Source organism: Hippocampus guttulatus, chromosome 5 (assembly GCF_054856545.1).
Source record: "Hippocampus guttulatus isolate MCC_2025c chromosome 5, RoL_Hgut_1.0, whole genome shotgun sequence".
Classification (NCBI taxonomy): domain Eukaryota; kingdom Metazoa; phylum Chordata; class Actinopteri; order Syngnathiformes; family Syngnathidae; genus Hippocampus; species Hippocampus guttulatus.
In genome coordinates, this window is record NC_141265.1 from 2,201,338 (window position 1) to 2,254,096 (window position 52,759).

The window sequence follows — 52,759 nt, forward strand, 5'->3', positions numbered from 1 at the left end:
CTGATGATTTGTTCATTTGAATCAGGTGTGTTGCAACAGGGAGACTTGGAAAACATGCAGGGCAGCGGCCCTCCAGGACCTGACTTTGACACCTGTGTACTAAGTGGAAGAGGGAGCTGATTGGGTAACAAAAATCATTCACAAAAACAACAACATTTGGAATACGTATGGATTTAATTTTATTGTTGGGTTAATAGTTTTGCTGGTAAAGTCTTGTCGTTGCACGATTACGTTACTTCAGAGAAGTGGAGTCGAATTCATTTGAAATAGTGCTATCCTTTCCAGTGTTGGGCGGAAGCACCTTTTCGTCTCCCCCTGACCTAAAGACATAATCCAACAAAGGGTAAGGAAAGGTGTAATAGAGGTTAGGAGATTGGACATTCCGCAGAGACAAGTCTCTCTCAACGGAACTACAAACGTTGAATTGAGACGTAGCCATTTTTACCGGTTTCGCTCCTCCTAGTTACAGTGACGTTCATGTTCATTTCCGGATTCGTCAAACGCGAACAAACAGTTTAATAGTATGCGAGTCGGGGTCTTGTGGGCTATGTGGGTGTGTTTCTTCCGTTCCTTGGTGAAGCTCCTCACTCTGACCATTTTGGTCGCGATAGTTCTGTTTGCTCTTCGAAATGCAACTGTCAAGGAAGTTACGAAGCCAAGCCCCCTTCCTGCAGAAGAGTACAGGCTACTCTCCCCCGAAACGTACTCTTATATTTTCAATCAGCCTGACGCTTGTAGGAAGAGAAATCCCTTCCTGGTGTTTATGGTGCCAGTGGCACCTCTGGATTCGTCGGCAAGGGATGCCATAAGAGAAACGTGGGGTGCTGCAGGTCAGTCCACCATTACACTGTTTTACATGGGGGTGCCTAAGGAAGGACAGGTGAAAGGCATCCAGGACAAGCTGGAGGAGGAGAGCAATAACTATTCAGATGTCATCCAGATGAACTTCTTGGACAGTTATGAGAATCTCACAATCAAAAGCATGATGATCATGAACTGGCTGGCAACCTTCTGCCCCAACACCACCTATGCCATGAAGGTGGATGCCGACATATTTGTGAATGTATTCTTTCTTGTCAGATTACTGAGCAGCTCTCCCAGGAATAATTACATTGCAGGATCGGTGATATCCGACGGCAAGCCAAGGAGGGACCGCAACAGCAAGTGGCACCTGTCAAATCAGCTGTACCCTGAGGACAGCTTCCCTTCATATGTGTCAGGTGCCGGGTACGTCTTCTCAATAGACATGGCCGCCAAGGTGTCATGGGCTTCCAGGTTCGTCCGAAGGATCCCGATAGAGGACGCCTACGTGGGATTGTGTCTGCACGTGCTTGGCGTACAGCCTGTCCCCTCGAGAAGCTGGCTGGTATTCGGGAGGAGCCTCTTTGAAATCCGGAATCTGGACTATGACAGGTGCACTTTTGCCAGACTTGTTCTCATCAATGGCTTTCAGCCTTCTCGGTTGCGGCAAGTTTGGAAGGATTTCTCACAAGGCTATAAAAGCTGCTGAATTTGAATTGAAGTGTTTCAGAGGTGGATCTCTTGTCAGAGTTTGAAACAGCCAAGAGTTTAAAAGCGTATGCAGAGACAGTAATATGACCCATTTTTATTGCCTATATTAAAAACACACTGTCTGCCTCACTTTAGAACCATATCCTTGCTGCCAGGTGGAAACCACATTTTTCTCATGATGGTCTATTATTGTATAGATCTACTGTTTTTTACACTAATGGTTTCAATTGATCTGGGCCTGATTTTGTCTGTTAGTTTTATGCATTGTTAGCCTGTTTAAAGTGTTGAATATAGCTTGATAACAAATCTATTAACATTCTTAGACACTCACCTGTGGACACTCACCTGTCATCCATTTTGTTATAAAACACCTGATGACTCAACATTAATTTGCTTTTGTGAAATGGCACTGGCTCATGTTGACGTCATCCAATGCAGTGCAATAAATTAGTGAGATATTTATAATTTACCGAAAAATAGTCATTTTGGTGGCGTGAGGACTGCCTGACAACAACATTTTTTATCGATTTTTTTTTTCCCAGCTGAGCTTTATAACTGACAATGACAACACTACAACAAATAATATGCTGATAATTATAAACTAAGGGGTCACATCCGTCTCAAAGTGCAGAGGTGCAGGGTTCGATTCTGGCTCCCGCCTTCCTGTGTGGAGTTTGCATGTTCTCCCTGTGCCTGCATGGGTTTTCTCCGGGTACTCCGGTTTCCTCCCTCATTCTTAAAACATGCACGGCACGTTAATGGAACACTCTAAATTGTCCCAAGGTGTGATTGTGAGTGTGAATGGTTATTCGTCTGTGTGCCCTGGGATTGGCTGGCAGCTTGTTCAAGGTGTAACCCGCCAACTGCCCGAAGACGGCTGGGATTAGACTCCAGTATGCTCTCATTTTTCTGCTTGTGAGGATAAAATGGATCAGAAAATGGATGGATGGATCGTAAACAAAATATCCTGCTGATAAATGTTTTGGTTTTGTGAATAATATTTTTGAAAATCGTATGGAGACATTTTCATTTGTATGCTTTGAAGGGCAAGGAACGACACAAACACACACTGTACTAATTCTATTGCAGGTGCTGCAATGTTTGAGGAGTGAAATTCATGGCTTATTTCAGTGATTTATTTTTACCTTTAAGTGACTTCATCCAAAGTGCTTGAAAATTCATCAGGAATGAAAGACTGCTGTTATATTTCTGTGCCTCTTTTATCTTGCCACAGTGCCTGCTGGGTTTTTGTTCTTCACACTAAGTTAACGTTTGGACGAAGTCACTGACTTAATATTGTGTGACATTGTACTACTGTATCAGGTATAAAAAAAAAAGACTAATCACTGTATCAAAACTATGTAAACTTTACGCCCCCCCCCTTGCCGCGTGCTATATCGCTGTGCCTTTTATGATATGAAAAACTATGTAAACTTTACGCCCCCCCCCCCCCCTTGCCGCGTGCTATATCGCTGTGCCTTTTATGATATGACTGAATTGCTGTTGTTTCACTCTGTGGCCATGTGGTGGCAGTATGGACCGGGAGACTCGTGTCCTTGTTCAACTGCTGCTGTCATGAGCTCAAGAAACAAGAAAACTGTCTGATGCCTTTAAATTCTGCCTCTTTTTCTTGCTACTGCCTGTGATATGTACCAAAGTACCTTATTTTGGCAAGATGCTGTATGTAGAAATAGATTAGGCGATGAACTTGTTCACTCACTTGAGTGCAATGAGTTAGCCTGCGCTTAGCTGGCGACCACTCCAGGGTGTCGTCCATATATCGCCCAAAGTCAGCTGAGATAGATTGCAACTCACTTGCTGTGACCCTTGTCAGGATAAGCGATTATAGGAAATGGATTCATGAATGACTGGAAATGAGTAGTTTTGTCGTATGTTTGCTGTGAGTTCATTGCAGTGCGAATGTTTTTATGTGCAATACCATGTCAATTTTGTTTCTCCTGTTATAGCTGCTGATCGATTGGTGTGACTTGACAATTTTAGCCTGTATTGTATTCATGCTGTTTCTGTCACAATAATAAAAAAATAATTTATAACCTGGTCCTCAGGGGTGTTGTGACTGATCGACTGTTTATCGCGGTTAATGGGGACCAAAACCACCCGCGATAAACGAAAATCCGAGGAGTAGCGTCCAATTAACATAAACAGGTAAAAAAAAAAAAATTTAAAGTCCGTAAACGGTCCGCGAGAAGCTGCAAAACAACAGCGAGTCACATAGAGCAACATATACAGTACTGTACTCCATGTATATGTTAAAAAAAAAATAAAAAATGATATGTTTGAAAAAAGCCGCGATGCACTGAACCCGCGATAAACGAACCGCGAAGTAGCGAGGGATCACTGTCAATGATAAAAGTAAATTGCACATTTGTCTAAGGCAGGGGTGCCCATTACGTCGATCCTGATCGACCGGTAGATCTAGGACAGGTCCCAAGTGTATCCGAGGGGTGTAGAGGAGAAGAAAAAACATTTGTGTCTTGTACATGTTAGTAATATTTTTTTTTGTGTTAATGTACGCTGCACCCTCATCGTCCTGTCAGTCTCATTTTCACAAAATAAAATAAAATAAAGCAGGTAAATCATTAACCTACGGTGGCGAGCGATTACGTCACCGGAGGTTGTTAGCGATCACCAGTCTGCAATTGCGGCTTGTTATCAGAGCTGTTGGGCTTTATCTTTTATTGTCATTTTTCTCATTCAGAGTTTGCTTTGTGTACAATTCACCGAGGGCACGGGCAAAGAATAGGAATCTAGAGGGCCCAAGGAAGCACTTTAAAACGGTACGTGTGAGCTAGCTAGATAGTTAACAGGCTGCAAAAGTGCATCGCATGCGTGTCAGGCTGTTTCTCATCATGCATGCGCGCGCGCGTACACACGCTAAGGGGTGATCCCGGGAGGTTGGTTGATCGAAAAGTCGATCTGAGGTCCAAAGAGTTTGGGCACCCCTGGTCTAAGGAAATCTTAAGGTACTTCATGAAATGTTTTGTGAAAGATATGTTTATTAAATGTCCAAATTTTCCTCATGTTCTTGTGCTTTTTTAGACCAAAACAAAGGAAAGACATATTGTTTTGGTTATTTATGGCAGAGTATGGTATCATTTTTAATGGTCCGGCCCACTTGACATCTACCGAGGCCGTATGTGGCCCACAATGTGAAATGAGTTTGACACCCCTGAATTATAGATAAACAGAGAGAGAGAAAGAAAATATGGGGGGGGGGGTGCCCCACTATTTGAGAAGGAGTGGTATACATACTGTACATTCACACTCACACGATGTGCGGACCAAGATGTGATCAAAGCCACTCGTGCCATCTAGTAGTGATTTATCATACTTGTCAGGTTCTCAACCGAACCGAATCATGTTTTGGATTCCAGAAATGCAGTCTCAGACAAAGTGTGATGACAAAAAATATTTATTACAGAAAAGCTCACCGACAAAGTACAAACTGAAATCGTTGGTCACAATGAGCCAGGAAGAAAGAATGCATAAAATAAAAAGCGCTTGCAAAACACAGTGGTATCTCTACTTTCGAACGTCTCTTCATACGGAATGTTCAAGTTACAAAACGTCTCAACAGGAAAATATTGCCTCTTGTTACGAAAGAAATTTCAAGATATGAAAGGTAAAAATACAGTATTTAAAAAATACGCTACTCCCAGCTCCGAGTTTTCTGAACGCAATATACTTAGAGCTGCTCTGCCATTGGCTATTACCAAGCATCATCCTGACATCCCATTGGCTAAGAGGGACCTCTACCGGATGTGTCCACGTATGTAGATAGATAAATCTGTGGCTCTGCAGCGTCCTGGTCATTCGCCCTTCGGGCCATGAGGTGTTCCGATCTTTTTACATAAATGTGAATCACGCAGAAAATGTGTTCACCAGTCGGGCGATTGCTCACGATGCTGATGTTTGCCTTGGACATTTTCGAAGGATTGTTAAAAGCCGACAAAAGCAAACGTCCTCGGATCAGTTCTTTACGAAACGCCAGGCAAAAACCACTTCTGAGAAAGAACATAAACGAAACAAAAGAGGGCAAAAAATTCTGACAACGCAGTTAAAAGTTAAATGATCATTATTTTTATTCTTTTTTCTATTCTTTGTTTTTTTACATTATGCACAACTCTCATTTATTGTGTATAATCTAATTGTAACATGTATTTGTTACATATTTTGATGCTTAAGGAAACATTTATGTCTGAATGGGGGGGGGGGGGGGGGGGCTTGAAACAAATTCGGGCATTTACATGGAAAATGCGTCTCCACTTACAAAATTTTCTAGTGAATAAATTTCTTCCAGAACCAATTAATTTCGTAAGTAGAGGTACCACTGTACTAGAGAACAAAATATCACAACTCTAATAACGCGAAACCAAATATCAAGATTGATAAAAAGGAACGATGAAAATATTTACAAAGTTCTATTACAAAACAAGAGCGACTATGAAATGTAAATGTGACTATTTCAAATAAAATGTATTGTTATTATTATTGTTGTTGTTGTTTATATTTTAGTCAAGGTCAACCCGTGTCCCCAGATATGTTCACCCATTAAAGTGTCCCTCTATTATTACATGCATGTAAACTACGCTAATCAGTGGCGGTCTAAAATATGCAACATCTCACAGTTTTGTAAACCAGTTTGTTCTTTGCCTGTTTTGTTTGTGCTTTGTGTTTGAGAATCTATTCATTTCCCACACAGACTGAGGAGGAGTATATGCTTTGGGCCTGAGCTCATCATTGTTGCACACAAACACGCATATACACACACGCACACACACTTTCACGCACACGCGCACACAAACAAACACACTTCCCCCACTCGGTGCTGTCTTGTGTCTGAACACATCTCATCAACACGTGCAGCTCCAAGGAGAGTTTGTAATGCAGTACCAACAGTCATCACAAAATATATGTTCGGAAGTATTAATAAATCCCTGCTGCCAAATGCCAGTGAAAATCTGCATCCATCCAACGCGAAACTCTTCAAGCAGCAATCAAGTCATCCAGCTACCCCCCCCCCCTCCCCCACCCCCCCCAGCCTCCCTCCCCGTGTGTGGAGTTCCATCCACCGACGCACGGCTGGTGGAGCTGGTTCCTAAGACAACCCATGAAACATGCATCCCACTAGTGAGACTGCTTTCACAGCAGCTGCGGGGGAAACTGAATCCAGCACTTGAAACCTGCGAGAGAAACAGAGAGAGAGAGAGAATCGAGCCACACTTCCTGTTGTGACAGCAAACGTGAGAGGATATATGATGCAGCAACCCGCCACATGAACTCAACCTTCCTTTTACAACAGATAATCATTCAGGTAAGTAAATGATTTGTTTTCACGCGTTTACCCTAAAGCGTTCTCAGTGGTTGACTCAGTAGATTGTTATTCAATGCATGCGGATGGACGTAGGCATGGCACATAACTAAATATTAAACATGATCTTAGTACAGCTTTATAAATATGCAGCCAAGAAAGTTTTCCCCAAACACATCGTACATTATGTTGAGGAAGAGCGAAGTGGTTCCCAACATTGACTACAACCCCCAAATGCATCGCAAGTGAAATGTTTGGTGTCCCGCATTTGCAACACTAAAGGCTTGTGTTACATTTGTGTTTTCCTGATTGTTGTTGTTTTTTTTTTTCAACTTCAGCATCTTAACAGAAAGTATGCACACACTGTAACTGGGGAAGATAGTGATGCATTGAACAGAGTTGATGGACTTCCTACAAAAGGGAAGTACAGAGCTCTGAAGTTGACCAGAAACAACAAGAAAGCATCCATCCATCCGTTCAATAAATAAATAAAATATTTTACTATGCACGATCATTCCACAAAGCAACTACAAATGTGACATCCATTGCTTGATATTCATTCAACAGAAGAACTGCCCCCCCGCCCCCGTATATTTAGTCTTCTGGGCAGCATCAAAGCAAATTATGAACTGACCCTAAAAACACCCATGCAGAGGTATAAAAACAACAAATCCAGAAAGTGAAAATATATGCCACAGGTGCTTCGACTCAACCTTGAGAGCTTGTTTACCTGACGCTTCAGGAGAAGAAGCACTTGTAGCAAAAGCCAAACTGGCAAGGTTTTTACTTTCTGGACCTGGATTTCACACCTACGCCCTCATGCCAATGGCCGCTCATTTGTGATGTGTTGTTTTCAGTGTTGCGGAGTCCTGTGACTGTGCTTTGCTTATTTGCTGTCGCATGTATGTGGTTCCTCCTCAGTGTCTGCAGACCTCTGGGTTTGTTCCAGCTGCCACAAGATGCATATGAATAGCTTACTAAATCAATTGAGTAAGTATTATGAGATTATAATAGTCTTCTTCAGACAAAACACTTTTTTCTAAGGATTGTACTAAAATGCGTGTGCAATTACTTAAAAAGAAAAAGCAGTTACAGTTACTGTACTTATTTCTCTCATTCCCCAAAAACTAACTGAATTGGTTACTGGTTAACTCCTTCATAAATGGAATTAGTTACATAGGGGAAGTAATGGCAATCATTTATTGAAAAACCTTTAAATATGCAAAATACATATTTTTTCAGGGGGTGCGCAGATTTTGCGGGCCGTTACATTGAATATTATAGCCTAAATAGTAGGAGTGTGCATCTCTCCACAAAAGACAGTTCAATGCGGTTTTTGATATGCGGAGCGCAAAACGATTTCCGGATGGTTCGATTTCAAAGTGAAACGATTCGATTTGGTTCGACTCAGTGGGATTACGATTTGATTCGATATGGTGTGGCTCATTTCGAGAGGGTTTGATGTTATGACTTTTTTGTTGTCACGTCCCATACATTTGAAGGGACGTGCCATTTCCTTCTATGTATCTCTCCAATAAAAGACAATTCGATACGTATCTCAAAATATAGTTTGTTAGATAGATAGAGAGCTGTAATCCCATAATACATTGTAATCTTGTTATACGGACATTGGGAAAGATGAAACTGATCATTATCACATTTAAATGGTTAAAAGTTATGAAAATTTTAAATAGTGAGGCGTCACAACTTTCAACTCTCGGAAAGAACAAATCAAGTAGATGAGAATGTTCAATAGTTTGTCACCGTTGGGTTAAGCCGAAAATGTGTTCCTTTTGTCCACCAAACACTTGACTCGTGCTCTATCGCAAAAGTGTTGTGCGGGGGAGCTGTCAAGAGGGATGGGGGCTGCTGTCATACAACATACTGAAGTATTTTTCCTTACTATTTCATGAAACGATTGGCAATTTACTCTTATCTTTTCTCTATTTATTCAGAAAAAACACTTTATATGGAAAACACAATGAAAACAGCCATCTGTTATCTGAACCGCTGAACCCTGAACTGGTTGCTAACCAATCACTGGGCACACATAGACGGACAAACATCCGCGCTCACACTCACAGCGAGGGACAATTTAGAGTTTTCCATTAACCTGCCATGCATGTTTTTGGAATGTGGGAGGAAACCGGAGTACCCGGAGAAAAGCCACATAGCCATGGGGAGAACATGCAAACTCCACACGGTAAAGCCGGAGCAGGAATCGAACCCTGCACCTCTACACTGTGAAGTCGACGCGCTAACCACTGGTTAGCCCTCGACAGTCTAACACAGGGGTGGGCAAACTTTTTGGCTCGGGGGCCGCATTGACTTTTAAAATTTGACAGAAGGGCCAGGTCAGCACGAGCTATGGTACATAAAAAAAAAAAAACTGCATTTGTTGACAGTCCATATCAAACATCAACAGAACAAAAGCATGAAAGTACGGTATTAATATACTTTTTTTAAATGACAAAAGTGTTGTTGATGACCTATTTTAGCCTGTGCATCGCTGCAGATGGGTTGTGATCAGACCAGTAGAAGTAGAGCGATACAGAGGTACTAGGTGGTCGAAAAGATTGCCCCGCCCCCCCCCCCCCGTGTTCTGCAACTTCAAGTCAATGCGCCACCTGGCGGTGAAATGCCTGTTATTACAAGTCCAATTGAAATGAATGCAATCATTCACATCGAACCTTAATTGTGGACCAACCTGTGGCGGGCCGGATTAAAAAGACCAACGGGCCAGATTCGGCCCGCGGGCCGTAGTTTGCCCACCACTGGTCTAACATATAGTCAAAAAGATTGAAATGAATGAAATACATCATACGTAATCACTGCACTTACTTGCAATGCTTTTATTAACTTGCCCATTTCAATTGCTCTTGTTTGACAAATTGCAAATGTTTTCAACATTTTTTGGCTCATCCCATGTTTAGACTTATACTCCTTGTTGGTTTGTTGCCTAAATTACCAAGCATCTTACAGCATTCACCTGACCCTACAATTTGAGTCCTCGTGGGCAGGAGGTAATTGCATTACCCTTGAACTTGTATCACGCTCCATTCATTATCTGGTATTAAGTTGTGCTTCCACAGTGCTTTAAAGCAAAACACTGATACAGAAAATGTGTGGGAGAGTAGGAGGAAACTCTTGCGCATAAGTGACCACCCAGCTGTGATTGCCACGGTTTGTTGTTCACCGTTTGCATGACCTGGTCAATATTACATTAGTCAGGATTGAATTCAAAGTCATTGATTCTCGCTAGGGGCTGCCATGGATCTTCACATAGTTATGGCCTCGGGCGCAGTATGAGGATGACAATTTGAGTCACCGAGTTAAATGGAGTAGTTATAACATATCGTATGCTATGGCTTGCCATGTGTGGGCTGTTGAAGTGGGCAAAACTTGAGAAAGAAAATGTACTGTGTTACGGAACTACTTAGCAATAAAGAATGGAAAGAGTGCAGAAAAAATGATATATATCACCCCAATCCTCAGTCTAAAGAGATCTCGTGCATAAGAATTACCATTCAAGGATGGCACAAAACTGCAGAACAGCAAACCACCGTTACAGGGGGAAGTCAAGTAAGTCGATGGTCGCCCAGTCGTCGACTGGATAGCGCGTCGGCCTGACAGTGCAGAGGCACAGGGTTCCATTCCGGCTCCGGCCTTCCTGTGTGAAGTTTGTATGTTCTCCCCGTGCCTGCGTGGGTTTTCTCCGGGTACTACGGTCCTCCCACATTCCAAAAACATGCGTGGCAGGTTAATGGAATACTCAAAATTGTCCCTGGGTGTGAGTGTGAGCGCGGATGGTTGTTCTTCTGTGTGTGACCCCGCGATTGGCTGGCAACCGGTTCAAGGTGTCCCCCGCCTCTTGCCTGAAGACAGCTGGGATAGGCTCCAGCACTCGCCGACGTCGCCGTGACCCTTGTGAGGATAAGCGGATCAGAAAATGGCTGGATGAATGGATGAAATACAAATGACAACATTTCTAGTTTGGGGGGGGGGGGGACATTTCCATTCATTTCAACAGGAAAAGATGATTTGAGATCCATGCGTTTCGACTTTCGAGCGTGATTGAAATAAACTCGTATCTCAAAGTACCACCATATACAGTATATTATGGAGAGATGAAGAAATTATGTGGTTTCATAACCAGGGAAGTTCAGAATTAATTCATGTCAAATGCGAATCAGGCCACATTTTAAAAGGCCTCTGATGAACGCAAAACAAATGTTGTTCCAGGGTATTAGTTGGGGAAAGGGTACAAAAATCATTTCCAATGTATTAAATTGACATTGGGCCACAATAAAGACAGCCATGATTGAGTGGAGAAACTATTGCACATCAATGTTTTTGCCAAGAACGAGTTGTTTCTCCAAAATGAATGAAAAGACAAGAAGCAAACTGGCCACGGAGGCTGCCAAAAGGCTGACATCGACACCGAAGGAGCTGGAAAAAAAAAGTTCTGGGAAGCACTGGCTTTTTAGTTCACCTCACCACAATCGCCCGTCTTCTTCATAAATATGTCACGGCTACGGGGTAGAGTAGGATGGCGTAAACGTGATATTGCAAAGAAAACCATCCGAGCTTGGCTACAGTTTGCAAAAACACAGTTGAAATCTGCTGACCGCACATGGAAAAATGTGTTCTGGTCAGATGAAATTAAGGTTGAACCTTTTTGGCCATAATTCCATTGGTTTTTGTTTGACACAAACACAACACTGCTCATACAGCCAAATAAACGCCAAACCGATTGTATAGCGAAGCATGGGGGTAGCATTATCATGTTTTGGGGCTGTTTGAGTTCAATTTGAACTGAGGCCATGGTCAAAATAGAGGAAACGATGCACAGTTCCAAATATCAATCAGTGTTCATGCAAAATCTTCAGACTTCTCCTAAAAAGCAAAAAGACAAACAAAGTCAGGAAAAGTCTACTCGAATAGCTTAACTTTAATTCGGGGTCACTTCAAAAGGTGGCAGTTGGTCTGTTACCTAAACAAGTTCACGAACTCTTCCATATTTTGAACTGAACGTAACATATTTTTTCTTCGTGAACCGTTTTACGCGCTCATTCCGGGGCCAATGAATGGTTTTTGAAAGGCAGTTCATTTTTGTTCAAGATTGACAGGTTTTCTCTCCAATAAACCCAGCTAAACGCACCGCAAACGCCTTGATTGGGCATAAATAAAAAACATTATTTGTCAATACTGGCCACACCAGTTGCACCGATCAAAATTTGATGCACGCAAGGGAAAAACACGAAAAAAGACTCAAACAGAATTCCGGGAAAATGCCGGTATGCCAGAGGGTAGCTCTGCGCAGAAACATATAGGAGGAAAACAAACAAACGATGAACTAAGTTGAAGAAAAAAAATCATTGATTATGAACTCAACTAGTTCATTTTAAAATGTGTGAGCTGAACTTTGAACAAGGACATATGGAAAATGAACTTTGTGTGCTGACTATCAATTTAACAAGTTTGAATGTGATTGGTTAATTTACACCATCACATTATCTCTCTATCTCTCTGTCCCTCTCTATCTATCTATCTATCTATCTAATGAACACACCGGAAAAAGTTGTGATGCATCCTTTAAGCTTAGTGAAGAATATCCATCCATCCATCCATTTTCCGAACCGCTTGATCCTCACTAGGGTCGCGGGGGGTGCTGGAGCCTATCCCAGCCGTCTTCGGGCAGTAGGCGGGGGACACCCTGAATCAGTTGCCAGCCAATCGCAGGGCACACAGAGACGAACAACCATCCACGCCCACACTCACACCTAGGGACAATTTAGAGCTTTCAATCAACCTCCCATGCATGTTTTTGGAATGTGGGAGGAAACCGGAGCACCCGGAGAAAACCCACGCAGGCCCGGGGAGAACATGCAAACTCCACACAGGGAGGCCGGAGCTGGAATCGAACCCGGTACCTCTGCACTGTGAAGCCGACGTGCTAACCACTGGACTACCAGGCCGCCCTTGGTGAAGAATAATGATCAATAAATACAGCCGTGGTTCTTAACCTAGGTTCGATCAAACCCTAGGGGTTCGGTGAATCGGTCTCAGGGGTTCGATGGAGCCTCTGCCATGGAGGTGAAGACACACCCGACTCAACATGTCACTGAGTTATGACACTCCCGCTTGGTCATTATTGGCTGCAGATGATCACATGACATTGCTTGTCCAATCAGCGCTGTGGGAAATTTAGTTTGCTTCGTTGTCAACGTATGACTGTTGTGATTGTACGCCGTACAATTAACTCATTCAGTACCAGCCAATTCTAGACCAAGTCTGAAAAGACGTTTAAAAACGTCTTTGGGAGTGAATGAGTTAAGAAAAAAACCCCAAAACTTCTCTCTTGAAATTGTATTTACTTTTTTCAGTTTTTAACAAATGTGTGTTTTTTTAATGTCTTGAATTTGTAAAAAAAAATCTCTTTTTTTCACTAATGAAGGGTTTGGTGAATGTGCATATGAACTGGTTGGGTTCGTTGCCTCTAACAAGGTGAAGAACCACTGAACTAGAGCAATGGGCTATCTTTGTTTTGGCTGTGACCAGTGTTTGTCTGGCGCCAGCGAGATTTTCAGCTTGCTGTACTTGAGCCCCTGGCACCCCTGACTGATATTCACCGATTCATTATGGCACCATTCAATGCAGCCAAAGTAACTGAAATTTCAAATGTCTGCGGATGAAACTGGGGTTGAGGGGCAACGAATCACTACGCAGTGGAACATGCATAAAGTCATTTCAATAACTGGGGCTTGACTCAGGCCTGATTAAGTGCTCAGCTTTGACACATTAAGTTGTAACCAAAAATGTCATGACCAGAAAGCTTTTAGAGGCAAATAAATTGTGCTGTGGTGTAGTTGCCCTTTTTCCTCACATACCTTACACGCCAGTGACGATACAGTATCGCAAACCATACCCCTACTTGGTTGTGTCTGTGTCTTTCTGTGTGTACCAGTATGGTGTCGAGGATCTAATGTGCAGCATCAAAATGCATGAGGGGATTATTTTTTCTGGCTTCATGGTAATAGTATATTTTGTCAACACCTTCCGAGGCCCTCAGGGACACTTTAAATCAATCAAAGGATCTAAAAAAACAGAGGAATAAATTGTTAATCTTTATGGTCTTTAGGTATAATCAGATGCATGTGCACAAACTCCACATCGAGCTACAGAACATAAATTCTGCCAAAGTCACACCTTTGTCAAAAATGTTGAACATTCCTGAGGGAGAGGACTTTGGTTGAAAACTAAAGTCCAGGGGTGAAAAATATGGCTTGGGTGTGAACTGACTTTGACTGTGAGTAGCATTCCACATCGACAAGCTGGACGTCAGCATGGTGATGGTCAGCTCCCGTAGTTGTGTCGATGGTCCTTCTCATCTGAAATTCTCAGTTGGTTGTGATCATTTTCTCTGCTGTGTGCATAAGTGTCATATTACCATCCTCAAGCTGGTTCAACATCCACAAGTCTGTTAAAAAAATTTAAAAAAAAGCAGCGGTCAGATGTAGTTAATGAAAGTCGTGATATTATGATTATGGTGCCTGAAACGCAAAACGAGTGGTAAACCAAAAATCCTGCCTTCACAATCTTCAGAAAGTTGCGCCATGATGTCACAAATGTGCTATATTTATTTTTCCACAGTTTATGATCACTGTGTCTTATGAGCTGGCTCATAGAGAGCCTACACGAGAGTGTCATAAAAATGCAGCCAGAGTAGAAGTGTAACACACAAAGACAAAGAATCTGGCTTGATGACGAGTGTAAAACCATCAATCTTGATTAGTTTTATCGCTATTTTTAGTTTTACTTGACCTGTGAAAAAGTGTTTTGTTTGCAAAAAAAAAAGAAAGCTAGATAGAATTGAAGAAATTGATTATATTATCTTGAGAGAAGCGATAAAAAGTACCCTATTTTCCGCACTATATGCACTAAAAGCATTCAATTGTCTCAAAAGCTGACAGTACTCCTTATAATCCGATGCACTTTATACATGATCAATATTCTGATGTCTTGGACGTAGCATTTTAAATATTAAGCACTTTGTTACAGCTGCAGCAGTTGTGAAAGTGCAATGTAAAAGCGCTATTTAAATAAAGCTGTATTGTATTGTATTGTATTCCCTTTTGCATAGCTCCATCTAGTGGATGCAAAATGCAGCTGCAGCCACTATTGTAGCTTTTATTCGATGCGCCTTATAATGCGGCGCACCCTATATTTGAAAACTGTTTTCAAATAGACCATTCATTGAATGTGTGCCTTATAGTACGGAAAATACGGTAAATGCACTGTTGACTATTTCGATTATTAAATGTGCTACTGGAAAATTTGTTGCAGTTGAACTATTATGTGTGGAGTTTTGCAGCAACGACAAACAGTACTAACATTAATCCTTGTCACTCAACACTGCAGCATGTGATCCATTTAATGTTAGGCTTTCGTGTCGCAGATTAAAACATAAGGCTACGTATGCGCATTTACTTTCAGTTCGATAGACCACTTCATTTGCATACAATTGGGAGCATATCTCATTACTCTTTGTAAAAGTCGAATTTGTTTTGGAACTAATCCTCCTCTCCAATACAAGGAAATGAAGAAACGATAAAAGACAATAAGAGTAGAACAACTCGCGACAGCTTGATGATAATGCTTCACTTGTAAGTGCCTCACTGGCAGTGCTGGAGCTGAAAGTGTGACAATTGTTTTAGGCCGAATGAACAAAAGCAGCATGAAAAGAGGGGGCTGAGTTGACACGGCTTGATGAGGAAACCCCCTTGCCAATTGTGTTAGCGTGTCAGTGTGTGCTTTCCACCGGCATCACCGCAAAGGCTCTTGTAAAGAAGAAGTGGGGGAAAAAAAAGGTCAACTCTTTTCATTGTTGTCACACCAACGCATGGGGCAGAACCAGTTCAGAATCCCATTCCAGAACTGTAAATGTCGCTCAGAACAATCTAATTAGGAGGCCAAAATGACCCTTTTCTTAAAAAAAGACAATTGCTTGTTTCTTTTTTGTGGAATACGGTATCATACGCCACTTACAATGTTGTTAAAAAAAAACAAAAAACAACTATGGCAGTACATTCGAGACTGCAACAGGCCTTATCATCTTCCATTACTTTTGTAGGTTGACCGACTGTATCTGTCGTCATTTTCCCGACTCCAATGTATAAAAAAAAAAAAAATCAACACGGGCTTTTTTTTAAATCATCCAGAAACACATCTGCAATCAACAAACACGTGACTCTTAAGAGTCTGCATATGTGATCAGTTGTGAAAATGCGGTGTGTATGTCAGTCATCAGATCTACCGAGAAGTGCTTAGTGAAGTAATTTCATACTGCATTTTATACAGAACTTTTGTTCATTTGGGTTGTAATTGGCTGCTGTATACAACTGCAAAGCATCACGCTGAGAGCTTGTTCAAATATTCTCGGTGGTCTCGGTCCCCATTCACCACGATAAGTGAGGGATCACTGTACCCCAATACCAAATCCGTTTTAAAAATTTAAATGACAACAAACAAAAAAATCGACGGACGAACGGACGGTCAGACGAACAGACAGATAGATAGACGGACACAAAATAGAATTTTTTTTTCGAATATTTTATTCCTGGTGACAAATTTAGCAGATGATGTTAAATTGTATTTACGAATCGGATGTAATTAGGTTGTGTCCGCGTTACGTTTACCTACGATGTTGTGACCAGCCTGTGTGTACTTTACTTTGGAGTCAGCCAGTCCTCCATTAAGCGCCTTCAGCTGGTCCAGAATGCCGCTGCTCGCCTCTTGACTGGTACTCGTAAGAGGGAGCACATAACTCCTACTCTGGCATCCCTTCACTGGTTCCCCATTCATTTTAGAGTTATTTTCAAGATCCTATTTGTTTTCAAATCTCTGAATAATCTCGCGCCACCTTACCTCTCTGAGCTCATCCGCCCCTACGCACCTGCCCGGCGCCTCAGGTCTGTGGACCAGACCTTATTAGAAGTACCAAGAACTAAACTGAGGCTCAGAGGGGATCGAGCCTTTTCTGTTGCTGGTCCCTCTCTCTGGAATGACCTCCCACTGAACATTCGGCAAGCCTCCTCGCTGCCCATCTTCAAAACCCTCCTCAAAACTCACTTGTATTCTTTGGCATTCGACTCGGCATGACTTAGATTTGTTCTTGGTTTTACTGTTTGGTGCTTTCTACCGCCTTTATTACCGATTTGTCTTACTGTTTATTGTGCATGTTAAATTGCTCCATGTACAGCACTTTGTATGCAGCGATGGCTGTTTGAAAGCGCTCTATAAATACTGTTGACTTGACTTGACTTGACATAAAAGGAAACCAAATCAGTCAAACAATTGTTGACCTTATTATTGCAAACCTGCGATTGGCTGGCCACCAGTTCAGCGTGTACCCCATCTACTGCCCGAAGACAGCTAGGATAGGCTCCAGCGCGCCCCGGAACCCTTGTGAGGATAAGCAGATCAGAAAATGGATTGACTGATTGATTTTTTTGACATTTATTGACAACATTATGGGATACATTGCGTTTGTCTCCCACCATGCGTTTCCAGTTTTACTCTCCGGCTCAGAATGTATGTGTTTTTTGTTTGTTTGTTTTCAATAAAAGTACATCAAATGTATTCACCGTGTTGTTCTAGCATTGTTTTTGGAAGCTTGGCTTTAAATGAAAAGATATGATAAGACAGCCTTGATTCATCCCACAACGAGGAAATCAATTTGTTGAATATCATGCTTTTTATATTGATGGAGCTTGATTTCAATTTAAAGACTGCTTCCGTGATTCAATTTTATATAACTGAGAGGTGAGAGATGCACATTTACATCAAGATTTATCGATTCAATTCAGCCCTGAGCGAAAATGAGATTACATCAACATCGAGGATGGTTTGTGTCCACTAACTGATCCTGTTATCCATTAGGCCTCTATTTTTTGCCCACACATTATTCACTGTCTTTGTTTCAGGCTGAATAGCGTAATGTGATTTTCCTCATCTCTGGAGTCCACTGTGTGGGACGACGGTCCCTTTTATGAGACTCTCTTTCATCTAAGTGTGCTCAGAGTTATTGAAATGCGCAATTTGCCCTTTTCTATGGCACTCACGAGGTTGTATCTTTTTTCCAAGCCTGACCAACACGGTCTATCCATAAACAAATTATATTATCTGAATATTCAATATAAACATACCATTTCGACATAGCTTTCAGCTGGACCCCTAAGTACATCTTGACGCATTTGACAGAGCCTTGACCTCAACCCCAATAAACATCTTTGCTATGAACTAGAATAGAAATTGTGAGCCAGTTCTTAATTCATGTTCTTATTGTGTCTGAATTGACACACTATGAAAGAAAAACCTTCAAAAAGTATACAATCTGTTGCAGCCGTAAAGAAGCTAAAGGCTGTTTTGTATTTCCCTGCAATTTAGATGGATGTTTGAGGAATAAGAAGACGAGGGTCTATAGTTCGTCTCGAGAGATTGTGTGGCACCTTTAACATGAATATTTAACAATAAAATCTTTGTTTAGGCCATTTGCACCAGATCACTTTTAACTAGAGAGTGAGTAAAACAATACAGTGGGTAGAAGAATAAAAAATAGTTAAAATCTCAAAGTGGAAGTGTTTTTTTGTCTTAACCATGTAAAGTATTATCCGTACAGAGAGAGAGAGAGAGACATACACACACACACACACACACACACACACACATGTACACACGTACACAAATCATGAGAGCATAGTCACATTTTGAAGGCCAAAAATGTTTTGTCTCTCTCAGCGAGCATCTCCAGCATGTGTGATGTTGACGTATCAGAGCCCACCAGTCCCACCCTGTATGGGGAATCTTCAGACAAGTACTATCATGTGGACCGTTGGCAGAAACTCCGCACCGCCGTGCGCAAACTGGAGTTCTGGGAAAACTTCACCACTGAGCTAATTGGGAGTGGCTTCTTCTCAAAGGTCTATAAGGTATGCATACAAGTGTCCTTGCCCACTTTTTGCTGTGTACCAGCCTACATGTGAGCCACCATCAAAGCATGCTTTGTTCCAGTCATTAATTAGGACATTTTTACCATTCCATGATTGGCCCACGTGCTTTAGAAACTGTGGGGTGGACAATACCATCCATAGCTGAGATATTATGTCATGGCTATTGGGACCAAGAAAGCTTATTTCTGTGGTTAAATGATTTAAATGCTGAAATGAACCAGAAGGATCGGATAGTGATATAACAAAAACATAGCAAAGCATGCACTCTAAATGCTTACTCGTCATAGGTAACTCAAAAGAGACAATGTTTCATTCTTGTTTCAACAACTGCAGCTATTGTCGACCAACCTCTACCATTACAAGGCTCGAAATAACTTTTCCTTTGAGGAGCATTTTTGGTGATCAATGATGTTGGGAAACCTTCAAAATAAGGCTCCCCGACCCGGTCATGGCTGTGAACCAACACCTTGGCGCCGTTGAAATAATGTGTCCCTCTCCGTGGAGGGACGAGCAGGCTGAGATGCTCCCACACACCCGGGACATGTTGCTTCAACAGCAGCGACAAGGGGTTGGAGCGTACCTGAACTAATCAAAAAAAATGTATTGCTTAAACAACAACAATAAAAGTTATCACGCACACAACAGAAAGATACAGTCAACAGCATGGACGAGACTTGAGAGACACAAGAAGGGTTGGTACTGAGTGAGGCTGCGATGATGCGTCGCCAATCAGTTCAATAAATCCACTTGTGCTCTCATTGGTCGACATTGCACCGGGAACCAATCACTAACCCTGTATGAGTGACTGTGGCATGTACAGTACTGTACAGATATGTACAGAGCCTCTGAGTCACCTCATCATTGTTCTGCATCCAGGGAAAACTTAACTCTCGCGCATCAACATGAACCAAAGCGTCTTTCCGCAATATGGCTGTATTTTTTTCACACATATATATACACGTACACACACACACACACACACACAGTATTTGGGACAAATCCACAAAGCACTGAAGCCCCAAAACATGAAGTGTGAAGTGTTGAGGGATTACTGTACTAACTCGTAGGGCCTACGCTGAGCAAAATTTAGAAGCACACCAGCATATACTGTAGTTGTCATCTTGGCAAAAAGAAAAGGGTGCAGTCAGCAGGGAAACAGTTTGTGGGCATGCAGGACCACAGGACACAAATGCAGAGCCACGCCGACTTCCTGTAACATACCTGTCAACTCATATGGTTTAGCCATAGTTCATACGGATTTTGCGATGAATCTTACGTATATGGTCGTATCGCACAAATCATACGCCGGCGCGTTTTGGCTGCCGCTGCTCAACCCGTATTGTTTTGTGTTTTTTGTTATTGTAAAGTGTCCTTGGGTGTCTTGAAAGGCGCTTATAAATAAAATGTATTATTATTATTATTATTATACGGATTCTGAAATTTTCCGGTTTTTTTTTCTTCCCCTAACAGGTAGTTCCGTTTGCTTTTGCCCAGAATGGTGCTAGTCTACTCATTTCCGGCAATTTTCCAAAAAAGTAATGCAGGAATACAACTCTGAACACAGTAATGCTACTAAGTAGAATGATGATTAGACATTAACCAGACATTGTATTATGGAGATCTACGATAAATATCATTGAAAATTTCGTGGGTTTTTTTCTGCCGTTATTTTGACATATAAAATGCTTTGGTATGTTATAAGGATTTTTTTGGTAGTTTATACAGGTTGGCGCTCCGAAAAGTTGACAGGTATGCTGTAACATAAGCGCCTTGTGCCTACTCGCAGTTTTACTTTTCAATGTTGTTTATATGAGGTGTAAAATCCACATTTCGACCCGCAACCTGCCATGCAAGACCGCTTATTTCGGGCCTTGCACCATCAGTACTGTACTGCAGAAGCTATAACTTTTTTTCAGGTAATACACACTACTAGCCGCAAGGCGATGGTTGTGAAGATATACAAAAATGACGTGGACCAAGACAGCATTGTACGGGAAATCAGCCTTCTTCAGAAACTCTCTCATCCAAATATTGTCAGGTAACAGTTGTCCCCTTTTCCATCTCACGTTGGCACATTCACCACCAATACTATGCAATGCTTTAGCAGGGGTGCACATCATGTAGGGTTTTGTATACAGTACTCATGTTTTCTTGGTTTTCATCATAGAAACCTCGTCAGAGAGAAACTTCAGGGGAATTTATATCGTTCTACTCGACCGTTCATTGCCCTGAAGTTCACCTAATCACAATTTTCGCGGCCCGGTGGTCGACTGGTTAGCACGTCCGCCTTACAGTAAAGAGGTGCAGGGTTCGATTACGGCTCCGGCCTTCCTGTGTGGAGTTTGCATGTTCTCCCTGTGGCTGTGTGGGTTTTCTCTGGGTACTCCGGTTTCCTCCCACACTACAAAAACATACATAGCAGGTTAATAGAACACTCTATATTGTCCCTTAGTATGATTGTGAGTGTGAATGCTTGTTCGTCCATGTGTGCCTTGCTTAGTTTTGGTGCTAATTTATCCCAAAATATTTTGTCAGTCACAGAACATATGCCCCCATTGTTTTTGTTCAGACTCCTCAAAACAAGTAACTTCTTACTTGTCACTTGATCTGACGAAGTAAAAATAAACCTCACTGGGTGTCTGCACTTGTAGACAAGCTGTGTGACTTGTGAGAAATGTTCTCTATACTCTGACTATAAGAAGTCTCGACTGTCAGGTGTGTTTTCTTGGGGGTCGGGGTGGGGGGGGGGGGGGGTTTGAAGTAGCCCTGCGGCTGACTGGCGATCGTTTCAGGGTGTAGTCTGCCTTCTGCCCGAAGTCAGCTGATATCGGCTCCAGCACCTCCCTATGACACTGTTCAGGAAAAGCGGTGTTGAAAATGGATGGATGAATGTCTTGAAGTTCATAACTTTACTGTACTTGCCTATTATATTCGAGCCGAGTAACGCCAAAAACACTAATCTTCAGATGATTTATTTTGTCATGTTGCGTGATGGTAGTGGAGCCAAAACAGCAGGGAGGCAGGAGAACCAGGGAGTACAGAACAAAATGTATTCACAAAAAAAAAAAAAAAACACTTGCAGGCGTACACTGGAAAAACTCATTCAAAATCACAAATGAAGTCCTGAAAACCACAAGAAACGAAAGTAACAAACAAACAAACACCTATAACTGAAGCACAAAACAATGTGACACCAATACAACGATCCGACCAAGACTGACAGAACCCAGGGAACTAAATACAAGTAAACGGACGGGACAACAAGGAACACCTGAACAAGACACAAAGGGTTGAGGGAGCTGATTGGTTGACACAAAGGACTCGGATGACAAGAGCAGAGGGAAACAAAACCAAACGAGGAAGACAAAAGCATATGAGGTAACAAAACTATGACACAAAACCAAATATAATCTTGACAAAAACAGAATCATGAAATTACCCCATCCATGCCAGACATCCCAAAATCACCCAGTAGCGGCCGCAGGACGTGTGCTGCCAGACCAGGGACGGTTGGCAGGCACAGTATGCTCGCCATTGGAACAAGAACGTTTGGCATCGCACAGGATGTGCGCTGCCAGAAAGAGAACGGCGTGCGGTTAAAAATAACCGTCATGCAATATCATATCAAAAAGAAATAAAACACTTAAAAAACACTTTTTATAGCTCCTCCATTGAATAAGACTATTTTTCCACAATGACGTGGAGAAAATCTGACTCAGGTGTTTCTTCTTATGTGTATGTCGTTTCTAATTCATTGATTAGTCTGCAACTTGATGAAAGGCTGGATCGGAAGAGTCCCGCAAAGGCCAAAGCCATGTCGATATTTTAAAGGAGGCGAAAGTCATTTAACATCGGCTCGGCTTTGCTTTGGACTGTCTGTCACATTGTAGCTACCAGTGCCCGTTTTTTTTCGCAGTAGTCTGCTGGGGAGAGGGATGCGTGTGCAGTTGATGAGAACAGGCTGATTCAGCTCTGTGGGGCTCTGTGGTTGCCACAGTTGTATAGGTGACCAAGAAAGGATGCGTTCTCAGATCACATTTATCAAGGTCAGCTCTGCCCAACCCTCTTAATGCCCTGAGAGGTGATCAATGGCAGCACTTTTAGTCACAGACTGAGGGCACCGAAGTGCAAGTCGGAGTCTTTCAGAGAGACGGTTTAATGCACAGGGTTAATGATGTCCACTTTTTCTTTTTTAATTAAGTCTTTCTCTCTCCCTCTCCCTCTCTCTCTCTCTCTGTCTCCCTCTCTTTCTACCGACATTTTCGTATGTAACTTGAAATGTACGTAAAAAGGGCAATTGGTAACTCAAGGTTCCACTGTATTTTGAATTTGCATCATGGAATGAGTGGGCCCCAAATCCTTGGTTTCACCCCTGCTTATTCCTACTAACATACTAATTCAAGACGCTTTATAAGCAGAGAAAATCAATGACATGCATATTGACTTTTGTTCTAGATATCTGGGAATATGTGTTAAAGAAGACAAACTCTATCCAATTTTAGAGGTGAGTCAAACCTTTTATTTGCTTTCTTGTTTGGTTTGTGGGTGGGGTTTGATTGCAAGAGCCGAGTGGCCAGGAACAGCCACTTGGATTGTAACCAAAGATAGATCTGCAGAAGGTGGTTCTGGTCAGCTCCAGATGAGAGGCTAGATGTATTCAAGCTCCCCATGATGCATGGCTTGGCCTCCAGAATCAATCCTCATGAGAGGTGCAACATCACCACTATATATATATATATATACATATAGTGAGGCGCTGGAAGAGGGACCATCATGGGAGGACAAGCCCCTACACCGGATGTACCACCGGACCATAACTGAAGTGGCCAATCTCAAGAAGTCCTATCAGTGGCTATAGAGGGCTGGCCTGAAGGACAGCACAGAGGCACTCATCCTGGCTGCTCAGGAGCAGGCCCTGAGCACCAGAGCCATTGAGGCCCAGATATACCACACCAGACAAGACCCAAGGTGTAGGTTGTGCAAAGAGGCACCTGAGACGATCCAACACATAACTGCAGGGTGTAAGATGCTGGCAGGGAAAGCCTACATGGAACGCCATAACCAGGTGGCTGGCATAGTCTACCGAAACATCTGTGCGGAGTATGGACTGGAAACCCCAAGGTCAAAATGGGAAACACCTCCGAAGGTGGTGGAGAATGACAGAGCGAAGATCCTGCGGTACTTCCAGATCCAGACTGACAAGATGGTAATGGCGAACCAACCAGATATCGTGATCATAGATAAAGGGCAGAGGAAAGCCGTTGTAGTGGATGTAGCGGTCCCAAGTGATGGAAACATCAGAAAGAAGGAACACGAGAAACTCGAGAAATACCAAGGGCTCAGAGAGGAGCTGGCGAGAGCCTGGAAGGTAAAGGTGACAGTCGTGCCTGTGGTGGTCGGAGCACTCGGGGCAGTGACCCCCAAACTAGATGAGTGGTTGCAACAGATCCCGGGAACAACATCGGACATCTCAGTCCAGAAATGTGCAGTGCTGGGAACAGCAAGGATACTGCGCAGAACCCTCAAGCTTCCTGGCCTCTGGTAGAGGACCCGAGCTGAATGAGGGACGGACACCACCCGGGGGGTGAGACGAGGAATTTTCTTTAGTGAGAGGCACCGAGCAAGTGTGGGCATCAAAACTGGATCCTCGGCTTGCTTCCTGTATGTTGTTCACCTCAACGGGCGAGAGGGGAGCCTCAAGCCTTTTTGAGGAGGAACTTTTTGTGCCTGTGCATTAACTGAATGCCAACTGGTTTGTTCTTCAGGTGAGGGAGGAGGCAGGTTAGACCCAAATATATAGTGTACAGGTGCTGTCAACCTGAGCAACTGTGATGGCATTTTCAGTCGACAGCAAGTGGCAAAACGAGCACCCGCTGAGAAAATGAGTTGACTTCCCCTTTATTATTAAAGAATTACCCCATTAATATGTCTCAAACAGATGCAAAATTTCATTTATAAGCGCCTTTCAAAACGCTCAAGGACACTTTACAATCAAAACAAGAACAATAAAACCGCAGATACAATTATAAATAATATAAATAAAGGTACACATAAAAAAGTACATGTGAGAGAAATTAGCCTTTTGTGTACACAGAGAAAGTTCAAGACCTTTGAATTCTCTCATGCAAAATGGGAGCAAAAACAATTGTGGTACAGTACACTCCCATAAATAAAGGGAACACGTCAAGCGTTACGAACTTCGGTATTGGTTTTGTTCAGTGTACTCATGTAATTGCATTTCTCGCCTCTATTAGCATGTGAACGGTGGCTGCCTTGAGGAGCTCCTGGCTAGGAAAGATGTTCCCCTGTGCTGGAAAGAGAAGGTCGACCTTGCCTGTGATATTAGCAGAGGAATGATCTACCTGCACTACAAGAATATTTACCACAGAGATCTCAACTCAAAAGTAAGACAAACTTATTTCGTCTCCACCACCGACAACATTCACTTTTATCCTGATTGGGTATTAAGTAGCTGGTTATGTGTCACAATCTCAATGATGTCACATTATTGCAAAGAACAACAACAACACGGGTCTGCAAACCACACCTTTGAGTCCTGTAGTGCTCTTGCACAAAACATAATACAACAACATCAAGCATGGTGTGTCAATACCACACTGGGGAGGTTGACTTCAAGGTTAGTACACACAGGAGGACTCTATCAAATTTTAAATAATCCACACACAATATTATCATATCATATACAGTATATATGTATATGTATATATATATATATATATACACACACACATAATCTTACAACATGCAATTTCTGAATACATTAACCTGTCCTGAGACCCAATCTTAAGAAACTAATCGAAAATTGGAATTTTTTCTCTTTTCCCACCCTCCAATAGCCAAAGTGAATCTCAAGTAAAACAGTTCAAATGAAATTTTAATTTCATTTTTTATATTATGCTTTTTTTATGCATTTATATTGACAAACATAATATTTTTAAATATTAATTATTATATCTGCGACCTGTGCCCCACAACATGCACGCAACCCTGTTGCCATCACCTTTTACTTTGACTTTAAGTAAAAGAGGTGAGGGGGGGGGGCGCGAGGCTCTGTCAAGGGGGCGCGTTTGACCTTGGGAAAAATGCTTTTTTGTGTGTGCATTGCAAAACGTGCTCATTGTAGCCATGAATCCAGACATCATCTTTGATTTTTTAAAAAAAAAAGCACAAATCATTTTATATATTTTTGTTTTGCTGTTTTTTTTAAATATTGTGCTCCTGGGATAATGTTGGTGATTAGTTAGAATGCATTATTAGTTATTGATTTTATGTAATTTTATTTTTCAGGATCGTATAGGTTTGACATGGTCAGTCAAAAACTATTTATAGTTAAATTAAGGATTTAATGTAATTTTTGAATTTCAGATGAATTTTAAATCTTTTCTGTTCCAGTTACTAAAGCTATTCTTTGTTGTAAGTTGGTCCGTATTTCTTTCTTTTTTTATTCGCTTATACGTTAATAAGGATACAGTGTTATGCAAAGGTGTACTTTTACAATTTTATAGACAAATGATCCTATTTATAGTCGTGGTGACGGCACGAACTTGCACTGAGGAATGGTCTGTGAGTCAATTTATACCAGTCCAAACGAGCAGATAGGCAACAGGTGGGTGATGAGCTGACGAGTCTCAGGTGTGAGGTGCAGAGCACCCTGGCTGAGGAGGCTGCCTGGCTGGCCCCTCCCTAACACCACTGGGTTACAGTGACTGTAACCACCAAATAAATCATGGAATAAAAATTGTCGCATTGATCCAAGATGATCTAATCAAGCATTTGGTTGTTTATTACCTGATGAATATGTAGCAGAAAAGTGAAGGGTTTATTTTTCATGAATTTTTGAAGCCAAAATGTCTTCCAATTCTGGATTGACCCATTTGCTAAGAAGGTGTTTTCTGAAGGCTTTTTGGTTTGCATCACTTGCACTGGGTATTATTTAGGTTTTCTGGGCAAAAGTAAAAAAAGGGAGTGTGCATGTTCTCCCGCATCATCGATTTTCTCCGGAAACGCTACAGTTCCTCCCACGTACCAAAACCATGCATCTTGATGTTAACTTCATTGACAAGACTAAATTGTCCACAGGTGCCAATGTGAGTGTGAAAGGTTGTTTGTCTGCGTCCTGTGATTTGCTAGCTGCTTATAGCCCCAAGTTAGTTGACAGTGGCCTCAGTTCACCTGCAACACTACAGTAGACGGTCTTTGTTCTCTTTCGAGGCAGTCCACAGATGGTGTAGGTGAATTATTTAGTCCACAAGAAACACGGTGACATCAGAGACAAGCGATTGATGAAAAAAGTAATCGCTGAAGAGATGTGCATGAAAGATTAATTGAACACGTGAGGGTAGGTCATTGTGAACGTGAAAAGCTGCCTTACTCTGCTCTCTGCTGGTTGAATATCACATCACTGTTTCTCTGCAGAATTGTCTGATTCGAATGACATCCCGAGGTCGGGAGGCCCTGGTGACAGACTTTGGTCTCGCGAGAGAGGTGGTGGAACTGCCAGTCAAAGACCCTGACAGGAAGCTTTCATTGGTGGGCTCTGCATTTTGGATGGCCCCGGAGATGCTCCGGGGCGAACCGTATGACCGCAAGGTGTGAGATAAAATCTGTTTTAACTTGGGCAAACTCGTATACAAAATACTAAAATAGATATTTATTGGTATCCTTTGGAAAATACTTTATTCTATGCCCTTAATTAGGTAATAATGAGATAAATAAGCTACTAGTGTTTTATCCAGAGGCGGTGAAAATAATGTTTGAATGTAATACAGTATTTCTTTCCTCATCACCACACTGCTATGCACATTCCTCAATATAACAGAAGTGTGCTACCTCTCTTAGGTGGATGTTTTCTCCTTTGGAATTGTACTTTGTGAAATCCTGGCCAGGATCCCTGCTGACCCTGAGATACTGCCCAGAACACAGGTTGAGTAACAGTTGTTAGTATTTGTATAGACAAAGGCACAGAAACACGCTAAAAGTATTTATTTTTGTATTCATTTATTTAATTTTTTATTTTTTTATCTTCGAGTAGCATCTTGGTGGCCGGCAGCTACATGATTGACACATTCTTATACGATCAAAATGTTACGTCGAGTGTCAAAACCTTATGAAATGCAATTAATGTCCAGTTGTTATTATATATATTTTAGGACTATGGGTTGGATACGAATGCATTCCAGGAGATGGTGGCAGACTGTCCTCAACATCTCTTGGAACTGGCAGCGAGCTGCTGTATGGTGGGTACCTGTTTTGTTCATGCAACTAAACTTCTCAGGCCTACGTAAGCAATTTCAGCCATGGGATTCGCAGTCTCTACATAACTAAAGTGGGGTGGGCTCAATATCCCCGAAAACTCACCGACTTGTGGGTGTTGTCTCTGCTTTAGAGGCCCTGACCACAACCACCTAAAACTTTTAGTGTTCCTTGGGAAGTTAGAAAATCAGTTTTACCAAAATTGATGGATGCGTCTATCACAGGGGTGGCCAACCCGTGGCTTGCGAGCCGCATGCGGCTCTTTGGCTGGTTCAGTGCGGCTCCCGGGCTTTTACACGACAACACCTCGGCAGTGGCGCTGCCATTCAAACAAAGGCGCTAAATACACAGAACACACTACGTCAATCATCAATCCCGATACTTGATTGAAATAGAGGGCAACCAATCAGATGACTGTATCACCACTCATGCGCAAACAATGCCGCTAAGCGCTGAGCGCTAAGCTAGTCAGCTAATTACCTCTGATTTTAAGGCAAGGGTGCCCAATACGTCGATCGCAATCGACCAGGAGGCAGCAGACTGGTCCCAAGTCGACCGCAAGGCGGTGGGAGGAGGAAATGGTTGGGGAAAAAAATGATTTGCGTGTTTGTGTCTTTAACTTTCGTTCATGTTTGGGCCGTTCCGGCTGTTGCTCATAGTGGTGTGCGTGCATATGTGCGCGAGTGCATGATTAGGCACTTGCGTGTGTGTGTGTGTGTACGTGTATGTGTGTGTATGCTTGGACGTGCGCGATCAGGTCGATCGTTGGAAGCTGGTCGCTTCAAAAGGCGATCTTTGGGCAAAAAAGTGTGTGTGTACCCGCGCACGCGAATCCGGGATGCCCATGTGTAAGATGTGGCTCTTTGCAGCAACACAGTAAAAAAATTGGCTCTTAGTCTCTGACTGGTTGGCCACCCCTGGTCTATCATAACTTGTTAAGCTTAGCTTAAGACAAGCACAGGAACCACAGGCAGACACAATGAACTCAGTCCTAGTTTATCGTCAAGGCAGGTCAAGGCGACAGGGACCAAAGGCGGTCAGAGAAATCAAGCCAAGGTGTACTGGAGGGCTGAGCGCAACAGCTGGGCAGCAAAGAGTATGGCAGGGAAGGTAACTGAAGGAACTGGCAATGGGTGGCTCTTCAGACTGGCCTTTATGCTGCAGAGGAGAATGTGGTTGACGAGGTGAAGATTTTCAGGTGAGACAGGTGCAGTGATTGGGGGGACGCCCAGCCAACACTGAATTGAGGGAAAGGCAACCACAAACACAACAGAGGGAGGGGTCGCACAGTGGAACACTGAGGACAGACACAATGGATTCTAACACAACTCGACCCAAAGATGCCAGTCAGAGTCCGCCAGCCTTCAGCCTTTTTGAGTGGTGGCTCTGTTAGGCTTCCATGAGTTAAGTTGTGGTGGCCCTGTCAGTAATGGTACTGGCCCCGCATATTTAGTATTTATGATATTGTCTTTGGCGGCCCGGTAGTCCAGTGGTTAGCACGTCGGCTTCACAGTGCAGAGGTACCGGGTTCGATTCCAGCTCCGGCCTCCCTGTGTGGAGTTTGCATGTTCTCCCCGGGCCTGCGTGGGTTTTCTCCGGGTGCTCCGGTTTCCTCCCACATTCCAAAAACATGCATGGCAGGCTGATTGGACGCTCTAAATTGTCCCTAGGTGTGAGTGTGGGCGTGGATGGTTGTTCGTCTCTGTGTGCCCTGTGATTGGCTGGCAACTGATTCAGGGTGTCCCCCGCCTACTGCCCGAAGACGGCTGGGATAGGCTCCAGCACCCCCCGCGACCCTAGTGAGGATCAAGCGGTTCGGAAAATGGATGGATGGATGGATATTGTCTTGTCCAGGGAAATCAAAACAACAAAAGTATTTATTTAAAAAAATGGTGATTTATATCAGCTACAAAAAATAAGGAGAAGCACCATTCACAGATCTGTCATGGAGTCTTCTCTCTCGAGCAGTACGGGGCTCCCTTTTTTGTCTAATTCAGGGGTAGGGAACTCTAGTTCATCGAGAGCCATATCCCGCCTGTTTTACATCCCTCCCTACTCCAACACACCTGATTCAAATCAGCAGCTCATCAGCAAACTCTCTCGAGGCCTGAAACGATCATGAACAATTGCATCAGGTGTGTTTGGAGTAGAAAGGGATCCAAAACAGGCGGGATATGGCTCTCGAGGAACCGGAGTTCCCTACCCCTGGTCTAATTTTTCTCTTCTTTGGAGGGTTTAAGGTCAGGCCGTGCCAGCACTTTGGGTAGCCCCACTTTTTAGATAACAGAATGAAGTCTAGCGCATGAGCAAGCAACTTTGCTTAGCTGCAAATAACATGGTCAGCATTCACAATGGTACAAACAGTTGTCTCAATCGTCAAATTCCCAATACAATTCTGCCCTTTTGATCCTAAGGATGAACCAGGAGCTAAAAAACAAATATCCAAGGAGAGAGGTTACCAAAATTAACATCAGACTGAAGAGGCCCTGCGGTTGTACAACACAGCGCCAGTGCTTCCCCGGACCATTGGGCCAGCATTAATGTTGCATCCCGCTCATACGAATGCACAAAAAAAGGGAAGTCAGCCATTTTGCTTTGATTACAGGGTTCATGCACTGATAAATGCCTGATTATGAAATCCACCCCAATTAGTCGCAATTGGAAGCAGCTATGGTGAGGGAAAGAGACGACTTTTTCTTGTTTTGCTTTTTTGCTGTCAAATGTGGGCCGAGCATGCTGTCCAAGTTTGGCTGCCATTTTGAGGATTTCGTCGCAGTAATTCTGAGTATTACAGTTAGTCTAAGTCTGCAACAGAATTGGGATCCAGGCTTCTGTTCAGAGCCGGCCGACATACGGTTAGTTCATCTAAAACATTTTTGCTGAATATTGTCCACTCACCGGTGGAGCTTTATAACGTATGATGCAGTGCATTAGAGGAAATATATCGCGGCATTAATACCACTCTTAAGATGCTCTCATAAAACGCGCTGCTCAAACTATTCTCGTAAAATGCAGAGAAGGTCCTGAGTTCTGTTGCTTTCATTTGGCAGTCCACTGATGCTCTTCATCGTGTTTCTTTATCCCTTAGCTGGAGTCCTACAGACGTCCAGCGTTCACAGAGTTGTTAGATGAGTTAGGCGAAGTCGCCGAGAGTCTGGAACAGCCGCCAAAATCGCAACGACCTTTGACCTGAGCTGCCGAGCAGATGAATCACCGGAGGCACTGGAAGAACAACATCGACCCGATTAAGAGGCAATCGTATTTCATCGACCTGCGACAAGACCGCTCAACTAAGACGAATATATGTCATATGTTTTCGGAAAGGAATATGATGAATGGTCATGGATGCTTTTACTTTCTTACTGATACTTGCATGTATAGAAATAGATTGAGCGGAGTGTATACTGTACACAGCGACTTTGGTTTCTTCTTCTTGTTTCCCCCCCCCAAGTCCAATTAGAGCAAAAGGTAACATGCCGTTTTCTTTTTTTTTTTTTCAGTTCTTGACAAAGGGTTTGGCTTGTTACCAACTCTAAAGACAGTCACGTCTGTCGATGTAGTTTATACCTCTTCCGTTTGATCCACTTCACTCCTCATTTTTTAATTCGGTCAAGGTGAAGTTTGACAGCTGACATCTACTGTCATCAGAAATCAGGACAACGATGAGGAAAGTACTCAAAACAGCCTTTGAATACAAAGAGCAGGGCTTTCAAATCAGGAACAGAAGGCATGGCGCATTTGACTTTGTGGACTTGTCGACTTTGCGGGGCTTCCGGGCTGGCTTTTGTGATGATGAGACCACACTGGGAGAAGGCTTAAGTGGTTTTCTCCACAGTAAATATAATGTCATGAAAGAGCCACAAAGGCATCGGCTATTTGAATAGATGCGGGGCTGCCCCGATATGATCGACGTGATCGGTAATCCGCGCCCGATCACGTGATTCTCAGAGGGTCGATATCAGCTGAAAAAGATCGGATTTTTACATTGTAATAAAACGTTCTTAAGTCAAGAATAACAGATTTTAGTTGTTAACTCGATTAGAACTGCTGCTAGTTTACAGCAACATAAAAGTGTATCATCTTGGGATACCTTTATTCAAATAATCATAAAAATAATCATCATGACTATACTTGAGACAATTTAGATGTGGTCTCATTTTGGTAGGTATCGGATCGGGACTTGCAAAAAATAAAAAATTAAAAAAAATAAAAAATGGGATTGGGGCACCCCAAAATAGAAGTGTTGATGTTTTTTCCTGAAAATGCAGAAGTTCAAAAGTGGTGCGCCAGAAAGATTTTGTCTTTGGTGTCCAAACGAAATAGCACAGACAAAACATTGGCCATTCTTTTATTCCTCACTAAATACTACATAACTACAGTTTATGTCGAAATGAATAACGCGCTGTACTACAAACGGCAGTTTACATCGATGTTTGATGAGTTTCAGGATTACAAAATTATTTTTGATTCCAAAGTGCAGATGGTGGTTTTTGGGGGTATTTTTATACAGAAAGATTTCAAGATTCCAAGATATATAGCTAGGATGCGGATATATATTGATCTGATATGAATTCATTGTGCTTTTCTGTGGTTGCTAATACCGTTTTCATGACGAATGGTCAAACTAATGAACCATTTTTTCCCCATGTGTTTGTATTATCACATTAAAAAGATGATAAAGTTTCATTTCATACACGTAAAATTGTAATTGTTTTTCTTTCTATTAAAAAAACAAACAAACATATTTTAACTTACACTCAATGATTTATGCAAATGACACTTAAAGATGTTTTGCAGCTACCAAACAACAATCGGATGATTAGTTTCAGTCCAACTTTCTTTTTTTAATTTGTCTGACTCGGCAGAGTGTAAAAGCAGTGGTTATTAACCTGGGTTCGATCGAACCCAGGGGGTTCGGTGGAGCCTCTGTCATGGAGGTTAAGACACACCTGACTCAACATGACAATTAGTTATGACACTCCCGCTTGGTCATTATTGGCTGCAGATGATCACATGACATTGGTTGTCCAATCAGTGCTGTGGAAAATTTAGTTTGCTTCGTTGTCAACGTATGACTGTTGTGACAGTACGCCGTACAATTAAAAAAAAAAAAAAAAAGTTCTCTCGAAATTGAATTGACTTTTTTCTGTTTTTAATAAATGCGGGTTTTTTTTAATATCTTGAATTTGTAAAAACATACAGTATATATTTATTTTTCACTTACGAAGCGTTCGGTGAATGTGCATATTAACTGGTTGGGTATGGTACCTCTAAAAAGGTTAAGAACCACTGTGTTAAAGTGACTAGTAATACTCACGATATGCCTCTCCTCTACCCTGTGGTCACAACGGATTGATGCCGTCACCAAATTTTAATCAGATGACTGACCAGCCACCAACCGAGATGTGAAATGTTAAAATGGAACACATTAGTGTGTTCCTGCAAAAAGCAATGCAAATGACTGCGGGAGGCAAGTTGCTGAGTGGACGTTTCAAGGCCTGTAATGGCGAATGATGCTTTTGAATGTCTTTGAAGACATCTGATAAATTTCAGACTGGTTGAAAGAGTTCAAAATAAAAGGAACAAAGTGAGGGGGCGCATGCGCACGCTTGTGTTTGAGAAACGCGCACTCTTCAGGGTCTAGTCAAGGTCCAGTGCTTCTCCCGCGAGTGAGAATAAATTATGCACGTTCAGAAGTCTGTGTGGGGTCGTGTTTTATGACGGCTTGTGTGGCGCTCACTGAAAGGTCACGCGCAGCAGGAAATTTTCAAATAAAGGTTGTGAGAAAACAACGACAGGGTTGAGAAGTACAGTAACAAAAATACAATGCTGATATAAACGGGCCAAGTCAAGATGCGCTTCAGATGAAAAGTTTTAAACAGAATAGGCGGGCTGGCAATGTGATTATTTTGTGGTTAAAAAAAGTCAGAACCTCTCACAGCAAAATGGGGGGGTGCATGCTAATGTTGACGGGAAGATTTTTGGAAGTGGGGCTCTTCCTTGAGAGACTACGCTCACCGAATTATTGTGCATGTCGGATTTAGATTATTTTATTTTTTTTAATGACATGAGATGCTTTTCTCGAGAAGTTGTTTTTCTTGTCACTTTTGATTAAGGATATCAACCTCAAACAAGTGTGATGATTACTTTCCCAGCAGTGCCTAATGAAGGGAAATTTACGAAAGCAGGTTGCTCCTTATGAGTGAGCAAATCAATTACAGTACCATACTTTTGACAGAGCCCAAACACGAATCCGATTGAACATCTCTTGAGAGATCTGAAAACAGCTGTCCACCAACGCTCTCCATCCAACCTGATGGAGCTTGGCAGGTTCCGCAAGGACTGACGTTAGACTGTATTCGGAGATTTTTGAGGCTGTAATTGTTGACAAAGGGTGCTTGGAAAAAATATTGGACAAAGGCTGTGAATACTTGTGTAAGTTGAGGGGTTCGTAGTTTTGTAGTGGATAGCTCTACTTTAAGAATGGGCAAAAGGAGAGATGGAATCCTTGGAAGGCAGCGTTTTGGTTTTTTCCAACGTCTGCACCTCCGATTGAACGAGAACACACTTTTTTCCGGTAACACAAACACTTCCAGGTTTCCTTCAGCCAATCAGACAAATAAACTTGTTTGAGCAATTATTAAACGGAATATAAACTAGGTAACTGTAACACAAAAGAATATAATGCTCAAATATAAAATGAAAATAATTAATAATTTAACATAAGCTTACATTTATCGACCACAAATATAAACGCTTTTCATTGTACACCCAACCAGGAATTTTTTTCCCCCCACATACTGTATACGAAAGGCCTCTTTCTCGCAAATATTTTTCAGAAATCGTCTAACTCGCTATTCGTGACTTCTCCTTTGGCGAGACGATCTATCAACTTGATAGGTGGGGCATATGAAGATACTACGGAGAAAGCAAGACGAATGTCTTTGAAGACGAGGGATAGAGAATGTCCAATTCATGGGCAACATTTCTGCAGTCCACATGCCAACGACGCGTGCCCTTGAATTTTGTGACATCTGAGGCGCTGAGCTTGTTGTGTGATAAAACTGCAGAAGGCACACCTGTGCGGTAATCATCATGTCTAATCAGTCTCTTGATGTCACACCTGTGAGGTAAATGAGAACGGCCCACGAACACACATTTAGATAGATTTGTTACCGTATTTTCCGGATTATAAATGGCGACCTGACCCCCCCCCCCCCCTAAAATTTTCTCAACGGATTTAGACGATTCACAAAAATGATCAATTTAAGAAATAAAATGTCGGATTTCCGCGTATCCGCGGAAAATTGCCATCCCGTTATCTTTTCTTCACCAATTTAGGTAGCTTTGGAAAAAACTCTCAAGGTATTCTTGTGGCTGGTGTGCCAAAAAAACAATGGCGATAGACAGATAAACACATCAACTACTTATCTAAAGATCTTGTATGTGAATCTTGCTGTGTGGCAAAAGACCATGATGAGATAAGAAAACTAGTCTCGCAATGGAGAAATTCCCGATTCACAGCAGCAAAGTTATGAAAGGAAGAAGTAGAACAACACAATATAGGAGCTGCTGGAAAGGCAGCCACGGCTCATAATGTATTTCAAAATTGCTGAATCCAATTCATGGAAGTTGAATGTTCAAAAATGAAAACAAACAATAACAATCAATATTGCATTTTAGAGCTTCCACGGGAATCAAACCCCCATCGTGAACTTGCGAGCACTTTGTCTGTGCAGCGTATTGACCGTTGAGCTAAATGATGGCCCATTTGTTAAAGCAACTTACACACTGTAGAAAGCACAGAAAGTGAAACAAAGTAAGGAAATCAAATATTTGCCGATATGAGATCAAAATGGTCCCACAAGGAGGAATCCTTTTTTCTTCTCTCGATCGCTAGCACACTGACTTGAAGAGAAGAACGGAGCTTCAAAAGATGCGAGATTAATTAGGCAGAATCGCAACCCGCTGACAGACACGCCTCCGTCTCAGGTTGGAGGCCTCAGGAACACAACGGCTGCATCGGTCACATGACTTTTACTCCAAACAATCTGCGCACCGACACGGGGGCGAGGTTGCGCGGGACACTTCATGATGAAATGGCATTTTTATGATTTTTGGGTAAATGTGCTCAAGACGTTTCATGTGCTGCAAAGGTGGTGGTTGTTTTTTTGTTCGTTTGTTTGTTCCCTAAGATTCAGTATTTGAATAATGAAAAGTAGTATGACAACTTTATTGGAGCCTTCACACCACTGAGTTCATAAAAAAAAAACAACAACCGTATCTTAATAAACTATGATTACATTCGTAAAAACAGTCTGTGGTAATGTAAGATCTGCGTTCATGGCTTTGAAGTAGCTATCATTGTGGAGTTTTTTTCTTTTTTTTTTCCTCTTGGGTGTGATGATCAAAATTGACACAGACCAAATCGATACTTTCCAGCATCATATTTATCAGACATCAGTGTCTTGGAGGGCAAAACATTGCAAAAGGCCAAGTCCAGTATGAGCTAGCAGACAAATGCCATCCTCTTTCCATGGTCTTGGAAGGTGACTGTGTTGCTGAGCAATATTTCAAATGTCGTTTCGGGCGCCTTCTTCCAAAGTCAACACATTCTGTTCCAACCTCATGACCTCCAGAATATGGATGTCAGCTGGCCTTTGGGTGGACTGATCTGCCCTTCTTGAAACAAATTCTATGGATAGGAAACAACAAAACATCATTCAGAGTTTCTGGCTTCATTAAAATGGAGAAAAAAGAAAAAAAACAGTTAAACTCTTAGAACATTCCTTCAATCAATCAATAAATAAATAGGACGGGTTTGTTTTTCTTTCGGGGATGAAATGAGATCTCTTTTCAGATATCATGGTCCTGGATTGCATCTCTTCACTTACTCATGCATTCCATAGGTGAAGAAAACGTTTAAGTGTTGGTCTCTTTAGAGCGAGCCAAACTTGAAGGTTACATCTCTTACCTCAAGGAATATTCTAAGTCTGGAGACTGAGCCCATCTGTCCACTGCTGGTCACGGCTTCGATTCTGGTAACAGGTGGGCAGACAGACTTGGGTTATCAGAGGAAATGTTTAAGTGTCCCTAAACTACCAGTCCATGCGAGTGTGTACCTGGGTAAGTATTGCTGTTTCAGAAGCAGGAGGACTTTCCAGAACTGGCCCTGATAGCTTTTTAACAAAGCGTGGCCGCAAACCTGAAAGAATCACAGACAAATTAGGCGCTCCAGCTCTATTCTGTGAATAAATGAGGTTAGAGTCCAAACAACAAATGGAGGTCCCTTTTCCACATACAATATGGTACCTCAAAGTGCAATAGTAGGGCTGTACGATTATTATGTGTGTGTGTGTGGGGGGGGGGGGGGGGTAATGATTACTTTGATTGAGACTGAAATCCTGATTAAGAAAATGATTATTGATTAATAAACTTTGAATTTACCGTATTCAACTACTAAAACTAAACTACGATTATAGCCTCATGCCCATACGTCCCTACACATTGAATACTTTATTCTTATGCTGGGCATGGATGGGATGAGACCACTTGGAATGAGACCAGAAGTTGCGATGTCAACTCTATTATAAGGTACAACCTGTAGACTTTGTTGCCATCCAGTAGTAAACTAGTAGAACGACCTGAGCTCAAAGCACGTACAGTTTGAAGCACGCACACTACGGGTTCTCAGAGAGACCACACTTAGCAAGCCTACCAGCAATTTCTTCAGCAGAGAATTCTTCGGGATGTCCCGAACTTGTTGCCAGCCAATTGCAGGGCACAAGCACAAACCATTCACACTCACAATCACATTCCGGTACGATTTAGAGCAAGTCAAGGCCCGGGGGCCAGATCTGGCCCGCCACATCATTTTATGTGGCCCGTCAAAGCAAATTAAGCATGTCAAGTTCCATGATGCTTGCTAAAGTCTGAACCAAAATTTCAAATTGTCATGTAATCCACAACAACAGTCATTGTTCTTGACTTCTGATTTTAAAAGTAGTTATTCATCAATTTGTCGTGTGCTGTGTATGTAATATGTGGATGTGATTAAATATTTATATGGTTTTCCGAAATTCATAACGGCCCTCCAAGGCAAACCGGAACTACAATGTGGCCCGTGACAAAAATTAGTTTGACACCCCTGATTTAGCGTGTGCCATTAACCTGCCGTTCATGTTTTTGTAATGTGGCAGGAAACCAGAGTATCCAAAGAAAACCCACGCAGGCATGGGGAGAACGACGTACTTATTATATGTCTTTTTTTGGGTAACTTTTCATTTTTTTACATTTTGTCTTTGCACTTGTATCGTTTATCCAGAAATGTTTCATTGATATGACTTTCTGAATGGGCAGCTCAGTGGTCCAGTGGTGAGCGCGTCTACCTCACAGTGCATAGGTACCGGGTTCAATTCCAGCTTCAGCCTCCCTGTGTGGAGTTTGCATGTTCAACATGCAAACATGCAAAACAACATGCATGTGTTGTGTTGTGTTATTTTTGTTATTTTGACTTCAAAATGGCGCCGCCGCGAGAGTGGCTGCCTTTCAAGCAGCTCCTATATTTTGTTGTTCTACTTCTTCCTTTCATAACTTTGCTGCTGTGAATTGGGAATTTCTCCATTGCGAGACTAATAAAGGTTTTCTTATGACAGGCTAATCAGTCTAAATTGTCCCCAGGTGTGATTGTGAGTGTGAATTTTTGTTCGTCTGCGTGTGTGTCCTGCGAGTGTCTGGCAACCGGTTCAGGGTGTCCCCCTGCCTACTGCCCGAAGACGGCTGTGATAGGTTCCAGCACCCCCGCGACCCTTGTGAGGATAAGCGGATCAGAAAATGGAAGGATGGATGGATGGACTTTCTGAATGGGAATCAAATTTCGAACAAACCCTTCCGGCTTGACTCCCCCTTTGCACAGTTTTGAAATTGTGCTAAATAAACAAACAGTCAATAGCATACGCTACGTTCTACGTAAGAAATATCGTGCATTCGGGCTACTTTCACAAGGACAGAAACTTGTAAACGCACCGTTCTGCACATTCATCTTTTTCTTCAATTATAACGTAAAGATCGGGAGAAGCCATATTCACGATTACATTTCGATTAATTGTCCAGCCTTTGTAAATCAGACTCACCTCAAGAAAGTCCAACAGTAGCGTCGCAGTGATGTCTGCAATAGGCTCCATGTTGAGCATCTGAGCCAACCAGCGCCAACCATGATTCAGACCATGAGTGGGTGACTAAAATATAAACAATATTATTCATATGCTGCTTCTGCCTTCACCAGGATATTAAAAAAAAGAGAGAAGATACAATGAAAACAAATGAAATGAAAGAACAAATGAAATGATGAACAACATTCAAAGATGAATGCCAGAGAACGGTACAATTGTGATCGATGACCTTGTGCTCAGTGCAAATAGACAAACCAAACTGATGAACAATTTCCTACCGTGTGCTTGGAGTCAAATGGCCACTTCAGTTGGATGATGGCAGCGTAGAGGCGGATCATGCCGGACATCCTTTTCAGGAAACTGTCTTGGCCTTCAACCCCAGAGTCATGAACACGGTAACCAAGAATTCTGTTGAGCAAAAAGCTGCCTTTTTAAAGGTGTTCTTTTTCTCAGATTGCATGAACAACAAAACGGCATTTATTTGCAGGAACAACAATTACTCTCATCCTTCCATTTATTTTTTTTACAACTTGTCCACATTAGCTATTTCATTATGGAGTGTGGTGAACAATTTTGCGATGGAACAGGGAACTACAGTGGAATCCCAATTTTACGGACCCCGATTTAATGTGTTTCAGATATAACAGCCAGACAGCAGTGTCTAGTCCACGCAAAATGCCCCTCTGAACAGTAACTGTCAAAGTCTGTTGCTTCCAGAATTGGTCACTGTGGTTTACTGGCGCTGTGGCGCAATCAACGGACAAAGACTTGTAAAGGGGATTTCTGAACTGTGCCGCTGTTGTCACAGATTTGCAGTACAGAATGGATCTGGCAAACAAACATGCCCACTTGACGGCCATTTTGGCAGTCAAAGTCAATGGAAAGCATGCACATAGGATTAGCATTGCTGTAGGCACACGGCTCAAGATGGGCATGTCGTATCGACCCATTATCATGTGGACGGCTGTTGTTTACTCGGGCTCACGTTGTGTGCACATCTCTCAAACATTCTGTACTGATTTTAGTCTGGTGTACAGTTGTTTTTCATCAAGCCCTTCTTTATGGCATTGAATGGCAACGGAAGTTTAAAAAAAACAACAAAAAACCGAAGCCTGCTAACCATCTGCACGCCATTATCAACCTCTCAAGAAATCAGCGTGCTAAGTTTCGATAAACTTTAAACCTTTGCAACCAGTTTCAAGCTTCTTTTTTAAAAAATATTTTAAATCAACATCAAATTAGGATGTAAGCCCCCCCTGAATTACAATTGATTTCAAACCTCTGGTCTATGGGAAGAGTGGTGCACTTCTCTGACACATTGTGCTGATGGAGCACACAAGCGCGAGGTACTTGCACTTGCACCGTGCACCTTGAGTCTCTTTTCCGCCAATCCAAAAGACTAAATATGTCACATGGATCCATTAACTCATTCAATCCCAGCCATTTTCACTGGAGCAACCCCCTCGATCCCAGCGTTTTACTGGATTTTGACTGATCTTGCAAGGCCCACAGAATATTTGGTTCTGCAGCTATAAACATGGAGCCTACTAAAATAAAATATTTTTTCCATTCTTCAGCAATTGGCATTACAAAATGTCTAGGTTTCATGAAAATGGCGATTCTTGGGCAAAAAAACGGAGAAAAAGAGCTTTTTGTAAAAGCATGCATTTCAAGCATGTGAGGCGCCACTGCCGCCTACTAGTCGCTTTTTTACATGATTTACAATGCAAATGGCTTATTCTCATTCACAGATTGCATCAGAACCTCCTCCTCTCTATGGTGCAAAAAAAAAAGACTTAGACGTACAAGTACGTCCTTGGTAGGCGGGCCTAATTTTAAACAGACGTACAAGTACGTCCTGTGGAATTCATTCATCTTCTTTTCATTCATCTTCCGAACCGCTTCATCGGGGTTTTGTGGAATGAAAGAGTTAAATATATCAGACGGACTGTTGAATATCAGCATGTAATCATTATTTGTTGTTTGTTTTCTCTGTTGGAGAAGGAAACAACCCTCTCTGGAGTAACTGAGCAAACAAACGCTAGCAAGACGTACAAAGCGATATTCCGCGTTGGGCCTAGGCACAGCATTAAAGGCAGACCTTTAACACGGCCAGGGTGGCAGCAGCGACTGACCTCTGATATTCATCCACAGGTGTGCCATCCTTCATTCGGGGATAATGTGGGACCGCATAAGGACATTTCTTGTGCAGGTGGGCAAGGAAGAGGTCACCAAAGCGGGGGTGCTGCTGCCATATCCCCGAGGCTGCCACGCCGATCGGGAAGGCTGCTTCATGATGAGACGCCACCTCTTCCTCACCTTGTTTCTACAACAAGAAATCACATGCTTTGGTAGAAAGTTGGCAACTTTGAGGATTTTCTTAAAAGAAAACTGGTGACTTAACACTCACCACAAATTTCTCCGCCACTTTGCAATACACAAAGTCCAAGCCCTGTGGGTGATGGGAGGAGGAAATTGACTTCCCCCCTGACGCCACTGCATGTCCAGACAGCAACTTGTCGATCTTTTCAAAGATTTCTCGAAGCCGAGATCCAGAATTGGAGGAGATTTGACTGATGGGTATGGTAGCGGCTTTTTGGAGCTCCAACTTTAGTTTCTTTATCTACATAAACAGAAATGGTGACACAGTTAAGGATTGTATCAAATGACGACCGGACAAGCATCAGGTTTCGAAGAAATTGATCGGTCAAGTGCTCAGACTAACCTGGACATCTTTTGATGAGTTGAGTTGTTCAATGGACTGAATGCACTGAGTGAGAGACTCCTGCAACTCCTTGTACCACTTCAATGTGGTGTCGTCTGCACTGTTCTGCAGCCCTGTTGGACGACATTCGTGTCAATCAATCCGCTCATAATGTAGTTGATAGCAGAATTCTCCTCAAGTCAAGCCAAGAAAATATACAATGCAGACAATGCAAATCAAGACGATGGAACTGACTAATGAGCTGCTGATGGCATAGCAGAATAGCGCTAAATCTTTCTCTCTCTCTTTAAAGAAAAAAAGCAATTACAATAAACCAGGGGTCTCCAACCGCCGGTCCGCGGACCGGTACCGCAGGGCATTTGGTACCGGACCGCACAGAAAGAATTTGCCTTTATTCCGTTTTATTTATTTTGGAATACGAAAGATGTTTTATTTTGAAAAATTGCCGGATTCTCCGTTACATCCGTCTGTGTCACGCTTGACTTACGTCAAGCCACGCTTCTCCGTCACGTGACCGATTACGCTAAAAACAAAACGCCGGAGCTCGCAAAATCAGTAAAAATAACTGCTGAAGATCGCAAATGACGGCGGCCTTAAAAGTACGTTCGAGACAATTGGATTAAAGTTACAGCTGAATACTCTGAGATCGCCACAATAGCACTGTTGCTATTTCCGACATCCTACTTGTGTGAGGCGGGGGTTTTCTGCAGCAACGGCGACTAAAACAAAATTACTAAGTAGACTGGACATAAACCACACACTTGAGGTGTCATTGTCTCCTATTACCCCGAGATGGGACCGTCTGGTTGCAGAAAATCAAGCTCGGGGCTGTGGTGAGTCATCATTTTCATGCACTTTGAATTTGCGTTGTATCGTATTTTGAAGGCATTAAACATTACCATAGTGATCAGTGTTGCGGCCAGATTAGACACTCCTTGTGTTTATTATTATATTTCGAAAACACCACAGTTTTCATGCCGCTCATACCATATTATTTTGTTGTATTATTTCCGCCACACCTTTAATACCGGTCCCTGAAAATATTGTCTGACATATACCGGTCCGTGGGGCAAAAAAGGTTGGAGACCCCCGCAATAAACTATTTAACATATGATGCTTCACAAAGATAATGCACCTCAGAAATTCATCCACAAAAACGTTTTAGATATTGCACTAAATAATACAGGGTGCCTCATGGTACGAAAAATACGGTAACTGCATATTGTATTTAGACAGCATCCCCGCAATATGGCATGACTTGTATGTAAACAACGCAAACATTTCTACGAATACTGTTTTGTACAGATAAATAAATTACTTGGTATTTTCGCTACAGAGGGACTTTCCTCAATTGTTATGAAAATTTAGATTTTTTTTTTTTTTAATGTACTGTCTGCCTGTGCTTTAGCTGTTGAGTTTCCCACCTTGCTTCTGTGCTCTCTCTTTGGCTAACTGCTCCGCCTTCTTTTGTGCTTCCTGCTGCGTCTTCAGCTCCACCAGCTTCCTCTGAGACTCCGCCAACTCTTTCTTCTTCTCCTCCTCTTGAGCTTTGGTTGCTTCTTCCTGCATTAAGCGGATCTGAGTCCGCATTTCATGTAGGGCCCTCTCCGCCACAGTCATGTCTTCCACGCTGGGATATTGCCCCTGTAAAGATGGTTGAATGAGTAAGACAAGTCAAATGCTCAGGTGGTTCTTGATAGCTTGATTTCTTCACATTGTTCACAAATTTTAGAAATATTTGTGTAGCATGTTTGTACTCAAATTATATCAACCACTTATTGAGGTTTAATATTTAGAAAAGGGAGAGCCAACTGGTGGCCCCTCACCCACACTGGGACTGGCCCTCGATTCATCTTAAAAAAGGTTCACTGTTGCTGAGCCATTGAAAGGTGTAATATCAGTGTGAACCACAACTGAGCAGGCATCGCTCACCAGCGTCTCCAGGCCTCACAACACAAATCTCAAAAGTATACAATGGTGAATTTTTTTGAGCCCACACCAATGGTAGTTAGTTCATTTAAAGTGCATGGGGATTTAGGAATTATGTGTTCTCAAATAACATTGATATATTCAACGCTCAACAGTGATACAAACACATGTGGTTGCTTAATCGGGAATCACTTGTCATGTCATAATTTCCGATCAATTACGTCATTGGTCTGATCCGCATTACAAGACAATCCAGCAAACAATCTTGTTCACTTCAGAGATGTTATGTGCTCTCATCATTAATAATCCAAACTTTCTCAGAAGGATTTTCCCCCCAATATTTATAAATAATTTAGCGTTTTTATTTTTGGTTGGGGGGGGGGCATTTTCGTTGTATTGAATGTTTGAGTGTTTTGGGGAGAATTTTTAGGGTTTAATTATTTTTTCCGAAATCATTTCAATAGGAGTCAATTGCACACGTGTTTTGGCTATTTGTGGGCCAGATCTGTCCTAATCCTTCATGGATAGTGGGGGTGGACTGTACACTCAATAAACAAGTTGTTTAAATGGATTGGTCCATCTTCTGAACGAATCAATTATTGTTTTTTTAACTTGCTGATCAGTAATTTGCTCTAAATCCTTATTGTGGAAAGCCAATCTGAAATGTCTTTCAGCGGATGTTTATGAAACAACTTTTCAGATTTGCAAAATGCTGAAGTTCAAAGGGTTTTTTTTTAAATCTTAGACAAGACGTTTTTTTTTAATTCCAACAAAAAAATCAGGGAGATCCCAGCATCATCAGCATGTCTTAAAAAGTTAAATGAAAACTTCAAGAAGAAAAGAGCTTCCTGTTGTTTTCTACAGTGAATAAGGGCTTTCCAAAACTTCAAAATAACTGAAATGTTACTCACTTTGTTTTAGTTTAAAAACAAAAACAAAAGGTGCAGAGAGTTTCCAAGGTCATCAACAACTTTATAAAGCTAACTGAAAAGGGAAATAAATAGCTCTCTGACAGGAACACTGTTTTAAATTGATCTCTGATTGGCGTCAGATTTTCTGAACAAGGCCAATGATAATATTCGTCAAAATGCTGAAAATCAGTGGCCGGAATACTCAAACAACAATGTATTTAGTCTGATGTGTTTTCTTTTTTTAATTAAAAAACTTTACACTGACCTCTGCTGTCTTTCGAACAACCTCGGACACCTGGGAGCACAGTTGGTTCCCACGAGTGCTGTAGGTGCCAAGACTTGATATGACAGCGGTTTGAGTCTGGGTTGAGGGTTCCAGAAGCTGGTTGAGCTGCAGGATTTCCTCTTGAATGGAGTTGAGGTTCCGCAGCCTCTCTTTGCCGTCAACCAGCCGCTGTCGTTCCAGCTCTGCCTCCCTCAGACGCTGCTGCTCCACCTCTCTCAGGCGGAGATTCTGGATCTTTGAGTCAAAGGACAAGACATTTAGATGGAAATCGTACACTTTCCAAGTATTTCAAATGTATAGTATGTGGATGTGCTCGGCTTGGATGACATAAGTCGCGCTGTGAAAATACCTTCAATCTGTGGCGTTGCTCTTCCTTCAGCTTCTCTTGACGTCCAATGCTCTCTTTTGTTCTGCAGTAGAGAAATGTCAAAAACCATGAAAAGAAAAGCCGAGCAGACATACTTTCATATGTTGGTCAAGTAATCTCACTCTCTATCCATCATATCCAGCATGCTCTGGTATTCTTGTCTCTGCTTCAACTCCATGAGTTCCTCGAGGCGCTTCAGCTGCTCCGACTCAGCAGTCGCCACCATCATCACCAGCTTCTCCAGCCGCTCCTGATGTACTCTGAATGCCATCTAAGCCACACAAAAATAACATGCACCGTTAGGATTCAATGTCTTGTGAAAAAAAATGTACCAATTTACACTTTGATTTAACATAATCAAGAATGCAACACCCCCAACAAATCTCAGCAGTCCCAGATGAACCAGAATGAGGGGAAAATACATTATTAGGTTCGGACCTTTGCTTTTTTACGTTGCTCCTCTTCAAATTTAAGAATGGATCCAGCCATTGCCATGGCTTCAGGGGAGAGCAAGGACATAGTTGGCGAGGACAAGGGACTGACGATTTCATCGACATTGCTTTTTGGAGCCTGGTGGTTTTCATCATCAATCTGACGTGAAGAAAGCATGGAAACAAGAGTTCCAAAGAGTTTCATTCATGCAAGTAATCACTAGATATTCAGCTTTATTTAAATCACGCTTTATAAATGTTAACTATGTCAATACACATGAGTTTTGATGTACGCAAGAAAATTCCATTTAGCAAATTAAAATAGGAAACACACAAAGTAATGCAAAGTTAAACATTGTTTAATAAAATTACAATTACAGTATTTCATTTCCAAGATTGTATTATCATCTACAAAATGGGGCTTGCCTGTTCTTGCTCAGCCTTCAAAGATAGTGTTACACTGATCGTGTTGTGCTTGACTGTTACGTCATGGCTCGACCCATTAGAGGACACAGAGACAGTCAACCCAGGACTGGACTGACCAGAGCTAAAATTCAAACCAACAGCCGCCTGTGGGGACTTGGAGTTGAGGTTTTGCAGTATGGCTCCAGACTGCGATGACAAACTGAGCGAGTCTTCATAACCTGACAAAACGTCCTGCAGAACAAAAAAACGTCTTGAAAAAAATACACAAAACCGCCATTAAAAAGTCCTTCCTGCAAATAACAGGAATTAAGTGAATTAAACTGAACCTTACAACATGTTCGGAAAAATCACTGTGCACTGGTTTTTATTAATGGATGTGTTTGAGGATAAACGAGAAAAAGTGGTACAAATTAAAACATTCTCATTTGCAGACTTTCCAAGCATGCTGTGTTAGTCGGTTGGGTGTCAATCAAAAAAGATTAACACGTAAACATAAAAAGAACATGACGACAAAGTAACAGGGATACAGATATGTTACGGGGAAAATGCGAAAATTGTGATAAATGGCCAACCGACCAACGGTTGAGCTGAAACTGATACTTACCTCACCTCTCGCCGACCAATACGGGTTGAATGTGATATTTCCCTTTGGTGAGTTTTTTAGCGCTTCTAACGTTTCCCAACGGAGGCTGTCACGAGGCATTGTGAACAAAACGTAAAAACAAGTTTTTAAAAATAAAATAACACACGCAAACAAGGCACGATCCCACCCTACCAAGCGCCTGTACGGTCTCTGGTGCGCATGCGCAGCAGATCGGCCATTTTGGACCATTGTCTACAGCAAGCACAATAGGACAAAATATGTAGGTGGCGCGATACCATCAAATTGAGTAATCGTGTCAGGAAATTTCGAACAATCAATCCATCCAGTCATCAAGCCATTAAGTGAGTTAAGTGTGGTGTCTTAATGCATTTTCCGGAACTTATCGAAGTCCACCATGTTTGCTGTTTGTTTGTTTTTTTTTACTCTATAAATCATACATCAACTTCACCTTACTGATTCATTAAGCAATTGGAATGCAATTTTTTTCTTGATCTTTTGGATCTGTTCTTCTCCCTTGATTTTAATAATATAATACTGTAGTTCAAAATGTCAACTTTTGGACATAAAGGGGACATAAAAGCAAACATCTTTTGCAAGAATGTGTTATGAGCCAGGTGCTGACACGTCCGCCTCACAGTGCAGAGGTTGTGAGTTTGAATCCGGTCCCCGTCTTCCTCTGTGCCCGAACCACACAAGGTACATAGTATTTATTTTAAAAAAAAAGGAATACATGAAAAACGCTGGCAAACACTGTCCAATGAATAAAAATAAAAAAATTGCTAACACAGCATAAACCTGTGTGCCATTATGTTATCCTTCACTGCCATGCAGTGACAATATCTCTGCATTTAAATTGCACATACATATCCAATCAATAATGGATAAGTCCTTGAAACCTAGCTCTCATTAGATAGATAGGTGGATAAACACGGTACTTTAGTCTTCCAGTGAGGGAAATTACTGTTAGCAAGATACTGATACGTCACTGCGACGTTATCCATGTACTGCTGTATGGAAAGACATACTGTACTTCATTTAGCTTCCGCTGTGTAAGCAAAGAACAGGTGAATAAATCCACCATGATGATCACATCTCTGCATTTCTTTCATGCTATGGTAATGTTATGGCACACAGCTATGGCAGATGTTACAAATGTGTCTGAGTGCATACTGTATTTATTTTAAAGTTTCCTTCTAACATACCAGTTATAACTGTGCTTTTGATCAGTGAACCGCCTGGAAATGTTATTCCCCCATTGTACAGTATAATGGAAAAAATAAAACTGGGAATCGGTGGTGCGTCAGGTCTTTTTAAAAATTTTTTTTTTTAGAAAGTGTGTCCTGCGTCATACAGACAGATGGGGTGGTTGTGAAATAGAGCATGAAGGTCAGTTGTGGTCCATGGCATTTTGGATCAATAATTATAGGTCAAGTAATGGGCTGTCAGAGGCATGACCTGATGGTTCTTGGATGAGTGAACTGTCAGATGTTGGTTTGGATGGATGGCTTGTGTGTTGTGGGTGACACTATTTTTAGGTGGACTCTTCAGTTGATTGGTGCTCCATTATTGATTGCATATTTGAAAAACGGTATCTCAAAGAAACGTGTATATTGTGTTATCTTACACATTGATGGCAAATAATTGATGGCCACGAGTAGTGTAAAATCCCCCCATCTAGGTTTCCAAAATATACAGGGTCCTTTGAAGAGGCCAACATGTATGCAGAAGAGTCATTGTCATTGAGTAATGCAGAATTTCAATTAATGTCTCAAGGGCCTCTTGAAGGCCCAGTCTATTTATTTGTCCCCTTGCAAACGATCGACCCATGAAGCTCCGAGTGAGTGAAAAGTAGTGTCAGTGTACATGTGCAGCGGTGAGTCGTTAATGGATTGTTGGAAGCAAAATTACATCTGGGAAGACAGAGGAAGAAAAGGGCACTTTCATCAAGGAGTTGGGCACACCTGAAGGTCCCACAATACCACATCCCTAACCCCCTTGACACTCAGTCTACAATAACTTCATCAGTAGACTGTGAAAAATGCTGTTCTTTTCTGCAAATGTACCAAATCTAGGATTCATTAATCTACCCATGTTTGACAATTGCAGAATGGCGGTCTGAATGGAGAGACAAGAGAGTAAACTGAATATTGCAAGATTACAGAGCAAGGAACGTGGAGCAAAAAAAAACAAGTCAAGCTTTCAAAAAAAAACAAACAATCAAAACGGTCTCAAGCAAAATATGTTTAGTGGCTGGATGTACAGACTCAATGATGAACTTTCACAATCTGGCGGTGTGGTAAAGTCTGAGGCCAGTTTAAGAAGGACAGCTGATTGACATTGGTGGCAACTCTTTCCTTTATTTTGGTATAAAGAAGTACAAGAACATTTGGAAAATGTGGAAATTTAATGAACATATCTTTTACAAAACATTTCATGAAGCACATTGCATTTCCTTCGACAAATGTGCAATTTACTTTTATCATTCACATATATGCATTGCAACTGATCCCACTGACCCACTGATTGGACAAACTTTAACAAGTAATTGGTATTGAAAAATATAGTAATGCACTTTAAGATTAAACGAGATTTAAAAAGAAAGGATACTCAATGAATTGCACCTTATTAAAAAATATGAATTCTGTGTCTTTTACGCATTTTTTTCACTTTTAAATTATCCTGCGGGCCTGATTGAACCTTCTTGCGGGCCGGTTCTGGCCCGCGGGCCGTATGTTTGACACCACTGGTCTAAGTGATAAGCAAATTACCACTACTATTTCACGACACAGAAAATAGCTACTATGATAAAACAATAATAAAAACGTTTATTTTTAGACATCAGCGCCTCAGATGGGGGGGGGGGGGCGAGGGGAGGACACAACCATCTTGTTAGGCAGGCCACCTGTGGTGATGGGTCTGCACATGGTGCACAGTCAAATAAATCTATTAAATTCATTTGTTTTATAAATGTTTATAAATGTCACATCAAGCGACATGATTTAGCTGTGTGAGTGATTTAACACTGACACCTGTCTACACTGATGCCAATCTAATGCAAGATTAATAATTAAACTTGCTTAATGCAAAAATAAAGGTTGAGGAAGACATTGAAGAATGCTTGGGTAGCAATGACCTTTACGCGACCTGTGCACGTCCCACAGAGAAGGAGGACTCATGGATTTTATTGCTCTGATTTGAAAGGTCACATAAGATCCATATGAAATCATGTTAAGTCATTCCCTTTGTTATGTTAATGTTGCTGGTCAAGCTAAGGCCAAAACTGGACACAATTGAGATTGTTCAGAATTGTTAACTAGTTCACATTCAACCTCATGTTAATTCGTTGTCCGAACACAACTGCATACAAATATCTGTCTTTTACTTTGCTTCTTATGACAAAAATCCCGATCCACAAGTAGCATGAAATGAATCGATTATCAAGGTATCAAATACCTTTTTACAGGAAATATGCCACTTTTGTCAGAGTTCGTGTGGTATGCTGCAAACCAGTCGATCATCATGTAGAAGTCCAACATAGTTCAATGCTAATGAGGTGTGTGCTGCACTGTTATAATGATATCATGACGCGAGTGATGAGGATGATGACGCTCATGTGGAAACCAATTATGAGGTTTTTAATGATGTGGACGGAACATCTTGAGCTGAGTGTTTAGAAAATGAGAACGTCACAAAAATCATCACATCTCTTAGCAATGTCATCAGAAAACAGGAAAGTATCTCATGGCACTTAAATACAAATGGCATCTAAAATATGTACATTTTAGGAGTGGGCAGTGTGAGGTACCGATTTATGTGAGACACCCCTTGTATAGTATTTACGCAACAGAACCTCATGTTGCTGAAGCAAGCAAATATTCATCCATCCATCCATTTTCTAATCCGCTTATCTTCACGAGGGTCGCGGGAGTACTGGAGTCTATATTAGCTGTCTTCGGGCAGTAGGCGAGGGACACCCTGAACTGGTTGCCAGCCAATCGCAGTGCACACATAGATGAACGACCATTCACGCTTACAATCACACCTAGGGACAATTTAGAGTTTTTCATTGACCTTGTTTTGGAATGTGGGGGGGGGAAACCGGAGTAACTGGAGAAAACCCCCGCGGGCACGGGGAGTACATGCAAACTCCACACAGGAAGGCCGGAGTCAGAATCGAATCCTGCGCCTCTCCACGGTGAGTCGGACATGCTAACCAGTCAACTACCATGCCTTCCGCAAGCAAATATTTTCACAAAAATATGTTTTTTTTGCCTTTTCTTCCTTTCAACATAATCTACTGTTGTATCAAAGCTGTATCAAATTAATTTTGGCAGAAACACTTCTGTCATTGATGGTGACGAACAACCAATGTACAAAACCATGTGATGGGTGGAGCTCAGCTTGGTTTGCTAAAGAGAAGGTGTGGTTTTCTATGATGGTGGCTGTGGGGAAAGTGAGACCAGGGTTGGTTCAGTGCACAAACATTCGCGGCTGTTTAGGTGACTCCTGCCCTCCTCTACTCAGGGACCAAACAAGGAGGTTATACGATTTATTTTTTTTTGTTCAAGTTTTGTCTCCAGTTTTTTGTAAGTATTAAGTCCTCACTTTCCTTTTTTTTTTTTTTTTAATCAGCGATTCAAGTAAACATTTTCGAGTATTTTTTTGCACTGATTCTAAATCTGGTCGGGTTTTTTCTCTAGCATATTAGGTTTTCATACTACTATGACGACTACAACTAATAATATCATAAGAGTAACATATTCAATAACATTTATGAACTAAGGGTAAGGTTCAGCAAGAGGTGTTTTTTTTTTTTTTTTTTTTTGGAAATGTCATTGCTATAAATTACAACACATGGCAAAATCCGTAATGCCCAAACTTATATACTGACGGTCAAACTTGAAGCTTCTCTCAAAATCTCAGTTCATCGAGCATCAGATAATAAACTCTGGTCGTTCTGCTTTTTATGCATTAGTATCATCACTTGATCAAGGGCAAGACAATGCAACAAATTCTGTGAAACTGAAGTTTAATGGACAGGAGCTCAAAACAGTTCTTTCACCAATGATGCAAAACATTTACCAATGCAGTATTGCTTTTCTATTCGTTTAGACACAATGCACACACACCTTCTATTCAATCAAAGCAGGGATTCAAATCTATAATCTCAGTTTTTGATAACGGCAATATCTATTGTTTCTACCTACTGTCCTGACTCACTGGCTTTTGAATGACATATGAGGGCTAAACGTACACGCATTTCAGTATGTGATACATTTATCTCAGTATTAGTTTCTTTTAATGTGAAAATAACTTGATTAAAGTGCTCAAAGGTCAGGCCTATATATGAAAACAGTTTTAAAATAAGCCATTCGTTGAAGGTGCGCCTTATACCCCGTCCCACCTTATCGTGCGGAAAATACGGTCATTTTATAATTCAGTGAATGTGTTTTGGTTAAAAATGACACAAGAATATGTGAAAAGACGTTTTAAGAGGTATTGATGAAAATGTTCACTATATTCTCACAAACGATTAAGCTTTGTGTTTTTAGCGTTATTCTTAACACAGGTATAGACGGTGTTTTAATTGTACAGCATTGTGCAGTTGTTAGTTATTCTAATTAGGTACATTTCGATTAAGATTATGCTTGGAATACTTTAAAAAAAATCATAAAATTTATTCCCTCAAAACTGGGGCATAAGTTTCTGGATAATACGGATGACTTTAAAATTGTAAATATGGATGCGAATGGCATAGAAGTGCCATTCGTAGTCAGAATA

The 52,759-nt window shown here is 41.8% G+C and overlaps 3 protein-coding genes across 6 annotated transcripts; 2 read left to right on the plus strand and 1 right to left on the minus strand.

The window, feature by feature from the left end:
• The first annotated feature begins 492 nt into the window (after window positions 1-492).
• On the plus strand, window positions 493-3,550 carry b3galt8 (beta-1,3-galactosyltransferase 8). The gene has a single exon (XM_086112547.1). It carries the CDS (start codon window positions 524-526, stop codon window positions 1,508-1,510), a length of 987 nt encoding a protein of 328 aa, XP_085968673.1. The 5' UTR covers window positions 493-523; the 3' UTR covers window positions 1,511-3,550.
• A 3,116-nt stretch (window positions 3,551-6,666) lies between these two features.
• LOC147204631 (dual specificity testis-specific protein kinase 1) lies at window positions 6,667-32,830 on the plus strand. Of its 4 annotated transcripts, XR_015100992.1 has the most exons (11): window positions 6,667-6,847; window positions 7,766-7,834; window positions 18,644-18,834; window positions 20,772-20,893; window positions 23,311-23,359; window positions 25,110-25,259; window positions 27,292-27,465; window positions 27,715-27,798; window positions 28,026-28,112; window positions 30,543-30,983; window positions 31,217-32,830. XR_015100992.1 is itself a non-coding variant. In XM_086112088.1 (10 exons), exons 2-10 carry the CDS (start codon window positions 7,804-7,806, stop codon window positions 31,319-31,321), a joined length of 993 nt encoding a protein of 330 aa, XP_085968214.1. In that variant the 5' UTR covers window positions 6,672-6,847; window positions 7,766-7,803; the 3' UTR covers window positions 31,322-32,830. The 4 variants fall into 4 exon arrangements, 3 of the variants coding, with proteins under 3 accessions (XP_085968214.1, XP_085968216.1, XP_085968215.1); XM_086112088.1 differs by lacking the exon at window positions 30,543-30,983 and having other exon boundaries at window positions 6,672-6,847; XM_086112090.1 differs by lacking the exons at window positions 7,766-7,834; window positions 30,543-30,983 and having other exon boundaries at window positions 6,672-6,847.
• A 3,512-nt stretch (window positions 32,831-36,342) lies between these two features.
• gle1 (GLE1 RNA export mediator) lies at window positions 36,343-47,152 on the minus strand. The gene is made up of 15 exons (XM_086112415.1): window positions 46,979-47,152; window positions 46,375-46,605; window positions 45,956-46,108; window positions 45,640-45,788; window positions 45,500-45,560; window positions 45,130-45,384; window positions 43,449-43,668; window positions 42,025-42,137; window positions 41,710-41,922; window positions 41,435-41,625; window positions 39,578-39,707; window positions 39,261-39,365; window positions 37,251-37,333; window positions 37,103-37,166; window positions 36,343-36,823 (listed from the first exon to the last, which is right to left on the minus strand). The coding sequence occupies exons 1-15, from the start codon at window positions 47,075-47,077 to the stop codon at window positions 36,755-36,757; spliced, it is 2,136 nt and encodes a 711-aa protein (XP_085968541.1). The 5' UTR covers window positions 47,078-47,152; the 3' UTR covers window positions 36,343-36,754.
• Between the last annotated feature and the right edge of the window lie 5,607 nt (window positions 47,153-52,759).

Bases quoted from the DNA above. Each gene is read 5' to 3' on its own strand.
- b3galt8 (XM_086112547.1), top strand. From the start codon at position 524: ATGCGAGTCGGGGTCTTGTGGGCTATGTGGGTGTGTTTCTTCCGTTCC.
- LOC147204631 (XM_086112088.1), top strand. From the start codon at position 7,804: ATGCATATGAATAGCTTACTAAATCAATTGA. The intron at 25,260-27,291 runs GTAAGACAAACT...GTTTCTCTGCAG, and splicing joins ACAGAGATCTCAACTCAAAA to AATTGTCTGATTCGAATGAC. The intron at 27,799-28,025 runs GTTGAGTAACAG...TATATATTTTAG, and splicing joins AGATACTGCCCAGAACACAG to GACTATGGGTTGGATACGAA.
- gle1 (XM_086112415.1), bottom strand. From the start codon at position 47,077: ATGCCTCGTGACAGCCTCCGTTGGGAAACGTTAGAAGCGCTAAAAAAC. The intron at 39,366-39,577 runs GTAGGAAATTGT...TTTATATTTTAG, and splicing joins CATTTGACTCCAAGCACACG to TCACCCACTCATGGTCTGAA. The intron at 36,824-37,102 runs GTAAGAGATGTA...TCCTATCCATAG, and splicing joins GACTTAGAATATTCCTTGAG to AATTTGTTTCAAGAAGGGCA.